This window comes from Bos indicus, chromosome 9, assembly GCF_029378745.1.
Source record: "Bos indicus isolate NIAB-ARS_2022 breed Sahiwal x Tharparkar chromosome 9, NIAB-ARS_B.indTharparkar_mat_pri_1.0, whole genome shotgun sequence".
NCBI lineage: Eukaryota > Metazoa > Chordata > Mammalia > Artiodactyla > Bovidae > Bos > Bos indicus.
The window spans coordinates 103,023,219-103,088,410 of NC_091768.1; the positions used below are offsets into that span (position 1 = coordinate 103,023,219).

Genomic DNA, 65,192 nt, shown 5'->3' on the forward strand with positions numbered 1-65,192 from the left:
ACTTTATACAATAAGAAGATGCTTCACTATAAGATGCAATCACATCCATCTCAAAGTGAAACCTGTGACTATGGAGACAGGAGGCCATGAGGTGACGGTGTGAACACAGAAGGAACCATCACAGTCCTTCAGCAAGTCTACACCAGACGAGTCATCGTTTGAGGCTGAGAGTGAACTGAAGATAATTTCAGCCAAACCAAGAGTGAGGTTGTGACCCCTCCCTGGAAAGGACTTCTGAAAGGTGTTCACTGGGATGAAGAGAGATGAAACCAGAAGGAAAGAGTGAGCACAAGAAGCAACGTTGGTCAAATATGTTGTAAATGCAGTGATTCCAGACAAGGCTGAACCACACAAGAGCAACGGCACCTTCTGACGGGGAAGACTCAAACACGGCGGAGCTGAAATGCGGCGAACCGGCGCAGTGAGGATCGGAAGAGGAGTGAGTGGGTTTAAAGCAGTCTGTGGCGCTTGTATCACGAGAGGAAAGAAATAGTTGTTAAATTTAAACTTTCTTAAACAAGAGTGTGTACCAGAATATAAACGGCAACCCACTCCAGTGCTCTTGCCTGGGTAATCCCAAGGACAGAGGCGCCTGGTGGGCTACAGCCCATGGGGTCGCCATGAGTCGGACACGGCTGAGCGACTGAGCACACATGCTCGCGTGTCAGAATGTGAACGCTAACCACTGACACAGGAGAGGTTATATTTGAAAAGCACACCTTTTCCAAGTCGTAGAATGAACAAAAGTATAATAATCAAGCCATCATAAAGCAAGAAAAAACATTTCAATTAGGAAACATAAAATAAAATATTGAAAACAAATTCAAATAAACTCAATAATCTTCAATGGACTTAATTAGCCATTAAAATATGAGGGACGGAACCCGTGTAAAACAGCATCAGAGGCCGGTTGAAAGTAAACGTATAAATAGATCTGTCAGGAAGCACAAAGCACAGAGGGCGGGGGCTGTGACAGGCGACGGGCTGAACAGATTTTCAAGAAAGAAGCCTTATCAGCGACATCAGCCTCCAGCGCAGTGATGAAAGGAGCCATTCACCAGGGAAATAGAGTGCTCCAGGGCAGAGACCTCGCAGGACAGGCTTCAGTGCGCCCAGCAGACGGGGCAGCCGCCAATCCACAGTCAGGGACTTGTCATCACACCTTCTTCAGGGACTCACTTTGAGTAGAGGCAGGTGAGCTCTGCCCCAGACACCTTCTGGAGGGTCTCCGAAAACTGGCCAAGGAGGCCACAGAGACGCCTCCACAAACAGGAACCAGAAGCAACGAAACAGGAGAGCCCTTGCAGTCAAGGCTGGTTCTCAGACCTCACAACACCTGAGGAATGAGCAACACCCAGGCAACCGGCAAGCCCACTGCTGTTTGTGAGTTTCTAAAGGCCGTCTGAGTAAATCACAGGTCAGAGAAGAAGGAATAATGGAAACTAAAAACATTTCCCACTGGCACCGGGAATGCACGGCTTCTCAGAGCTGCAGGATTTAGTGAATGCAGTGTGAGGCTGAGCCTCAGCTGAGCACAGACTCAACCCTAAGAAAAACAGAGAGGAGGGGGTGATGAAATGGGAGCAGAAGTTAACGAAACAGGACAGGAAGTGATGTCCAGAGCACCGCACACGTGAGGCGGGATCTTCGGAAACCGGGGTTCCATGGATCCACTTCTGGCAACGTCCACCAGACAAAAAAACTTTAAAAGACCAAAACAATTTCTTTTTGCTAAACTGAATAACATTGCTAGGCCTCTGGCAAGACCACACAAGGACAAAAACCAGGGAAAACAGAAATGAGCAATGATGCAAATTAAGAAGTGGAGCCATGAGTGCAGGCATCATGCTTAAATCTCAAGGGAAAATGTGAGCAAGTCTGTTGCTAAGGTTAAAAACTTGGATGAAATGGAAAATTTCCCAGTATACATTTACAAGCTGACTCGAGAGGCAATAGAAAAGGACGCGGCTGACAAGCGTAAAGAAAATGAAGAAGCTCTGAAAAGCGCCCCTCCCCACCACACGCAGGTGATTAAACACGGCGGTCCACCTGTATGATGGCGAACAAAGGGCTCCTGCTTTTCAAAGACTGCTCTCTGACAAGCAAGAGATGGAACCCTCCAGGGAGCAGCCCAGGGACTGGGAGAGCTTTGTTGTGATAATCAGACTGGCAGAGCACAGAAAGGGATTTTATAGGCCAGTCTCATTTATGAGCAGGAGATGCACAATGTTAGCAGACTGATTGCAGCAATGCACTCAAAAAGCCCATATAAGCATTTCAAGTCTTGACTTGGCAAAAATATGAGGGGTGGGAGTAAGGTGGGGTAAGATGAAAAGAGGGGCTTCCCTGGTGGCACAGATGGTAAAGAATCCTCCTGACAGTGTAGGAGACCTGGGTTCCATCCCTGGGTCAGGAGGATCCCCTGGAGCAGGAAATGGCAGCCCACTCCAGTATTTTTGCCTGGGAAATCCCATGGACAGAGGAGCCTGGCGGGCTGCAGTCCATGTGGTCACAAAAGAGCTGGATACGACCAAGTGACTAAACAACATGAAAAGACTTCTGTTGAAACCACTTGGCATTTTGAAAGTCCTGCTTTCTACTTCTGCGTATGTTTAAAACTTTCCACAACACAATGATTTACAAGTGTGAGCAAAACCTTCACAGTCAGTATTCTTCATTCCACGCACAGTTGGGTTAACGTTTCCTTAATGCAATTCATTTTACTAACAGATTAAAGGAGAAAAGAACGTGATTGTCTCAAAAATACTCAAATTTCACACTATTTTCAATATCTTTCGTGTATACAAGTCAGAAGAGAATTTTTCCTTTATCTAAAAATAATATATTTACCAAAAATCAATCAAAAATTGTGAGATATTAGAAAGGCTTACTTTACAATGAAAAAAGAATGCACACTAACTTTCATTACATGGTTAGTGAAAGCCAGGTGGGCCTGCAGACCTCCCCCGGGAGCCACGGCCTGACCTTGGCAAGACGCCCCCGACAGATGGGGTGACCCAACTACCCGCCCGTGCGCTTGCTTTAGGTCCCCCAGCTTTCCCGTGTGGTGTCAGGGTAAGAATCCACCTTGTCTGCCTCACACCTTTGTCCTGAGAGACACAGGGAGACCCTGGGGAGACAACATGTGAAAGGTGCTAAGTGAACATTAATCATTAACCGTAGGTACTTGTTAAAGATAAACAGCAAATAATACACCCCGGTCATTGCCAAGTACGCTGTGAGTCTGAGTTAATTAATACCTCTCTCAACCCAGAGAGCTGACTTCCTCTCAGCTATAGGCTTCTAATAATCCTCCGATTAACTATTTTTCCTAAATTATATGTAAAAGCACAATCTTCACCCTAAACGGGCTTCTGATATCATCCATTTCCCAGCTAATCCAGGGGCCGGTTTGGGTTTCCACAGCCTCCGTGTGAGTCATGATGGAGGTAAGCTGCACAGAGAAGTTAACTCTTTTATTTTCTGCTGTCTTTCCTGACCACCTCCGGTCTTTTTTGAGTGAACTTATAAGAGCTCCTGAGTAGCAGTTTTAAACACAATAGACTCTGTGGACCCGCCCATCTCTGCATCCTAACCACGCCACTGCTTCCAACAGTTTGACAAAATGAAAAGATATTTGATGGCAAATAAGATAAATAGAAAAACAATTTAAATGAAATTCAACTCCAGGAACTATCATTCTCCCTCCCTGATGGCATCACCAACTCGATGGATGTGAGTCTGAGTGGACTCCGGGAGTTGGTGATGGACAGGGAGGCCTGGCATGCTGCAGTCCACGGGGTCGCAAAGAGTCGGACACGCCTGGGCGACTGAACTGAAACTCACAACTTGGAGTGAGTCTCAGGATCCGTGACAGAGTCGGATGAAACAAGTGTTGGTTTAGAATCGAGCAAATCACCATGGCTGGTCCTCCCAAGCACAGGGTTTCCACGGCGCCCTTAGGGAGCTGCGTCTGGAACCCGTCAGCCCGAGGACATACACGGCAGCACAGGGGGCGTTCGCTGTCTGTGGCCTCTGAGGCCGTCCTTGTAAACGCCCCAAAGTGAGACTCTGTGTTTGACGATTTCTCAGCAGCTTGTCTGGTCATCAAACACCAACCCGTTCTGGAGGAAGCTGCCGCAGTGCTGGGCTGCTCCAAGGCTTGATCTCGGAGACCCGGGGAGACAGCCTGGAGACACGTGAAGTTTGGGAGTGTCAAGGAGGGGAAGGCGTGCTCTTCAGGACTGTTAGGACCATACAGGTGCCGAGCAAATGGCAGGGAACAAGCGCTTTCCAGCTGATGACAAGCTGCTCTCTAGATGTGGCTCAGAGAGCCACTGTCAGAAGCGCTTTGCGAGATGAACATGGCAGGAGCGCCCTGGCGTCTGTAGGTACCAGACCTACTCAAGCTGGGGCGGAGTCCTTGCTTGGCCTCTGAGCATCAGCTGAGCACTTAGTGCTAAAACAAGCCCCCTGGTGCGTCTGTTCAGTGTCCCTGGGGATTAGAAATGACTCTGTCTACGGACTTTCCTTGGTGGGGGGTGGCAGAGGAAGAGGCTTCCTCCCTGTGATGCAGCAGCCCCGCTGAGCCGGCCTCCAGGCTCCTCCTCCCTCTCCGTAGGAGGATGCAAACTGCAGTGGGGACACGCCTGCTGGCGGGCAGGCCGCAGGGAGGGCCCCGGCTGACACCACGGCTGTCCCCTCCACACCGGCCACCCAGGAGGTGATGAGTGTCACAGAGACTGATCTGAGACTCCAGGCTGTGTGCGTCATCCAGCCAGTGGTGTGGAAACTGGTCCAGTGGTGTCTGATGGGACTACGGCATGGAGATGGAGGAAGACGATTAAGGAAAATGAAGTCAGAGTGCACGGGGGTTAATGATTTGCTGCTTCGTTTGCTGGGGGCTTTATCCTTGGTTAGGAGATCATGGCTGCTGCTGCTGCTGCTAAGTCGCTTCAGTCGTGTCTGACTCTGTGCGACTCCATAGACGGCAGCCCACCAGGCTCCCCCGTCCCTGGGATTCTCCAGGCAAGAACACTGGAGTGGGCTGCTATTTCCTTCTCCAAAGTGCATGGGGGTTAATGATTCGCTGCTCTGTTTGCTGGGGGCTTTATCCTTGGTTAGGAGATCATGGCTGAGAGAAACATAAAAAGGGAAATAAAATGGAATGAACAATAAAAGAGAATGAAATAATAAAAGGGAAATAAAATGCAAACGTGGTAATAAAAATGTTGGCCAGGAGTTCTTGTTTCTGTAGGGAGGTTCTTCTTAGAGATAAGAACGTATCCTTGTTTCAGCGAGAATTCTCACTTCTTACTGGGGTAAGGGAATGACGTTAGGAAAATGCTTCAGTCTCCTTTGGACCCTGAGTCGCTTCTGCTCATGGGTGTCTTCTGCAGGGCACCGCGCCCCTAAACCACAGAAGGGCCGTGAGCTGCGTGTCTGGCCTCGAGCACACCTCTCCTCAGCATCTCCCGCCTCGACAGGGACAGACCTCCTGACACTTCTCAGACCCACCTCTGCAGAGGTGGTCACAGGCCTCTCCAGACACGAGCCTAGCAAGTTCTCCCGGTGTCTGAGAGCCTGAACACGCACAGGTCAGCGGCCAGACCTCCCGTGAGCACGGGGCTGGAGGCTCAGCCAGCGCCTACCTGCCAGGAAGACCCCGCTCCGGCTCATCTTCAGCAAACATCCCAGGAAGCAGCCCGAGGCCAGCCTGCAGGATGTCGGGTCGTCCACGACGGGGTGCCAGGCGTGGCTGTGACGGGCCGCCCCGACCCCGCAGGACTGACCTGCGGCAGATGCTGCCTACTTCCTGTCCTGCTCCCAGCTCAGGGCCAACCGGAGGACCCCGAGTGCGCCCTCCCAGGCTCATGGGACCCCCACTCCTGCTGACCCCTGCAGCGCCCCCTCTGCCTCCAGTACTCCTGCCTTCCTTCCCAGGAAGCTCCCCCACCCCTGTCTGCCCAGCCTCTGCCGGACGCTGACCCCTGGCTTCAGCAGCCCTGCGTGGACAGCCCCCACTGGGGGTGGTCTTCTCTCACTCCCACGCCTCGAGGACTCCCACGTCCAGGATGAGATCGGGACTCTCTGGGAGCACCCCGCTGGACCCACTCAGCCTCCCTCCCACCCCAGCTCCACGTGCCTGCTCGGCCGTGGCCTCCTTCCCCACTGCCCCATCTCCCCCAGCTAAACCTCTAACTGCGCTGTCTACGTGGAGTCCAAACACTGTTCCTTTGGGCCCGGGTGCCAGGCATTGACCTCTTCAGGGGCTGCTAGGTCATCCTTAAGAAGACTCTTGAGAATCCCTTGGACTGCAAGGAGATCCAACCAGTCAATCCTAAAGGAAATCAGTCCTGACTACTCATTGCAAAGACGGATGCTGAAGCTGAAGCTGAAGCTCCGATCCTTTGGCCACCTGATGCTAAGAGCTGACTCATTGGAAAAGACCCTGATGCTGGGAAAGATTGAGGGCAGGAGGAGAAGGGGACGGCAGAGGATGAGATGGATGGCATCACCGACTCGATAGACATGAGTGTGAACAAACTCTGGGAGACAGTGCGGGACAGGGAAGCTGGCGTGCTGCAGCTCATGGGGACGCAGAGTCGGACACGACTGAGCTCCGAAGAGCAGCGGCAGCAGGTCACCCTTGCTGGCTGCGTTTCCTCCAAGTGGACAAAGCTTCCCCAAAACCGGCGTCTTGGGTTTCCGTACCCAAGCCCTAGCAGCTGGTGCGGTTCCTGTGAACAGCAGGGGCTCAGTGAAGGGGCCTGAGTGCAGGCAGCGGTGAAGACAGGCTCTGGGTGGTCACCCAGCCACCCCCTGGTTGTGAGAGAAGTAGGCAGGGGGCGAGTCTGTCCTCCCTGCAGCCGTCTGTGCTCTCTTCCTCAGCTCTTCCCCCTCCCGCTCTGTGCCTGCTGACGGGCTGTGGGTGTGGAGCCACCCCCTCTTGGGGTTTAAACTACAGGGATTCTGAGATGGCAGTGCTTGTGGGCGCGGGTTTATTCTGGATCTGCAGGGGCACCGCCCGCGTGAGCTCTTCCCACGTGGGCAGTTCCCCCGGGGCCCCCACCTCAGGACTCGTCTCTTCCCCAGGACCCCCTCTAATGCCATCCCACGGGAGGTCAGGGGGTCAGCGCAGGAACCCGGGGATAAGCACATTCAGGTGGTAATAGGAGAAAAACCTGCTCCCTTAAATCAAACAAGGCTGTTTGATAAAATGGCTGAGGTATCTTCCTGATACAATTACATGTTTTTTTCTAATTTTTATGAATTAGCTATTCTTATCTGTTTAATTTCTATCTTAGTTTGACTTTGATACTTGAAGAACTAGTTTATCCTTTATATATTCTCTTTCTTGCTAGAATATTTGTATTTCAGTCATGCTGGAAATTACAAATGCTTCCTAATGATCTCAACAGTCAGAGAGTAAATCTCTTTTTTTTTTTTTTGGCTTCAGGGATGGGGAAATAGCTCACCCACCTTCTAATGCACTGGAAGGACCCCCATCGTTGAGTATTCCTCCGCCCTCCCCGTCACAGGCCACCTTCAGCCCAGAGCAGCTGCCTGCTTTGTCTTCCCTTCATCCTGAGCAGTTACGACCATATCTGTTCCGAGGAAAAACATGCTAAAAACACAAATTATTCAGGCAAATACATGGAATGTCTCAGTTAATCTCTGTTTCTGCACACTCTGCCCTCGACCTTCTGCCTTCCCTGAGCATCTTTCTTCTCTGAGTTTCTGGCACCTCTGGGCTGGGGGCGGGCTCTGTCTACTGTCGCACATGTTCTCAACTTTGATTCTGTGCCTTTAGGTATTTTCCACAGAGCCTTCCCCACAGCGCTTGCCAGCCTGCCTGTGCTGCTCCCAGGGGCCAGAGACCCTCGCCGTCTGTCTGCCTGATTCGCTGTCTGTCTGGCCCTCTATCTGCTCTTTACCTGGCCGTAGCCTCCTCTGCGACCGTGACCTCCTGGGCTGTCCAGGAGGACAGGCTGTTGGCACAGTTGATCACTGGTTGGTCGGTTGGCATGGTTACTTTGCTGGTTATTGGCACGGTTGATCGCTGGTTGGTGGGGTGGTATGGGTACTTTGCTGGGTTATTGGCACGGTTGATCACTGGCTGGTCGGTTGGCATGGTTACTTTACTGGGTTTTGGCACAGTTGATCGCTGGTTGCTCAGACAGGCCCAGCATCTTCTGGGTGGGGACGCATTCCTATCTGGCTCACTTCAGAGGCTGAATCATGAGGAAACAGCCTGGCTTCCGAGAAAGAGAAGCACTGTCAGGACACCCACTGCACCCCTTTTGCACTGACCCTGCAAGACCTTAGCCAGAGACAGAGCCCGGGGGCTCTCTATGAAGCAAGGACAGTCCCTGATGACGACAAAGGAAGTCTGCACTTTGCAAATGCGGCACTGTGGCCCCTGAACTGGGAGAAGCTCTGCCCGATGCAAGAGAGGACGTCAAACACAGCAGGACACGCACTGTGAAGGGAGCCTCACGGCCGTTTCTCCAGGGTGCTCAGTGAGGGGCGCAGGCTGTGGACACTGTGAGGACCGGGGCAGGGCTGGCCTCTCAGCCCCTGGATCCTCTCACAGGACCCCCACCTGCTCAGGGACCCCTCCCCTCTCAGGCCACATGGATGAGAATTAGACCATTAAAGAGAATGTCCTATGAGCTGTGCTGTGGTCACTCGGTCATGTCTGACCCTTTGTGACCCCCTGGACTGTAGCCTGCCAGGCTCCTCTGTCCACGGGATTCTCCAGACAAGAGTACGCTCTCCTCCAGGGGGGATGTTCCCAACCCAGGGATCGAACCCAGGTCTCCTGCGTGGCAGGCGGACTCTTTACCAGCTGAGCCACCAGGGAAGTCCATGAACACTGGAGTGGGTAGCCTGTCCCTTCTCCAGGGGACCTTCCCGATCCAGGGATCAAACCAGGGTCTCCTGCGTGGCAGGTGGACTCTTTACCAGCTGAGCCACCAGGGAAGTGCCTGTCCCATGTACAACCTTTTACCAAAAAACCCACCACTGGTAGGTTTGGCTTCTTCCTCCAAATATCAACACAGCTTTAGAAAAGCTTAGGAAGACCCTTTCAAGTGGATTCCATGAGGCCCACGCGGGAATTCTATCCAGACTCAGCGGAGGCCTGGGTATCGACGTCTGTGCCCAGCCCTTGGAAACAGCGGCATTTTAGAGGCTGTACAGAAAGCAGTCCTTCTGTTCTGCCCTCACTTCTGGAAACCACCCAGTCTGAACAGATGAACTTCTTTATTCTAAAATGTTAATCTCCAAAGAGTGCCTCTTGAGACTGTTTGTTCATGACTATCTAGTGTCTAGTATAAAATCTACTATTTCAGCTTGCTTTCTTGCTGTCTGCCTTCAAAAGTTTCTGCCAATCTGTGCATTTAGCCCAGGAGGGGCCGACGGAGCCCAGACCCCCTGAGGCTTCCCAGGGGGGACGCCCCTGCCCCCCAGGCCTTCTCTCTGCCTCCAAGCCATAGAAGCAGCCTGGAAATTTTCAGGGTAAAGTGCTCTACAAACTAAGATGCTCTCAGCAAACAGATTCCCCGAAAATCCCACCTTCTGGAAAAGCTGAGGGAAATTTCCTTTGAAAAATAACCACCACGTACAAGGGTTTCTTTTCAAAAGCACTTTTATGCTCAACACATGAGTGCTGGGGACTGCGGCGTGGACTCACACGAAGCGCGTCCTCCCCCCGGGGTGAGAGGGCGTCCTCACGGTGTGAAGGACAAGGGTTTGCTGACCACCAGCTATGTTCCTGAGGGGGGAGGCTACAGGCTCAGACTGACTTGCAAAGACAACACATTGCCGGTGTTTATTCACCTGGAGCATCTGACAAGGATGCATATTCCAGCCCCGTTTCTCGAGCACAGCGCTGCAGCCATCGGGTTCACCGCCCGCCCCCCGACGTGCACAGGACTGAGGGCACCCATCCCGGGCTCGGGGCACAGGGCCTGGGAGGCTGGATGTCAGGCCTGCAACCCTGGAGTCCTGGAGACATCCACTGGGCCCTGTGGGCGACGCACCAGAGTCACAGCCTAACCCAGGGGCAACTGCCCAGGGACACCCCGGCAGCTCCTCTGAGGGGACCCCTGTCAAGGGGCGGCTTCTGGGTGGGACCAAGCAGAGGTGTCAGACGGCAGCCTGCACACCAAACCCCGAGCGAGGCTGGGTCAGTCCTCGGCCGGAGGCCCCTCTGCCGGCGGGCCCGCCCCTCACACCATGGTCATGACCTTCAGGGCGGCCGGCTGGAACCTGCGGATCTTCCTCTTGAGGGCCTTGGAGGCCTTGACGCGGCACAGCCTGGGCACCGGGGGCAGGGCCAGCCTGGAGCTGGTGCGGGCTCGCTGGCCCAGCCGCCTGCCGCCCCCCGAGTCGCTGCCACTGGACTCGGCGTCCCCGAAGCGGCTGGTGGTGTGGTCGCTGGCCTCGTCCCCGCTGCTCTCGGCCGCGGTGGAGAGGAGCAGCGAGGCGCACTCGGCCGAGCGCTCCGAGCCGTCCGACGCGCTGCGGGCGCGGGCATCCTGCAGGGCTGGCGGGGGCCTAGGCCTGGCGCACACAGGCCGTGGGCCGCCCCCTCTCCGGGCCGCGGGCCTGTGGGGCCCCAGGCCGGGATCCGGGCGCGCCCGGGCTGAGACGTCCGCCGAGGACCGCCACCGGCGCTGCCTCTTCCGCGCCACCCCGCCGGACGCCCCAAGCGGCGCGGCTTCCCAGGGGAACAAGGCCTGAGCCGACGCCCGGTGAGCCTCCCGCCGCGCCACCAGCAGGGGCACGAAGAAGGACACAGGGTACAGGCTGGACTCGGAGCAGGACCGGCCGGGCGCCTCTGCAGCCAGCGTGGGCCTCCGGGGAGCAACCCCCGACTCTGGGGGCGGCCGGGGGATCCCGAGGGCGCCCCACTGCAGCTGCGGCCTCCCGGGCCCTGGCGTCTTGTTGCTGGGCCCCCTCCTGACCGTCACAGGCTTGGTCTTGGGGGGCCCCGGGGGGGGAGCTCCACTGGCGACCAGGGCAGGGTGGATGCAGCGTCCGTCCACGCGCCCACTTGGCCACCTGCCTCCGCCCGGCCAGCCAGCGAGCACCGATGGCTGAGCAGGGCAGCGGGGAGCGGGGGCCCGGCCACAGGCCAGCTGGGGGGCATCTGGACAGGCCTCCAAGTGCACATGGCCGTGACATGGGCCACGTGCCCCCTCGGGATGGCTGCTGGGGCGTGGGGTGCCTACAGAGGGTGTGGGTGGCGGCCGGGCGAGGCCGTCCCCGCTGGCAGCCCCGCTCACCACCGCCCTTCCGGGGGTGCAGGCCGGCTTCTCCAGTCCACCTTCACCGTCCACCTTCCGGGCCCCGAGCTGCGGCGGGGCTGGGGACGCCTCCCCTCTGGGGGGCCCCCGGGCACTCCCACAGGCCCGCAGCCGCAGCAGCCGCTCAATGTAAGCTGCGGCTGGGCCAGCCTCGAAGGCCAGCCCAGGACGCACGGAGCTGGGGCCTGCGGGGCTGGCGGGGGGCGGGTGTGGGGGCGCGTGGCCCTCGCTCTGTGGCGTCTCCCTGGCCAGAGCGAACAGTGGGCTCTGCAGGGCCACGGCGTGCAGTGGGCTGGGGTAGGGATACACCTCCCGGCCACCCCGGGACACCAGGTCACACTGGTACTTGGGGTCCACACCGTGGCAGAGGAAGGGAGCGGCCGTGGGGTGTGCCCCGGCCTTCTGCAGCCCCACATCGGCTGGCAGGATCCTTTCAAGGTCACCTGGGAAGGAGAAAAAGAGGGATGCGTTGAGGAGGGAAGACGCAGGCACTGCCCTGGGGCAGGAAGCGTCCCCCGCCCAGCTGCGGCGGGACAACCCTGGCCCCGCACACGCGGTGTCTGGACACGCGGGCAGCCTCCGCACGTCCACCACCTGGGCAGCTCCAGCCACAGCCGGCGGGGCGAGGCCGAGACCCTGACGCTCAGTTTCCGCCCTCGTGCGGCAAAGGTGCAGAGACGCAGCGAGAAGCAGGGTCGGGGACAAGGTCACAGGGCAGACCGTCCCTGAGACGTCTGCAGATGCGCCCACATCCGCCGGCTCAGGTCCAGCACCAGGAGTGAGGGGTCTCTCCTTTCGGGACCATCTGAGGGATGGGGAGTGTGGGGACCGTCTGCGGGCCGGGGTGGGGGAGCCACGGGTGAGCTGAGCTCTCTCCACATCCATGCCCAGCTCTGCTCCAGCCTGGTCCCAGGCCGGCCACGGAAGGGTGTGGATGGATGCTTGTTTTAAATAAATAAACGTGCTTTTCATCACCACAGCCCTGCTACGACGAACAGAAGCAGGCCTTTGATTCCTCTGTCCATCCAAAAGCCCACGGAAACCCTGGAGCAGCCCCTGTTGGGGTGGAAGCCCCCCACAAGCACAGGGCTCCCTGTTCTGTGCTTGGCAGGTCGGGGCCGCCCCCACCGGGATGTGAGCTCGGGGCTGCCCCCACCTCCTCAGGGGGGGCTCGAGGGCCCAGGGGGTCCCCCACCGTCTGGCTCTCCTCACCTGTGGACACCGGCCGCGGCCGGGGCTCCTCCTGGAATAGCTGGCCTGGCCCCTCCTCGCTGGCCGGGGGCCCCCACGCAGGCAGGGGGACCCCACACACGGAGGTCTCGTCAGCCGACCGGGGCCGGCAGTCCCCCGAGCCAGGCCTGGCCTTGGGGGCGGCGGGCAGCAAGGTGCCCAGGGAGCAGGACACGTGATCGCTGCACACGGATGTGCAGGAGGTGGACAGGGAGCAGGAGCCGCCGTCGCTCAGCTCGTAGAAGCCTGGTGGGGGACACAGGTGCTCAGTGTGGTCCAGGGGACCCCGTGCGAGGGGGCTGTGGGGCTCAGGGGGGTTCCCGGGGCGGGAATGCCCAGGACCCCCGCTGCCTCCTTCCCCTGCCCCGACCTGGGGGGTCAGCGGGCCCTCCAGCCTCGCCCACACCCCCGCCCACCACCTGCTCACCACCTGCTCACCCCTCTCTGGGATGACTGGCTCACTCCCCAACGTGACCACTGGCGTCTGGCCCTGGGAGTGGGACCCTCTTCTCCCCTCCCTCCTTGAGCCCCTCAAACTCCATCTGAGGCATCAACCAGAAAAGGGGTCGCGTTCAGGGAGGCCCCAGCCCGGCCCTGCTACAGGCCTGACAACCCAGCCAGCGGAAGGATCTTGCAAACAGAAAGACAGAAAGACGCGGCAGAGAGCACTGTCCTTGGGGAGACGCTGGTCTCCCGGGTTTGCTGTCTGAGCTGCTGTCTAAGCCTGGCACCTGGAGAGGAAGCCAGGTGCCCAGGACCGTGTCAGTCAGAAGGCTGCCAATCATTGCTGTGTGGCCCTGAACGAGCTCGACACAGGTCACACAGGCCGCGGTTCTGCCCTTAGGCTGCATAAACCCACGGCCTCAAAACTCGCCGTGCTACCACACAAAAGCCGCTATCTGCAGCTCCCACATCGGCTCCACCCAGACACAGCCCAGAACGTGCCTCGGCCCAGAGAGAGGAGAGTAACTCACGCAGTTTCTTCCCCGCAAAGCAGCTAAACTAAACTTCCCAACTAAACAGCGCACGCAGCACTCTCTTCTTTTCTCCTGTGAACGCTCAGGCGCGTCCGACTCTGTGCGACCCCAGGGACTGTGGCCCACCAGGCTCCTTTGTCCATGGGATTCTCCAGGCAAGAATACTGGAAGGGGTTGCCGTGCCCTCCTCCAGGGGATCTTCCCAGCCCAGGGATCGAACCCGCGTCTCTTGTGTCTCCTGCATTGGCAGGCGGGTTCTTTACCACCAGCGCCCTTTGGGAAGCCCCCTTTCTTCCCAATCGCACTTAAATACAAGCATTGAAAGCATTCGGATCCTTCCGTGATGCGCGCTGACCCCGGGGCCCGAGCAGCGGTGGGCTCGCCGGCCGGCGTACCTGAGCTGGGTCTGCTGTCGCTGTCCGCGGTCTCGCCGGGGCCCCTGCGCACGTCCAGCTGCAGCGCGCTGATCTGCCGGTCCAGCTGGTCCAGGTGCGTCTGCAGGCCGACGTCCTGGCGTCTCAAGCGGTCCTACGAAGGGACAGAGCGGGGCACGGACCCATTCTGAGTACAGACCAGGAGGCTGGGGCGCCTCATGAAGCCACCTCACATGTGGCAACCTCCCCAACCCCCCGACAAACCCCGGCCTGCAGCCCCGCTCCCCGCCCCGCACACGGCCTCCCGGCCCTCCCGCCAGCTCCTCTTCCCAGGTACAGACGCTGGAATCAGCAATAGTCACTTAGACATCTTCCTTTTTAAGGAGACAGGGTAACGCAGCTTATGAGAGAGGGACTGGGATCTAAACCAGCCCCAGGTCCCCAACTCCAGCAGGAGCCCGGAGGGTATTTTCAAGGTCTTTCCATCTCTGCAAGAGCCCGCTGCCCCGGGCTCGCGCCCCGTGGACCCTGCGTCTGGCGCCTGTGCCACCACGTCCCTTCACGGCGGTCCGTCCGTGGCACCAGGGGGCTGGGCTTTCAGCTCCTCGGGGGGGGGAACAGGAGAGTCCCCAGGAGAGAAAAAGGGCTCCACCTTCTGCAGAGCTGTAGCCTACATGGCACAGCTGTGCCCCCCTGTTGGCTCAGATGGTAAAAAGTCGCCTGCAACGCAGGAGACCTGGGTTCAATCCCTGGGTTGGGAAGATCCCCTGGAGAAGGGAATGGCAACCACTCCAGTATTCTTGCCTGGAGAATCCCATGGACAGACGAGCCTGGTGGGCAACAGTCCCTGGGGCCACAGAGAGCTGGACACGACAGCTGTGGCATCTCAAGGATCAAAGACCAGACTGAACAAGCAGGCCCTTGGAACGGAGGCAGAGAACAAACCAGACCCTCATCGTCCTTCCCTCCCCTGTGTCCTGGCCGTTAACAAACCTCAGGTCCTTCCGAGCAGCGTGACCTGTCTCCCCTCCCACCGCACAGGGAGAAGGTGCTTGCCTTCCTCTCCCGCACCCAGCGCACGACCCACGAGGCCCCATCCCGCGCCTGGCACCCTGGCATAAGACGCAAGGACCTGCTCAGGGTGGGCCCTCCCTTGAGCCGGCCTGCTGTTGTAACAGCGTCTCCCACACAATAAACCCCATTCTCCTCTCGTTCTGCTTCACGTCTGGAAATTCTTTTCCAGCCCGCGCATGGACCACGACATGAGCAACGCACACACACACGGCTCGCACAGGAGGCGCTGAGGATGGCCCTGCAGGGCTCCAGGGAGCGGGACGGGCCTGCAGGAGGGGGTGCCCGGCGCCGGGGCGGGTGCAGCCTGTGCTGCCCAGCGCCCTCTGGTCTCAGGGCCCACCTCCCAGCTCTGTCCCGCTCCAGGCTTTGGCTGCCCCGGCTGTGAGATGCGTGACTGTGAGTGCTAACTACACGCGTGTGCGTATCATGTAACACACACACGTGTATGCGGCCAATGCTTACCATACATGCCCACACGCGTGCACACACGAGTCACATGCATGTGAAACGGCACCCGTGTTTCACAAACGCTGACGCCCTTCCTTCAGTGAGAAAACTGCGCCCCGCTGTCGAGGCTCACAGCCTAAATCTCTCGTTTTGATTACCAATGAAGTTCAAGGCCAATAATTAGTGTAATTATATGGGTCTTCCTGTAAGAAGGTGGTTAATTGTATTTCTGTTTATTATATAGGAAATGAGTAATTACTTCAGCAATTTCAATAATACAAGAAGCCAGTCCCAGAGCAGGTGGCAGCAGCTGCTGATCCTCACGGGACGACGCCGTTGGCACGCTGCTCCGGGTTAGGGGCCAAGAGCCCGGCGCCCGGTGGGTGGACCCATCCTGTCCAAGTCCACTTTCCCCAGGACCCGATGCAGGGGTCTCAGAACAACCCCCACGTTTTGCAGCAAGACAGTCTCCAGCCTCGTGGAACAGTATCTGTAATCGTAACACTGTGAAAGGCAGTCCTGAGTTTATTCACGTCTTACACACTCAGAACCACCGAGACCTCCTGGCCACCTTTGTCCCTGAATGTTCTCACAGAGGGAAACCCTCCCCAGGTGGACGGCCCAACCTGAGAGCTGGGGGCAGGCTCCAGGACAGGCTCCAGCCAAGGAGAATCACTTAGATTCAAACAAAGGGAGTTTTTCCTGCAGGAGGCCCTGGGGCCGCTGGAAGCCTCAGCTGCCTGCTCAACCACACTTCAGGGTTTAAACTCAGCGACGAGACCACCTCCCTCCCCAGCCTCAAGCCCCTTCCTCCTGAAAGAGGCCCCCTCTGGCTTTTTCCTCCCTCTCCAGCCCCGTCCCCCTACCAAAACTGACCCTGGCCTGTCTGTGCTGGAATAAATGCTCTGCGATTACCGTGTGCCTGGCCTGGCTGCGGCTGGCGGTTTCTGTTTAATGTCGAAAGGCCCTGGTACCTTCCAGGGAATGACCATGTCCCCAGGACCCCGCCGCAGGGCAACAGGGCGTCTCACCCCGATGCACACCGTCCTCCATGGGGGGTTGTGTCTCTGATTCTCCGTGGGCTCTAAGGCTGTGCTAAGTCAGGGGTTCCTGCGGAACCTGCATAGAGCATGGCCCGCTGCGGAGCCGGGCACCCAGCATTCCTGCGCTCGCCTGCATTTCTGCAGAGACAGGCGTGCGGCAGAAGTGTCACCACGGAGTACACGCGATGGCCATGCCGCATGGGCTCCCTCCAGAGCAGCGAGCCTCACTGTCCCCACGCCCCTGACGCACTGCAGGCCTTCCGGCTCACTCGGGAAGCATGTCCTGAGTCCCCCAAACCTCGCGAGGGGCGAGGGTCTGCTGTGGAGGAGAGACAGCAGGGTTCCCAGGGGCGGGGAGCCCTGGGGGCCTCTGTTCAGACCCCCAAGCTCCCTGCCACACCAATTAACTGAGACTAGGACGCACCTGGGAACCTGCACTTTGACAAGCTCCCCGGGGAACAACTTTCTGTGACCATGAACGCTTGAGAACGTCTACCCAGGGAATGCCGTTACAACCAGACGTCTGGCTTAGCCCGTCTTCGAACTGCTGACTTCACAGGCTGCAGAGGTGGATTTGATTTCCTCTTGTTTGGCCCTTCCGCTCCCATTTGCAACCCAGCTTTCTGGACCTCTCAAAGCTCTGCAGCAGATTCGGAGGGCAAGAGGGGGAAACGTCCCCACATTCAGGGTACAGAGACGGGATCTAGAACACCTCCGCCCTTTCCCCGAAACCCGGGCACACGCACAGGAAGCAGCTTGGGCATCAGTCCCGTGGCACCGCGAGAGCCCCACCCGGCTGGAGGAGAGGCCCTCGGAAGGCCAGGGTCCCAGGTGAGCCTCGGGGACAACGGGCGCCCGCCCCGCACAAGGGGGCCCGGCCTGGCCTGTGGACGCCCCTGTGCCGCCCCGTGACCTCAAGCCAGTCCGTGTTCCCGAGAGGTCAGGGCGCAAGCACCAGTGGCCCAAGGACAGCACCAGACGCTGCGGCTCCAACGGCAGTCAGACCTCCAGCCCCTGCTAAAGGCCAGTGCCTACCAGGGAGGAGGAGCCTCTGCCGCTCGGGCCGGGCAGCGTGACCAGCGGGACACTCCCCACGGGGTCCCGGCAGGTGCCCAGAGCCTGCCCTCTTGTCCCCCCCGGGCCCCTCTCACGCTGGCGGCTCCTGGCGGGACGTGGAGCTTGCAGGCTCTCCGGGGTGTTCAAGGCTTCTCATCAGGGCCGCTGGGAACCTGACCCTGACAGAGACGGGAAGGGCAGCTGCGTCTCGGGGAAGGACAGCCCCGGAAGACGGAGGTGACCGCAGCGCCGGCCACAGAGGCAGGGTCGGAGGTCACGGGGCTTTCATGAGCTTGGAAGTCTAGGACGCAGAGACGGCAAACACTGAACCCTTCTTCCCCTTTGCTATCAGCAGTAACGGTAGCTCGTTTACTTATCCAACAAAGACTCACTAAGCACCTACTTCACGCTTCCTGCTGTGACTTCAGCCGCAGCAATTAACAAGGCGCAGCTCCTCAAGGTAAACGTTGGCGTGGGGACCGCTCCTAAAGGCAGCACAAATCCCCCAGGTGCTCGAGCTCATTGGCACCTGGGGCGTCTGGGACAAAGCTGCTGCGGGTCCCATAAAGGTTCTTCCTGTCTTCACACCTGATTGGCGCCCCTGCCCAGGTTAACCCAGGGCGGGCGGCAGGGGCCCCTGCCGGAGCCGTGAGTTACCCAAGTGTGAGACAGAGATGGAGACTGCACCCTGCGATTGCACCCTTCACCACAGAACTGGGATCCCTCCTAATACCTTCCCTGTAAGAAAGATGTGAGCCTGTTAATCGCTGGGCTGATGTCACACGTACTCAATTCTTCTTCCCTTCTGATCACACAGTCTGTGCCAAGAACAAAGTTTCAAGACAAAGCGTGCGTGTTCCTTCTGGTCCCCACATTAAAAAAACAACAAAAAAACCGGTTTGATCTTCTCTCCCAAAAGGCTACTTGTAATTAGAGGCTGAGAACCCACAAGTCTGATCTGTATATGACTTAAGCTCAGTTAATCATCAACTGTGCTCCAGCGCCCCCACAGAACAATGCACAGCAGCACCCGGAGCTCCTTCCCGTCACACACGTGTCAGGCACCTCGGCAGGCTTGTGTGTGCCTCCTCCAGGGAGGCTGTGTCTGGGTGCGCACGCACACACACACACACACACACACACGGAAGCTACACCTGCAGCTCTGACTGGATTAGATGGGGCGGTGAGAAGCCTATAAAGTCCCACTTGGGAACTGGCTCCTTCCCTCCATGGAGGAGCCGGGGGATCCCAGGAGGAGAGGCTGCACCATCAGGAGACAGTGTGGAGAGACAGCGGGAGTCCTGGGAAGCATCGCAAGGCACTGGGCTTCCGGATTCTCTAACCCAGAAGCAGCTCACCAATCACTGACACGACATGACTGCGCTAAGCTGACAGCAAGGTGGCAGCTTCATCCAGCCTGCTTTGTACAGACGGCAACTCTAAACAGGGCCGATTTAACTTCTCAGTCAAAAGACTTTCCACTTGGAGTAATAGAGTCCGTTCTCAAACAGGCATCTTTCTGTGGACTGTAGCCCACTCAGTCATGTCTGACTACTCCTGACCCCATGGACTGTAGCCCGCCAGGCTCCTCTGTCCATGGAATTCTCCAGGCAAGAGTACTGGAGTGGGTAGCCATTCCCTTCTCCAGGGGACCTTTCTGAACCAGGGTCGAACCCGTCTCCTGCATTGCAGGCAGATTCTTTACCGCCTCAGCCACCAGGGAAGCCTTCTAATTTTTCATTAAAAAAAGTACAGCAACCCTGCAAAAACTCTCTTCAGCTGACGCCAATATATGAAGTGAAATCACACAGCAGATCAATAACCGGGCAGTGAGCTGAGTGTCCTCAGTGGCACAAAAGGAACCCGCGTGTGGAGGAGTCCGCTGCTGGCCCAGGAGGCTTGGTCCCACCGCCTCTCCGTCCAGAGGACACACCTCTTTTCCTAGGTCAGGTTACATTTTAAAGTTGGAGAGGCCTCATCAGATCCATGCTTCCCCCAACGTCTAGTTACAAGGACACGACCCCAGAGCTCAGCCTGGGCGCAGGCCAGCTGAGGGGCGCGTGGCACTCTGTCCCCCGACCCACTCCGCAGGGAAACACTAGCTCCCGGAATAGGCATTCCAAGGAGCCCCCCGCAGGGCAAACCGATTTGATGCGTTCTTATCAGCGCAAGAGGGAAACTCCAACACACAGGAATTCATCCTCAGAGTCTGTGTGCGCCGGGCGACACGCAGAGCCGGGCGCAGCCCCAGGGTGCGGGCGGGCCGGGCAGCTCTCAGCACCCGCATCCGTGGAGCCTCCGCGTCCGTCTGCGTTGGGACCGAGCTGCGTCCTCCGAGGCCGCCGAGGGTGCCCTTCGATCGGCCGCCTCCGGCCCCGCGCGCCCCCGCTCCCCCCGCGTCTCCCCGCGCTCCTTACCAGCTGCTCCTGCAGCGCCGCCAGCGCCGCCTCCAGCCGCAGCTCCTGGGCGCGGGGGCCGCGGGGGGCGGCGGGCCCCGGCGGGGGCGGCCCGGCCAGCGCGCCCCACACGCGCGCCTGCTGCCTGGCGCGCAGCCCCCGCAGCTCGTGCAGCCCCGCGAGCGCCGCGCGCAGCCTGGCGCCCACCCGGCGGCGGTCCCAGCCCGCGGGCCCCGGCGGGCCGCCCGGCGCCCACATCCCGCGCTCGGCCCCGCGAGCCGCCCGGGCCTCGCTCCCGGCCTCCGGAGCGCCCGGCCGTGCGCGCGGCCTCCGCGCCGCCGCCGCTCCCCGCCCCCGGCCCGCGGGCCGCCGAGGCAGGCTGCGACCTATCGGTGGCCGCGGAGGCGGTGTCTGCACCCGCCCCGGGGTCACAGCGGCCGCCCCCGGGCCCGCCCCGTCGGCGGGGCCCCGCGCCCTGGGCACCCGGGCCGCGCGCTCCCAGGCGCTCCGGAGGACGCGCGGGGACCCAGGAGGGAGTCTCCGGGGGAAGAGCCGCCGCGCGGGCGGCGGGAAGGTGTGAAAATAGACCGAAGGCGGTGGGAGGTTTTGTTCAGGTTAAAAGCAAGTTTTATAAAACAAGTTGCTGCATAGTATCGCATTGTAGGATTCTTACCATTATAAATTTATTAGAACTTTGAAAAAGAACTCCCCTTTTCCTAGAAGCCTGTTTGTCCTTTTTTTTTTAAATTTTATAATGAAAGCTTTATTGAGATATAATTCCCTTTTAAAATATACAGTTCAATGGTCCCTTAGTATACTCACCAAGAACTATTACCCAGTCACCTTCGTGGGCTTTTAGCTCCCTCCCCCAAAGAAGCCCTGCCTCGCCAGCCGTCCATTCCTCCCGGGGCACCCCCAACATAAAGCTGCCTATTTGGGACATTTTATACAAATAGAATCAAACAAGAGATGGTCTTTTTGGACTGACTTCTGTTACTGATCATGCTTCAGGGTTCATCCACGTTGTAGCAAGTATTACTTCATTTCTTTTTATTGGTAAATACTGTCCCACTGTATGGCAGGACTCGCTTTTATTTATCTGTTTATTCCTTAACAGGCTGTTTTCCACTTTGCGGTAACTATTATGATTAGTGCTGCTATGGAATTCGTGTGTGTGTGTGTGTGTGTGGAGATGTTTGCATTTCTCGAGTGTTTATCTAAGAGTGGAGTTGCTGGGTCCTTGGTAATGTCTGTGTCCAGCCTTCTGAGGAACTGCCAGGCTGCTTCCCATCATTTCCCGGGCCCATCAGCGCTGTCTGAGGGGTCCAAGTGCTCCACACCCTCACCAACACTCCTCTTTTTGGTGTTGGCTGTTGTAGGATGAATGAAGTGGTCTCGCTGTGGCTTTGACTGCCCTTTTCCTCAAGGCCAGCGATGCTTGTACCGTTTCACGTGCTTACTGGCTGTCTTTAGCAAAATGTCTGTTCAGATCCTTTGCCCATTAAAAAAAAACTGGTTTGTGTTCTTTTTGGAATGTAAGTACTCTTTGTGTATTCTAGAAACACTTCCATTTCAGGTACAAGATTTGCAAGTATTTCATTCACTCTGGGGTGTCCTTTCACTTCCTTGATTAGTGTACTTTGCAGCAAAAAGTTTTAATTTTGACCAAGACCGAGTTATCTTTTTGTTGTTGCCTGCTGTTTCAACGTCATGTCTAAGAAACCACTGTTTAATCCAAGGTCAAAGGTTATATCTGTGCTTTTTTTTCCCCTAAGATTTTAAGAATAGTTTTGGTGCTCATGTTGAAGTCTTTGGTCCGGTTTTAGTTAATTTTTGTGCATGTTATGAGGTAGGGATCCAGCTTCATTTTTAAACATGTGAATATTCAGTGTTCCCAGCACCATTTGTTAGAAAGACATTTTCCCCCATTAAATTGCCCTGGGACATTTGATGAAAATCAGTTGATTCAGAAAAATCAATTCCTGGACTCTCAGTTCTGTGTCACCAGTGTGTCTGTCCATCCTTAAGCCAATTCTGCATTGTTTTGAGCATCGTAGCTTTGTAGTAAGTTTTCCAGTTAGGAAGTGTGAGTCACCCACAGCTCTCTTTCAAGACTGTTTTGGCTATTCAGGGTTCGCTGCACTTCCACCCCAGTTTTAAGCATAGCTTGTCAGTTTCTGCAAAGGAGGCAGCTGGCATCTGTCGATTGGCTGAAGAAGCATTGCTGCCTTAAGGGTGAGTCTTCTGAACCATAAATGTGGTGGTTTTTCCACCTGTTTAGGCCTTTAATGAACAGTGTTCTGTAGTTTTCAGTGTTCAAATCTTGCACTTCTTTTGTTAAGTTTATTTCTACAAATTTTATTCCTTTTCAAATTATTATAAATGGAAACGTCTTCTAATTTCATTTTCAGAATGTTCATTGCTAGTATATAGAAATAAGCAATTAATTTTTGTATACTGATCCATGCAAGCTTTCTGAATGTTTTTTGTTAGTGTAATGGATTTTTAGTGGATTCCTTTGCATTTTTAAAAATTTTCAAAATTGTGTCACCTGGACACATTTCTTGCTTTCTTAGATGGTTTTAATTTGCTTTTCTTGCCTTATCACTCTGCCTGGAGCTTCTAGCACAGGTTGGATAGAGGTGGTGAGAACAGGCGTCCTTGTCTTGTTCCTGCTCTTGGAGGGGGAGGGACGTTCAGCCTTGAACTCTTGAGTACAGTGTGAGCTCTAGGTTTTCATTAGGTGCCTGTTACCTGAGTGAAGAAATTCTCATTGACTCCTACTTTCTTGAGTGTCTGTATCATTGAGTTTTTCAGGTTATGTTTCTTTTGTTTTTTCCCTTGGTTATCTATATTTATCTTATCTAATATTGAGAGAAAACATTAGGCTGAGACTAAAGAGACCTCAATTCCAAGCTCTTTTGCCTTCAATTTTCTAAACTATAAAATGAGTCTATTAACGATTCTTAATGCTACTTTCTTTGTAACCAAAAAGCAAAAAAAAAAAAAAAAAGTATGATTCCTCTTTACATTTATCCAAAGAGAGATTTAGAGAGGAAGACTGGCCATGAGTCTTTTTTGGTCATCTGTTGTCTCCCCATCTGTGACTCACTTAATGGTGTCTTTTGAGGAACAGAAGTTCTTAATTTTTATGTAGTCTTACTTATCATTGATCCTGTTTGGGTGATTTTAAAGAAGTTTTTGCTTCAGGAAAGCCAAAAACATTATTTAAAGCTTGAAGATATTATGTGAAGCCGCTTCTAGAAATGTTATCATTTTACCTTTCTTATTTAAATTTACAATCCACCTAAAACGGCCTTTGTTTATTGTACGAGACGGGGCGCTCACAATTTACTTTTTCTCACAGGCGCGTCTCAGTGCAATACTTACTGCCCCAGACGTCTTAGTGTGTGCTTCCTGTACAAACTTGTCTTAAATAACCAAATCCAGTCCTTAAAATCAGGAAATTGTCATTGGTTCATAATCATCATCTAATTTTCAGACCCAGTGCGGGTTTTAGCCCACTTAACGTCCTTTGGCTCAGAGCAGCCCCCTCCAGAGTAATGCACTGACCTGACCTTTCTTGCTGCTGGCCTCTCGGCCTGGAGCAGGGGCCTGGTCTGTCCCTGGCCCATCACTTAGCACTTTGAAGATGCTGTACTTTCAGAACCAGTTGTTTTGAAGGCTGCTCCTTGATTTCGTCTCGCTGAGGCTCCCTCCTGGGTTGCGCTGTCTTTCTGAGTGGGAATATCAGGCTGCATGCAGTGCTCCTTGCGTCTTACCAACAGGGACGCTGCGCCCCCGCATGACCACCTCATCTGTATCAGTAGCTCTGGGTGTCATCTGTCTGTCCGTCCCTTCATCTGTCTACCATCTAGCCAGCCATCTGTTTTTGTAAAAGTTGATTTGTCCGCTTTGGGCTGTTCTGGGGCTTCGTGGCAGCTCAGGCTTTTCCCTGGTTGCGGCGAGCGGGAGCTGCTCTAGCTGTTGAGCGTGGCGGGTTTCTCACCCCAGCGGCCTGTCTGTTGGTGCGGAGTGTGGGCCCTGGGGCACACGGGCCTCAGTGATGGTGACGAGGGACTCCGTAGTGTGGCACACGGGCTTGGTTGCTTTGTGGCGTGTGGGGTCTTCCCAGATCAGGGATTGAACTTGAGCCTCCTGCATCGGCAGGTGGAGTCTCCACCACTGAGCCACCAGGGAAGCTCCTGTTAATCTGTTTACCTATCCATTGACCCATCAATCCATCTTTCTATCTGTAACCGATCAACTGTCCAGAATGGAAAAGGAGGGGAAGTAGGGGAAGAAAGAATCAAGAACCCCGAAGAGCTGCGGGTTTTGTCCTCCACGTGGGGCAGGCAGAGAAGGGCTGTGAAGTCCCAGTGCTGGCCTGGGGCTGCGGGGGTCAGAGAGGCCGGGCGGTCCTCCCTGAGCCTTGGGCCTCAGTGCTCCTCCTCTGGAGGTGGGCATGCCTCGGGGTGGCTTGAGGCAGTCCGTGTGCCCAGTTGCCCCTACACGCCAGCCTCTGCTGTTCTGGGATTTAGGGATGCGATGAGAGGACCCGAGGGCTCCTCACCCTCTGACTGTCCTGGGAGCCCTGGGGAGGCGCTCGCGTCCTTAGTGCTCTTGGGAGCATCTGCCTGGGAAGGACATGGGGCCCGAGGCTGCAGACTCTGGACTCCACCTCCTGCCCTGAGTTTCCTGGGGCTCAAGTGTCAGCTGTCACCTCCTTCCTTACCCACTGCCCTCCCTTGGGGTGGCACTGAACTCAGAGGGGGGAGCCTCTCTTTTGTGAGTATTGGAGGGTCTGCAAGTATGTGTCTTATTCAGTGATTATACATTTATGTAGCTCTTAAAGATTATCACTTAACTGTAACTAAACAGGGGTGAAGGAAATGTGTATAAGATGCCAAGGAAAAACAAACTGAATTAAAACTTGTAAGTGTTTAAAAAGTGCAGCTGCAAACCAGCAGGGTCACTGTGGAGCAGAAGAAAGTTAAGAATCCTTGGTCAGTTTGCTGTGCTTCTGAGTGGCTTTCTCCACTGGGTTAATTTGTTCTCTTGTTTGTTAATTTGTTCTCTTGTGCTGCTGCTGCTGCTGCTAAGTCGCTTCAGTTGTGTCCGACTCTGTGCAACCCTATAGATGGCAGCCCACCAGGCTCTGCCGCGCCTGGGAGTCTCCAGGCAAGAACACTGGAGTGGGTTGCCATTTCCTTCTCCAATGCAGGAAAGTGAAAAATGAAAGTGAAGTCGCTCAGTCATGTCCGACCCTTAGCGACCCCATGGACTGCAGCCCACCAGGCCCCTCCATCCATGGGCGTTTCCAGGCAAGAGTACTGGAGTGGGGTGCCATTGTCTTCTCCGTGCCATAAGCCAGTATCCACATGCACACGCACATGGCCCTACATGCTGTAAGAGACTGAAGAGAGCAGGAGGCAGTGGGAAGGCCCGCCCCCACACACCCTCCTTCTTCTGACCCCTCCTGGCCCCCGCCTTCCTCACCGACGCCCCGGCCCCTCCAGCTGGGCCTCCTGTGGCCCCTCGGTTCCCCACGGCCTTTGCACATGCCATGCCCTCCCCTGAAGTCTCGGCCTCCATGTCCGTGTAGCCTCCTCTCCCCTCCTCATGCCTTTTTCCAGGTCAGGCTCCCATCAGGCCGGCCTGGACCTGGCAGTGCCCCAGGGCTCACTGTCCGCTTTTATTTTTTGCAGCGCACTGCCCGCTCAAGTTCTTCAGAGGCTTGTCTGTTATGATCCTTCTTCCTTGTTCGCTTCCCCCACTAGACTGTGAGCTGGGTGAGAGCAGAGACCTTCATTTTTAGACTGATGTATTTTAGGTGCTAGCCTGGCTCCAAGTAGCTGCCTAGTAGCATTTGCTGAATAAACGCTTGGTACTTTGTTCATCATTGAGCTGAAAGGAAACTTCAGAACTGTATCTAGGGAATCCCTGATGGCCCAGTGATTCTGACTCTGCACTTTCACTGCCAGCACCTGGGTTTGATCCCTGGTCTGGGAACTGAGATCCCGCAAGCTGGAGTGGTTTGGCCAAAAAAAAAGAGAAAAAATTATATCATGGTTTTCTTAGATCATCCCCCACATGATACATTTTTACATGGTTGAGTTTTGTTACAAAAGTAATATGCAAGGTTCAAGAGATATGTAAAGAAAATTTAATATTTTCTAACGTCCAACTCAGTGGACATGAATTTGCGCAAACTCTGGGAGACCATGAAGGACAGGGAAGCCTGGCATGCTGCAGTCCACGGGGTCACAAAGACTCAGATATGACTGAGCGACTGAACAACAGCAACTCAATCCCCTTGGATTAAACCTTATTATGTATTCTAAGGCATGGCCGTTCACATCCTGTCATCTCTCTGTCTATCTGTGTGTCCATGCATCTATGTATGTGTGTGTCTGTCTATCCATCTATATATGTATGTACGTGTCTGTTCATCCATCCATGTTTGTATGTATATGTCTGTCTACCTGTCTTTCCATCTGTGCATGAGTCTTTCTATCCACGCATCTTCCAATGAACATTCAGGGTTGATTTCCTTTGGGACTGACTGGTTTGATCTCTTTGCAGTCCAAGGGTCTCTCAAGAGTCTTCTCCATTAATTAAATTTAAAAGTTAAAAAGGTAATGAGTCTTCTTGACCAATAAAAGAAAAGCTACCAACGTAGTTGTATCTTCAGACCTCTCTAGCTATCACCACGTTCGTACAGTAGATAGGAAAAATATTAAAAATGAAGAGAGCTATATAGGTATTTCTTATCTAGGACTTGATAAAGACTATAGTGGCTTGTTTATTCTGATTAAAGAGAATGATGCTAATAGAGTTGTAGTGAATACACACTGGCCTCTATGCATGTTAAACCAAACATATGAAATCGATAATTATATTTTTGCCAAAGGCAGTTGGGGATTAAGCAGTTAGGTTCTGCGTCAGCATGTCCGTCAGCAGATAGGTTTCCCTTTATCTATAAGATCATCTCATAAAGAAGATTGGGACCTGTGACCTCCCACCAGCAGACTGCTTGGTCAGCTCCCCCGTGTATCTGGGGCTCAGAGGGTGGAGCTTCCTCACCGGCTCCAGGTCCGTGGTGCCTGGGCTGGACCACTGCGTGCAGTTCTGCCCCGAACAGCACTGGGAGTTACCCCCTACAGGGTCAGGAGAAGACGCCAGATGTGTAAGTGATGTCTGACTGCAGCAATCCCAGCTGCCTGCTCGGAAAGGCTGACACAGTCCACCTTCAAGGCCGCAGCGGGTCATGGGGGAGACTGGTGGAACATTCGCAGTGGGGCCAGCACTCAGCCCCGGGACGAGAGGGGACTGGTGAGCTCTGCACGTCACCTGGGCTCACAGCTGGTGATGTAGCTTGTCTGAGGAGACCCGTGTCTGTCATGGTGGAGGTTTGTTACCTGATGATGTTTGTTTGGCTCTGAAAAACTAGAAGGATGGCTGACGAAGTCTGAATTCAGATTTGTGCACGTTTTCAGTTTCTCTGGGTGTTCGTGAAGGACCTTGAGCATTGTCTCTGGTTTGAGACACGTAAAATTCCACATAAATCCACGTGAAGCGTGGATTTGATTATTGAGCAGTAGTTCCTGCCGCTCCCGTGTCTGGATGGAGCAGCGAGCAGGCAGCCCGTGGCGTGAAGCTCCAGTGAGTGTCCCGAGAGAGGGCTCCCCAGGGTGTGGACGCGGAGAGGTGGCTCCGTGCCGATGTGCACGGCCTGAGAACACTTGCAATCCGCAACCAGGAGACGGCAGGGCTGAAATTCCATGTGGCTTTCGCCTGAAGCCACCATAAACCTCACAGGATGACATCACTCATCCAGACTGGGGCGTTTTGACTTGATGTGGTGTGACTTGTCTGCACAGTCTTGCTGAGTTTCTACAGTGTGGAAGTCGCATGTCAAGGAGCCAGATTATTGCACTGTGTGCTGCCATTGGGCCGACTTCTTATTTCAAAACTGAAGTCACGTCTTAATTCCTCCTTTCCCCTTTCTTTAAATTCGCAATTTAAGAGTATTAGCTCAGCAGTATTTCAGTCCTAACTCCTTCCGTGATGATCGCCTGGGTGGGTGTCTGTTTCATCAGAGCTCTGAGATGACAGATAGGCGGTGAGAAAGCCTCAGAGTGCTGTTGACAGCGTGTTGGCACATGGTGGGGGTGAGCGTTGCAAGTGGAATGTATTTGTGTGTCTCTGTGTGTGTTGTTCTGTTAAAAACACCAAAGGACACTGTGTCCCACGGTCAATTAGCAATGCAGTCACTTTTGTTCCAAGATTAAATCCGTAAATCTGTAGCCTTCTGTAAGCTGGAATTGAGTTGGAGAAGATAAAGCTGCCTTGTGACTTCAGTTTTATTGAGTTTTATTTTTCCACTGTAAAGAAAACTCTGATGTCTGCATCGTTACGTGTAAATGGTATGCCGAAGGTGACTTTCTCTTCTAGGGTCATCCATCATCTGGGTAATGGTGGTTAGTGTTACCTTTTATGTATTTCTAGTTGCTTTTTGTGCTACAGACAGATGTTGGTTGTCCAGAGTTTATTATAAAGTGTTTATGTCCGGGCCTCTGTCTCACGCGTCCTAATTCTCCTGGGGGTCCTACAAAGGGTCACTAGTGCATGCCACCACTTTCCAGACTCTGGGGTCCAGGTTATAACGTGTGTCCGTGCACCCAAGGTGGGTTTTTAGTAGGTCAACAGTATGTTAGTTACACAGTGGTCTGGGGATAATTTCATGGGGCAGCTACCATATTCTCCCTACTTTTGGGTAGCTACTATCAAAAATATTTTCTCTTCACATGTGGAAATAACTCGCTTGTTCCACTGATTATTAAAGAAATGCATGATGATGGTTAAATCATTAACAGGAGAACATTTGTCATAAATCCACCCCATCGTGCACAGCTTTGAATATATTATATCTTCCCACAGATTTCTGTGTAAATATAATTTTAATGCAAATCTAATCTTTCTTTAGTTCAGTTCAGTTCAGTTCAGTCGCTCAGTCGTGTCTGACTCTTTGAGACCCCATGAATCGCACCACGCCAGGCCTCCCTGTCCATCACCAACTCCCGGAGTTCACTCAAACTCATGTCCATCGAGTCAGTGATGCCATCCAGCCATCTCATCCTCTGTCATCCCCTTCTCCTCCTGCCTCTAATCCTTCCCAGCATCAGAGTCTTTTCCAATGAATCAACTCTTCGCATGAGGTGGCCAAAGTACTGGAGTTTCAGCTTTAGCATCATTCCTTCCAAAGAACACCCAGGACTGATCTCCTTTAGGATGGACTGGTTGGATCTCCTTGCAGTCCAAGGGACTCTCAAGAGTCTTCTCCAACACCACAGTTCAAAAGCATCAATTCTCTGGTGCTCAGCCTTCTTCACAGTCCAACTCTCACATCCATACATGACCACTGGAAAAACCATAGCCTTGACTAGTCGGACCTTTGCTGGCAAAGTAATGTCTCTGCTTTTGAATATGCTATCTAGGTTACACTTTTTTCTCCTTTTTCTATGTTCATGCCTAATATCTAATTTTGTGACAATATAATAATGTATTTTACAACCCCTCTGTTCATGGACATTATATAATCAATTATTTTTCTCTAGTCTAAGTCATCCTGAAGTAAAGTGCTTACTTCCTCCGCACCCTCTGAAAAGTCTCGCCAATATAAGGTGTCATTGAAACTTTCCCCTAATTTTATATGATTCTTAGGTTAACATTGAGATTGAACATTTTTTTATTTTTTTTATATATCTGTAGATCTTCTTTGGTATTTTCCTGTTCAAATATTTTGTCAAAACTTTAATTGGGATATTTATCATGGGTGTGTAAGGACCCTATAGTAAAGATATGGGCAGAAAAGTGAACACATAAAGTAAAGCAAATTGGGGAGCCCTCAATGTGAGGATCAGAGTGCGGTAACATTTGGGGTTGTCGGCAAAAGAAGATTGTTCAGAGTGGAAACCCTAAGTGAATGAGGCGATCCGTTACAGGTGTATCTGCTTTGAATGCGGATTTCCGCGTGTGGGAAGAGCCCACTGAGATTCACGAAGGTGACGTTGTGTGTAGGCTGAGGCTGGTCCACGGCGTCCACGGATCGTCCACTCTCGAGCACGAGTCAAACACTCCCCCCACTGACTCCCACAGCCCGCAGAGTCTGGAGAGTACCACACACGTGCTCCTGTGCCTTTTATTTGAGAGAAACCACAGCATCACTCACAACCAGGCTCTCCGTTGTGACTGGAAAGTGAGGGAGCACTTTAATCTTCGAGACACAGCAAACCTGGGGGCAAGTTTATGTGATTGCCCACGTCTAGTTGTTAAGCAGTTTTGTGTGGGGTTAAATGAAACGATGTTTAATTGTTGGATAGACACACTTCGCTGGTTATCCTCATGTGCTTTCAGCTCATGTAATTACAGGAAGCAGGGACAACCCTCTAACTAGGAGCAAAGAGAGTGAGAGGTGGCTCTGGTTTACAGTCACCTGAGTCTGAATTCTCACCATCACCACCTCCAGGCTTGACAGTCACCACCTGAGGTTCCCGCTGGGACGGAGGAGCTGCCCAGGCCTTCTGTGCCTGCACCAGGCCGCTCACCTTCTGTGCCTGCCCACTCACCCTCTGTCCCTGCCCTCTCACCTTCTGTCCCTGCACCAAGCGCTCACCCTCTGTACCTGCCTGGGATGGGGTATGGCTCCAGGTAACCCTGCTGATTGAGGAATTCAGACCGTGAGGGTTAAGAGACCTGTCTGCGTTTACACAAGGAAATTAACGATATCTGCTACGGAACCATTCAGACAGCGCTTGTCTCTCAGGTCAAGGCTGCACCTTCTGGGACGGAGAACCGAGTGCGTCCCCGCCTGTGTGTGGGCTCCCCAGAGCCAGCCTTGGTATCAGAAAGCATCCAGCTTTGAAAGGTGAGAGTGCGGTGCATTTACCTGGGAGGAAAATTGGAAAAGGACGAAAAGGGAGACGTTGGGGGACACTTGTGGATCTTCTTTTGAGAAATGCAGATTTTTTTTTTCAAAAATGAAGTTTTATTGGAAATCTTAGTTATTGTTGGAGAAAAATGAATCTTTTCTTTCCTTATTGTATACATGTAACATTTTTATAATAAATGTTTACATATTTTAAAGTTTTGATGTGTTTTGTAATAACTCCATGATAGTTTCAGAGTATAAATAGAGTAGAACTAAATAGGCAGGTATAAAATGCTTTCAGATGAGAAGAAAGTGTGTCAGAATCCCGCACAGCGGCTGTAGGGGGTAGGGAGGAAGAAAAACAACCATTGAGAAGAAAGGCGTAACTTTTTCAGGCAGCCATGACCTAAACGCTTTCCATGTAAAACATTAATCAGGCCCAGTGTTAGATTAGATCAGAATCTACCCCATACACAATAGAATTCCACCCCGCAAGAAGCCGGATGGGAGTAAAATCAAACAGATTCCGAGACCCTCTTACAATATCACACAAGACTCCTCTGCTGGGTTGAACCACGGGAAGTTGTTGAGTTTTTCATCTTAAAAAGATTGAACACTGACTGTATCATGTAACTTGATCACACACTGATGTACACAGTGAGTTTTAAATAGGCAGAAGACTGCTTATATCGTACGTAGGAAAAAAAATTGCAGACTTTTTAAAAAAGGAAATGAAGGGAAGGGGGGAATTCAAACAAATTCAGTAAGATGACAAAGAATTGTTAAGAAAAGAGAGACAGAAACCATAGCTGATCAGGAGATTTAAAACAATCTCCAGGGTGAGAAACCTCGTGTGCACTGATGTCACCGCTGCCAGAAAGTCCTGTGTCCACAAGCCCCGAGGTTGGGCAGGGTTTGCTGAGACGCACGGGCCTGGAATTAAATAAACCAACGGCTGGTTACGCTCCTGAGACGTGAAGAGACAGGGCTCCCGGGGTGACGCCGAACAAGAGCCAGACCTGCTTGTTTTCCGCACATTCCTAATTTAGCTTATCTGGGGAATAAAACCTCTTCTGTTGCCTTGCTGGTACAAAACTAATACATGCTTATTCTAGACTGTTTGGAAAATACTGATGAGCAAAAGAAAGAGAAAGAAGTCCAAACCCTCAACTCCCAGAGCTCAATGCAGCTACCTTTTTTTTTTGTCTGATTGGTATGCTCTTTTCCACGGGTGATACTCTGTGTTAAAGAGGAGGGCACACCGTGCTGCTGGCAGCCTGGCCCTTGCCCAGGACTCCGTGCCCCCCTCCCGTCTCTCACCACCAGTGCGGTGTCGGCTGCATGCGTGTGCGCTCAGTCACTGCCGTCGTGTCCGTGTCTCTCACCACCAGTGCGGGTGTCGGCTGCTCAGTCACTGCAGTCCGACTCTGTGTGACCCTGTGGACTGCAGCCCGCCAGGCTCCTCTGTCCATGGGACTCTCCAGGAAGGAACACTGGAGCGGGTTGTCATTTCCCCCTCCGGGAGATCTTCCCGACCCGTGGATCCAAGCCATGTCTCTCATCTGTCCTGCGTTGGCAGGTGGATTCTTTACCACTGAGCCAGTACGTGCGTCTTTTTTTGTGTGTAGACAAAGGGATCTGTTTATGAACCCCCTCCTGGCTTGTGTGACCTCCCAGAACCTGCTGGGCTGCCCCCCGGCCTTGTCCGCCCTGGGCCTGTCTGCTGGGGGAGGCCTGGCCCCGATGATCCCTTGCCAGGAGAGAAGGCGTGCTCGTCTTCCTGGGGGGCTCGCACTGCCCCAGACTCCCTCCCCCCGACACTGGACCCCCCGCCTGACTGCCCCTCCCAGCAGGCTGGACCTCCCCTCTCCCGGGCCTGCCCTGTCCGCTGCCTCGGGGTCTGTGTCTCAAGGTGACTCTCCCCCGCTGGCAGAGGTTTATGGGTGCTGTCTGTTCGATCAGGGCCTGAATCCCGTCACGCGCTTGCTGTGACCCGGCCCACGGCAGACGCACCTTTGTTCAGCTCCGTCTGTGTGTCTTTAGGTCAGAGACAGGAAAGGTGAGTGAAAGCGTTGCCCCTCAGAAAGTCTGTGCTGTGTGGAGACATGGCCTCGACCACCCCATCTGGCTAAACCAAGTGTTATTACTTTAAAAAATGTCATTATTTTAAAAAATCATAACGTTATGAAGTCAGCTACATATAAATATTAAAGAATTAATTAGATAATCCGGAATAGCAAGGAACTAAAGGAAACTAAATTCTGTGCACAGTTTCCTAACTTTTAGACTGTATTTTTCTCTTAATTTATTATACATTTACTAAGTACTTGGTGGGCTACAGTCCATGGGGTCGAAAAAGAGTCGGACATGACTTAGCAGCCGAACAACAGCTATGTACCAAGCACTGTGCTTTGTGAACCTCAGTCTGCTTGTTGCTACAAGTCACCCGGGAGTGTCCACTGGCCCTCCCTGGACACCCTGAAGACACTGACTTTCAGTGACTGACTCCAGGCCTGTGTCAGCCCTGACGCATCGCCACGTGTGTCTGACCCCAGTCAGTGTGGGGGCAGGACAGGGTCACCGCGCAGCGTGAACTACGGGCTTGGGAGTCAGACCTCCAGGTCGGAACTGCTGGACCGAACCCAGGACTTCCACCTTCTCAAGAAACAGGTGGCTGAGAATTGCGGGGACCACACCGGCTGGGACCCCAGGACTCTCTGTGGGGAAACCCTGGGTGCTCTGCTTGCTACCCCAATGAGACAGGGCGTCTCTCAGGCCAGGCCCAGCCGAGCCTCACAGCTCCTTCCGCTTCTCCGGGAGAAGAGCTCCTCACAGCTCCCACCGCTTCTGTGGGAGAAGAGCTCCTCACAGCTCCCACCGCTTCTGTGGGAGAAGAGCTCCTCACAGCTCACTCCGCTTCTCCGCGGCTTGTCCTCCTGACTGGTGTGGAATTTCCCGGGACACTTCCAGAAACCGCTGATGCGGGCCACCCTCTTCCTCAGCCAGCTTCCTCAGGCTGCTGAGCCAGGCAGAGCCTGTGAACCGGCCTCGTTTGGGGTCCTTCAGGTGATGCTGCAGGGGTGTGGGGGTGGGTGAGCCCCTGTTAGGGTTTCTGCCCCGGGGTTAGAAGCAGGCTCACGAGTCCCATCCCTGCCCCTCAGCTCCAAGCCGCAAGGTGACCCCCACAGGCCTTGTGCGGGGAGGGACCCGTGTTTACCCAGGGAGGTGCTCACGTGACCACTCCATGCGCGTGGTGACCCTGGCCGTCTCCGACCGGATGCCCAGAGCGCCGTGCTGGGAGACGAGATTCAGCTCCTAGGCTGGCGGACTTATTGGGCAGTCCAATGCCAATAGATTTATCAGTTTCGGTATTAAAATGTTGTGTAAGCACCCAGAGGCTTTCTAGCAAAGGGTGTGTGATTTTATTCATCAAATAAAATATGAAACTCTGGGCAGGTCCTCCTCAGAGGGTGTTTCCATTGTCATGGCTCATGGCTCTGTTTCAGGATGAAGCTGTTGTTCGTCGATCTGAGGACAGGCCAGAGCAGAGCCCGTGTGCCTGATTTACGACAGCTCTGCGCCCCATCACCTCAGCACCACGCCTGCCAGCGATGGCAACATTCGAGCCCCAGGCAACTACAGAAAACTGCGTGGACGACGGGTGGTCCTTGATGACGGTGGTCTGCTTGCTTTCTCCCTCACCAAGAATATGCAGAAACTGAAGGAGTTCAGCCAGCAGTATCGTCATGAACCAGCCAGAGGCACTAAATGGGTTAAGCCACATTCACTGGTGCTAATCTAAGTTCTCTGCTGGTGGGATGCTGGGTCCTCGATGCCTTTTGGAGCGGCTGCACATGACTTAATAGACAGGGGCCCTTCCACTTTGCAACCACTCAGTAACTGTTAGAGTAGGGTTAACAACAGAGGGTGGTTTTACTGTCCTTGAGAGGATGAAAAGTCTAGATGGTAAGAGAAATGACACCAACTGTCATTGGAGCGTTTCCTCTTTGCCAGTCACCAGACCGGCACTTTTAACAAGTTATCTCACAAATACAGGTCAAAACACACAGGAAAACATAACAGGAGCTGTGTAGCCAGCGGGGGCCACAGGACCCACACGTTCAGAACACAGGCTATGGGGTTTGCAGAAGCCAGGCAGGATTTATCGGGAGTTGATTTGAGCAGAAGGACCTTACAGAGGAGGCTCTGGGTGACTCCGGGAGCGGCTCCACGAGCCCACCCTGGGAGACGTGGGGTGAGGAAGGGCCGCCGGGCCGAGCCCGAGGGCGCGGCGCGGAAGGCGCTCTGCACAGCCTCCGTGGCGCCCGCGGCCCTGCCTGCGGGTCGGACAGACTGGATCCTCCTTCCCCGGGAAGACGTGGGCGTGAGCGCCGAGCCTGCGGGGAAGACGGGGACTGAGCAAAGGGTTTAGAAGAACTCCTTATCTGGGTTAATTCTGAAAACAGGGGTCACGACGGGCCACTGGCGCAGCGACCGCAGGCAGATCTCCGATGCTGAGGCCAGAAGCCCGAGGAGGAGCGGCCGGGCCCGCCTCTGCGGCGCCCCCTCCAGGCCGGGTGGGGCCTGGACACCCTCGAGGGCGCCTTCAAGGGCGGAGGAAGCCTCGGCGCGGAAGCGCAGGGCCTGCAGAAGGGCTCTGCGCGCGGCCGGGGCTGCAGGGAGGAGGAAGGGTCCGGACACCTCAGTCTGGAAGCGTGAAGAAGGGTGGCCTTCCGGGCAGGGCGGGCCTGTGATGACAGCGGGTGTGCAGCTGGAGACGCGGAGGAGGGACGGGTGTGGCTGACGTCTGTCTCTGTGAGGGTCGGGGGGAAGGTGTGGCTGGGGATGGAGGTGGTGAGCAACCTGACCCCTCCTGTGGAGACGCTGACCAGCGGTCCTGTCACCCAGGAGGCTTCGTTGGGGGAGGGGGGTGGCGCCCACCAAGCAGAGGACGGCCCCCTGGGGGTCCAGGCAGCCCAGCGGCCCCTCCAGCCACCAGAGGATCATGCAGGTCAGACCCACCCGGGCTCAGGGACCTGAGAACCCGGACCCGTGTCCTTTTGAGCAGACAGAAGACCTCTCCCTGGGAGCGTGCACAGACAGGGACCCCTCCCCGGGGGTGTGAGCAGACGGGGGACCCCTCCCCCGGGGGTGTGAACAGATGGGGGACCCCTACCCGGGGGCGTGAACAGGAGGGGGACCTCTCCCCGGGGGCGTGAACAGATGGGGGACCCTTCCCCGGGGCGTGAACAGATGGGGGACCCTTCCCCGGGGCGTGAACAGGAGGGGGACCCCTCCTCGGGGGCGTGAACAGGCGGGGGACCCCTCCCCGGGGGCGTGAACAGACAGGGACCCCTCCCTGGGGCGTGTTCACGCCCACTGGTGACTGCGGAGCCCATCCCGGGAGGGGCCCTGGAGAGGGTGCGGCCGTGCGCTGCCTGCACCCTGGCGTTCCCAGTGTTGGGGGGCTGTTCTGGGGCCTCGTCTGCTCTGCCTCTGCACCAGGCCTCAGGTTCTCCCAGGTTAGGGCTCTGCTTCCCTGGTGGCTCAGGTGGTAAAGAATCTGCCAGCAAATCAGGAGGCGCAGGTTGGATATGCGGGTTGGGAATCTCCCCTGGAGAAAGGAATGGCGACCCGCTCCAGTATCCTTGCCTGGGAAATCCCATGGGCAGAGGAGACTGGAGGATTACAGTCCATGAGTCGGACACGACTGAGTGACTAGCACTCAACACCTCGGGGTCAGAGTGATTTCCTGGGTGCTCGGCTCTCCTGCCTGTGGCAGGTAGTCAGGAAAGAAAGAAAGTGAAGTCGCTCAGTCGTGTCCGACTGTTTGCGACCCCATGGACTGTAGCCTCTGAGGCTCCTCTGTCCATGGGATTTTCCAGGCAAGCGTACTGGAGTGGGTTGCCATTTCCTTCTCCAGGGGATCTTCCCAACCCAGGGATCAAACCCAGGTCTCCCGCATTGCAGGCAGACGCTTTATCGTCTGAACTACCAAGGAAGCAGATCATCAGGAATGGTGTTCAATTCCCAAAGGAAAGGGGGCAGACGAACACTTCGAGGCTGGGAAGGAAAGCCCTTCACCTCCAGCCACTGTTTCTGGGTCAGTGGTTCTGAGTTCTGGAGCCCTCCGAGTGGCTGCAGGGGAGCAAGCCAGATGTGTTCAAAATGCGATTTCTGGGCCGCAGCCCGATCCCCATGACTGAGACACCCCAGGAGGGGCGGTTTAAGCCACGTCCTGGGCTGTCCCCTGGGTCGGCTTCACCTTTGTAACGTCTGCTTCCCCATCACCCAGGCCTGTCCTGGCCGCAGACGGAAGGCCACTAGCCCACCTGTGGGTTGGACGTGAAGGGAGGGGAGTGGGGTGGTGGGGGCAGGGCTGGCTCCTGGGGGAGGAGACACGGGGGTGTGAGCACATGTCTGGAGCCAGGTAACAAACACACCATCTGTGCCTCTCAGAGAAGTGCTGAGCAGGGGGCTAACACAGGCGATGCCCTCGGAGCACCCGTAAAGGCCACGATGGGGCTCAGGGGGTGGGGCACCCGTAAAGGCCACGACTGTGGCTCAGGGGGTGGGGCACCGGTAAAGGCCACGATGGGGCTCAGGGGGTGGGGCAGCCGTAAAGGCCACGATGGGGCTCAGGGGGTGGGGCAGCCGTAAAGGCCACGATGGGGCTCAGGGGGTGGGGCACCCGTAAAGGCCACGATGGGGCTCAGGGGGTGGGGCACCCGTAAAGGCCACGACTGTGGCTCAGGGGGTGGGGCACCCGTAAAGGCCACGATGGGGCTCAGGGGGTGGGGCACCCGTAAAGGCCACGACTGTGGCCCAGGGGGTGGGGCACCCGTAAAGGCCACGACTGTGGCCCAGGGGGTGGGGCACCCGTAAAGGCCACGACTGTGGCCCAGGGGGCTTCCCTGCTGGCTCAGATGGGAGAGTGTCTGCCTGCAATGTGGGAGACCTGGGTTCAATCCCTGGGCCAGGAAGATCCCCTGGAGGAGGAAATGGCAACCCACTCCAGTATTCTTGCCTGGAGAGTCCCATGGACGGAGGAGCCTGGTGGGCTACAGTCCACGGGGCTGCAAAGGGTCAGATGAGACTGAGCGACTGCACTTTCGCTCTCATGGCTCTGCGACGGCAGGTTTCCGCCCGCATCCTGTTGGGGCCCCCTGTGCCACTCCACGCAGCTGCGGTTCATTCTATGATGAACCACAGTTTATTTCTCCATTCCACGCACATCCCCCGCACGACAATGTTGCTTTGAAACGTCTCACGTCTGCCTTCCGGGTGTGTCTGCAAGAGCTTTGCTCAGATGCAAGGTTGGCAGTGGGCATCCAGTGCCCACGACCCATGTGGCAGGTTATTCCTACGCGTGGGACCCCCTCCTACCTCACCTGCAGGCGGGGAGGGTTCTGTGGTCAGTGGTCATCCCCAGCACAGTCACTTTTTGCCATTTTGCTGAGTGTGGTATTTTGTTTTATTGTGGTTTGAACTGTGTCTCCCTGGTTACTAATGGGTGAAGTTTCTCTTCAGTAACACTGGATCTTCATGCTCCATCTGCAACATGCCTCCTGTCTTTCGCCTGTGTCTCTGAGGGTTGCTCGTCTTTGTCTATTTGATGTCCCAGGTCTTTCTCTGTCCTGGTGGCCAACCCTGAGTTGTATGTGGGTTGCAAAGAACCTCAGGCTTGTAGCTGGTTTTCCCGTCTCTTCACACTGTAGTTTGAGAAGCAGAAGCGCCTTGTTTGACGTAGCCCAGTGTGTTTGTCTTTTCGTGACTTGAGACCTCACCTGAAGTGGTGCCCGGTACACCTGTGAAGGTGGTTCTGAGCTCATCGAGTCGTTCTCCACGTACCTGACATGCTGCTCAAACTGTGCCTTCAATCGCTAATTTCACGCACGTATTACATTTTGGATGTTTTCTTTGGTTCTTGTGAAAATCCAACCTGTCAGTTCTGACAGTTGTATTTTCTTTCCTCACGTTCTCCATCTTTCATTTCTTAAAACAAAAAACACCTCCTAAAATCGCATCCTCCTTAAACTTGGCACCTGTCTCTTTGTGGTGTGACTCTGTCCTCGGACGGCACCAGGTGAGCTGCTGGCCCATGTGCTCAGTGACTATTGACCATGAACTTCCGTCTCTTTGATCTTTGAGGAAAGGGCTGAGATGGGAACCTGTCCTTCCAGGGGAGGCTTCTGTCTGCTCCTGTTGGCTCCCAGGACCTTCAGGGACACTGTAGCCCGAGTTCCAGCCTCTTGGCTGGAGTTCTGGCACAAAAGCTGGCTTAGCAGGCTAGAGGGTCACATCCCGGGGTCTCCTGGGATGGAGGGGGCTACCTGTCCTCCACTGCAGGGACCCCACTTTGGGGGGAGGCTCCGGGGGCAGGTCCCTTGAGAGTCCCTTGGACTGAAAGGAGGTCAAACCAGTCCATCCTAAGTGAAGTCAACCTTGAATATTCATTGGAGGGACTGATGCTAAAGCTGAAGCTCCAATACTTTGGCCACCTGATGAGAGGAGCCAACTCATTGGAAAAGACCCTGATGTTGGGAAGGATTGAAGGCAGGAGGAGAAGGACACGACAGAGGATGAGATGGTTGGATGGCATCACCGACTCAATGGACATGAGTTTGGGTAAACTCTGGAAATTGGTGATGGACAGGGAGGCCTGGTGTGCTGCAGTCCATGGGGTCTCAAAGAGTCGGACACAACTGAGCGACTGAACAACAGCAACCAGTGTCAGATGATTGCATGTGCCAAGAATTTATGGGAAAAGTTATGGGAGAAGAATTCAATTTGAGACAATTTTTTTTTCCTGACAACTGGGAAAAGAAGACAAAACAAAACATCATCAGGGCTAGATTCTATCACAGACGTCATTCCAGGGAAACAGCGCGGGCCAGGGCGGTGCTCAGTCCTCTCCTGCTTCTGTCCCGAGCTGGGGACAGCAGGGACTCGCCCAGGGGAAGAGACAGCAGCCCTGCGCTCACCCATTTGGCTTGTTTCCTGGAGTTCCTTCCCGGGCCTGGCCAGCCCACTCCTCATGAGCTGCCCCGAGCAGCTCCCTTAGGTAGCCGGTGGAACCAGAACTATCTCATCCCTCTCTTAGGATAACGGGTGGAACCAGAGCTATCTCATCCCTCCCTTAGGATAACGGGTGGAACCAGAGCTATCTCATCCCTGCCTTAGAATAACGGGCGGAACCAGAGCTATCTCATCCCTCCCTTAGGTAATGGGCGGAACCAGAACTGGCCCAGTAGGAAGGATGGGTGTGTGGAGTCCTGGGCCCCATTGGCCAAGCGCCCAACAGCAAAGCCCACGTGTCTCCACAGTGATGCACCCCCCCCCCCCCGGGTCAGGGGCCCATCCCAGGGGGAGGGCGGCAGGCAAGCTCACCTCCTAGAACAGGACTGGGTTCACAGTCCACCAGGGTCAGAGACGGTGTCCTGGACTTTGTGGACAAAACCCAAACCACGCATCTCCTGTCGGTGCTCGAGTGACTGGAGAGAAAGCAGATTTCCACGAGTTTTTACTGATGAAACTAAAAACTTGATTTATACACTCAGTTTGAATTTCATCTGCTTTTCACATGTCATAAAATGTTCTCTTTTGATAGTTTTCGGCCCCTTTAAGACGTACAAACCACTCTGGGGCTCAGAGGCTGAACAGACACAGGTGTGGGCCGGCTGCTGACCCTGGGGTGGGGAGCTGAGGTCAGGGAGGGGCATGGCCCCCAGCGCTCAGCTCCTGGGGCTCTGGAGGGCCACAGATAATCCACCCACAGGAATTCTTGCTCATAAGTAACTCTAGTCAGTGACACATTGCTCTAAAAACTCACTGTGTTTGGTTGCAAAGTGACAGTGTTAGTTGCCCAGATGGGTCTGACTTTTTGTGACATCATAGACTGTAGACCATCAGGCTCCTCTGTCCATGGGACTTCCCAGGAAACAATACTGGAGCGGGTTGCTATTTCCTTCTCTAGGGGATCTTCCTGACCCAGGGATCGAACCTGGGTCTTTTGCATTGTAGGCAGATTCTTTACTGTCTGCGCAAACCCTAGTGAAATGCCGTAACAGGGCTCAGCACTGCAGCCCCCTGGCCGTCACAGAGCAGATGCCGGAGCTCCTTGCTCTGATGGGCTTGGTCTCTCCTGGCCATGCGGCATCGAGGGAAGGTCCCGTGCCCCCCACCCCCACAGCACACCAGGGTGGAGAACAGCTCCTCTGGTTTCGGTCCTGCACCGCTTGCCGGGGGAGAAACTTCACTGCGTTCAGGTGGTGGGTGGATGATCCTGTAAAACTGTTTCTCAGGGTGAAGCTGGGCTGGGCTCCCATCTGACTGGGCCACTCGGGTCAGCAGCATCAATTCTTTCCTTGGGGACGCGGGTGGCAAGTTAGAAGGTGTCCAGGGCCCACTAAGCCCCTTCCCCGTGCTGAGGACCAGCTGCTTTTCTTACACTGAAGACGCGCAGAAATGCTGGAACCTCTTTCCTTCACCTGGATGTAGGCGCCTGCATTTTCTCACTGATCGAACTGACGTGACTCGTCTGTGACAAAGGACGGGTAAGATGCGACTCTGTGTTTACTATTATGCTTTTTAAGAAGTGGCTGAAAGTGAAAGTATTGCTCAGTCATGTCCAACTCTTTGCAACCCTGTGGACTGCAGCCCACCAGGTGCTTCCGTCCATGGGCTTCTCCAGGCAAGAATACTGGGGTGGGCTGCCATGCTCTCCTCCAGGGGATCTTCCAGACCCAGGGGTCAAACCCCCGTCTCTTGCATTGCAGGCAGATTCTTGACCGTCTGATCCACCAGGGAAGCCCCTGGGGGTTAATGCACTTTCAGATGGAGCAGCGCAGCCCTAGGAATGGATGGGAAGGCGTTCTCCAGGGATTTTCCCAGCCAATCAGGAAGCTCCTGGTGCCACCAGACAGGTCACGCACGTGTCCTCAGTGTGGCGATAAACCTTGATGCCTCTGGTTCAAAAGGCCTTGCGAGCCTGGCTCCCTTTCTGCTGCCTGGAAGGCGTCTGAGCTGAACATCTAATGTCCAGATAGAGCACCAAGCGCAGTTTCTCAATATGTTTGAGATGAACAAAGAGTGGGGGGCAAGAAGGGACCCCCGGGCGTCTGGGAGCCCATCAGCCAATTATGGACCGAGGGCAGAGAAGGCGACTGATGGGGACTGAGAGCTCACAGAGCGACGCCTCCTGTGTTCACCTGCACGTGAGGATTTTTTTGTGTTTCCTGTTTACCACTCAGAGCGTGTAAACAAATAAAGCAGAATTTCAGAGGTTTTCTTTTTCTTCAAGATGGAATGTGTTTCCTTTTCTAATTGAACAATGATGGCTACCGAAAAATCCAGGAATTAGTTTTAAAAATCCCACGTTTAAAAATAAAGAAACGACCCGAGAAGAGCGATGATATGACATCAGCGCCTCTAAAGTTGGTGCTGATAATCCGACCGTCTGGATCCACGTGTCTTCCAGGCGAAAAGCACCTGGATTGAACGGAGTTGCCGGTTCTGCGTGGCGTTCCCAGTGGTAAAGTTCTTAGGAAGGATGACGCACCGTCACACCTTAAGTGCCCAGCACGCGAGCTGATGTTCCGAGTATTTGGTGAGACAGGCGCCTGGTGACAAAGGAGAGCGGAGACCACACTCACATCACTGCTGTGACGCCCCTTAGCTGTAATTACACTTTATAACACCAGTGGTTTCACTTGAATTCTGACAAAAGCCCTGCAAGTCCTGGGGTGTTTTCACCCTCATTTGACAGATGGAGAAATCAATGCAGAGAAGGGTCAGATGATTTCCCCAAGATGCCTCTGCTGACAGGCGATGGGCCCACGCTCACGCCGGGACTGAGGGTTGGGACCCCCACCCTGTCACTAGCCGCGGCTGTCAGGCTGCGCGTTGCCACCTCTTGTAAAGACTTTTTCTCAAGCCAAATTGGAGGTGCAAAAGTGGTCTTGGTAGATTTTGGCTTTCTGTTTCATCATTCTCATAATAATATAATCTAAAATGCATTGAACTTTTTAAAAAGTGAATTCTATAAATTTTTTATCATGAAATAAAATCACGTGTCAAATTTAGGAAGCTCAGAAGAGAAAACTTAGACTTTCATTATTGGAACAACCGCACTAGTGTCTTAGCTTAATTTCTTTAATCCTTGATCTTCTACACCTGTATTTTTGACATAACTGCACATACAACTGGAAACATTCTGAAAGTGAGAGTCACTCAGTTGTGTCCAACTCTTTGTGAGCCCACGGACTATAGAGTCCATGGAATTCTACAGGCCAGAATACTGGAGTGGGTAGCTGTTCCCTTCTCCACGGGATCTTCCCAACCCAGGAATGGAACTGGGGTCTCCTGCGTTGGAGGTGGATTCCTTACCAGCTGAGCCACAAGGGCAGCCCAAGAATACTGGAGTGAGTAGCCTATCCCTTCTTCAGGGGATCTTCGGGACCCAGGAATGGAACTGGGGTCTCCTGCGTTGCAGGCACATTCTTTACCCACTGAGCCACCAGGGAAGTTCCGTGTACCGTGGAACCACACCTTTGCGTCTGCACATTACTCCATTGTGTAGTGGTGAGAGGTTTCTCCTTTTTAAGGCTCCTAAAGGGTTACTCTGGGCTTCCCAGGCGGTGCGAGTGGTAAGGGACCCCCTGCTCATGCAGGAAACGTAAGAGATGTGGGTTCAGTCCCTGGATTGGGAAGATGCCCTGGAGGAGGGCATGACAACCCCCTCCAGTATTCCTGCCTGGAGAGTCCCATGGGCAGAGGAGCCTGACGGGCTATGGTCCAAGGGTCGTAGAGCTGGACACGACTGAAGCAACTTAGTGCGTATGCAAGGGATTATTTTAACTACGTCTGTTGAAAATGTCACTTTGATGAACATTATGTGTAATTTTCCACATTTGGGGCTTTTTTCTTGGGCTAGATTCTTCAAAGTGGATCTAATAGGTAAAAGGACATAAAATTTCTCAGGCCACCTCCCAAGGCAGGTTGTTGAAGCTCGTCAATAGGGCCAGCAGGGACAGAATGAAGGTGGGTGATCTCCAGCTCAGGGGGCGTCCTGGGAGTTTTCAATGTCTCCCTTCCCTGGAGGCCGACAGCCAAGGTCCTGGGCTCAGACTGTGTGCTGATGGTCTGCCTGGAACACTCGGCTTCAGTGAGGGTCTGGAGCTGGCACGGAGACAGCCCAGGACTCTCACCCTGGGTCCCCCAGCATCAGGAGCAGGCGCCCAGGACTCATCCTCCCCTCTGCAAGGATGCTCTTGCTGCCTTCTGATGCAGGGGGACGGGAAGATCCTAGACTTAGGGACAGGCCACCCACGTCGCCTCCCCGACAGGCAAGAAACTGCAAGCGCCTGGAGGTGGGTCCGAGACGCGAGGCTGAGTCTTGATTTCCGGGAGCACTTCTGGGGACGAGCCTCGCCCGGCCAGGCGGGCTCCCCTCCGTGTGGACAGGGCGCCCCCTGGTGGGCGTGTGGGAGGCTGCCGGACTCCATGGAAGAGACCCCACTTCCTTCTGCAAACCCGGCTCCAAACCGGGGCTCCCAGCAAACTCCAAACTCAAGCTGCACACTCACAGCGGAAGGCAGTCGGCGCGTCCTCCGGGTGGTGAGTGCGGGGCTGCCGCCTGCCGCCCGCACCTGCCGGAGTCCTGCCTTCCCGTCCTGGCTGCCCGGTGTCTCCCCGGGACACCCGGAGCTCCATCCTTCCTTCTTGCAGGTGGAGGCTCGGGCTGGGCTCCAGAGGCAGGCTTTGATAGCAGCCCCGCCCCAACCCCGGACAGCGCAGCGGAGCTCTGAGTGCAGAGGTCACGGGTGTCTGCTCCCGAGAGGCGCTCTGAGCAGTGACCGTGTTAGCACACGCCTGGGGTCGGCACCCCGCACAGGCCGCCACGGTCTCCTCCCTGTCTGATCCGCCCTTCAGCTTTAGAGGGGCGCCTTCCCTGGAGAGCGAGGTCCAGGAGGAGGGACGGTGGCTCAGCTGGTTCCGGTGCCTCGTCCTGGGTTTTCAGTAAGCAGAGAGTGTCTTGAAGCTGCCGGGGTCTTGTCCCTTCCAGGGGACACAGAGGGTAGGTCAGGGCCACTCTTCACTGCCCTCGGGCAGTCACTCAGAGCACCATGCTCTGGAAGCTTCTGTGGGGCCATCCTCTGCCGCTCCTGCCCCTCCTCCTCGACAATCCCCCAGCCCTGCTCCTCCCACCCCCGGCGCTGGTGCCCCGCTGCCGCGCCCCCTCCAACCTCAGCACGGCCGCCTCCTTCGCTCCGGTCAGGTGCCCGCAGATCAGGCGGCGCTCTGAGTCTGGGTGCGTGCCCGGCCCTGGGGTCCTCCCTGGCGCTTTCTGGACCTTCTCTGAAACTGCTGCGGGAGAGACGTTTGAGGGCGCGTGGTCGGCATCTTAACTGTAATGATGGCTTCATGGGCGGGTCCACACGTCAACATTAATCCAGTTGTGTGAGTGCAGCTTAATGTATATCAATTACATGTCAATACACTTGTTAAACAACTAACGTTACCAAAAGGAGTTTTCCCATATTTATGACACCAGTTGGCTGTATAATGAGTTTCACTTGTTTTTAATTTTGGGGTCTGCTGATTTGCTTTTGATTTGATTTTATATGCGAAAGTTTATCTACTTCCCACCGTAAGCTACAGGACAGGGGACATCCACAGAGACCTCACTTATATCCCGCTACATAAAAATAACTCTCTTTCCCTTAAAGTTTTGGTTAATTTTTCCATTAATTTCTTTTGAAAATATCGTGGAATGTGTGTGTGGGGGAGAATGTATGTAGACACACACACTTGCAGACCCACAACACTCACATGGACGCGCACTCACATGGACACACACTCACATAGACACACACTCACATAGATGCACACTCGCAGACAAGCACACTTACCTAGACACACACTCACATGGACACACACTGACAATCACACTCACAGACAAGCACACTCACACCCCCTCCGCCTTCTCCAGCCAGCCAGTGGCCCTCCAGGGCTATCTTCCTCCGGCCCGGACATCTGGTGCTGGCGCTTCATCAAGGTCCTGGGGAGAGGAGTCGGCGGGTGATTTATAAGGTGCTGTTAAGCCGGGGCTTCCCCCGGGGCCCCAGGCCCGGCTGTCACATGTTTTACCAACAGGAGATTGATGCTCTGCACCTGGAGATGCTGCTCACGCAGCCAGGCGTGGCCTCAGACCCAGGGCGCGTGAAGACCCCCTGGGAACCGGCTTTGGGCTCCACCGAGTCCAGCATCCCTGCACTCATGAACGTCTCAGTGACTCCTGAGCAGAGGTGCCGTGTGTCCTGCGAGCGAGGCCGCTCGATCCCTGATGACTGATCCTGCAGCGCAGTCTCCTTCTCCTGGATCCAGCCAGACCTGTGTGCACCCCAAGGCTCGTATCTAACACAGGCTGTAGCTCCTGGTCCAGGGCTTGGCTCCCGAGACCTGGCCTGGGGGCCTCATTTCTACTCGTGGTGCCTGGGAGGATGAGAAGGGTCAGGAGCCATTGGTTCTCTTTTCTATTAACAAAGGGAAACCTCTGTCTCTGCCTTTCTGGGGGGTTGCTGACACCGGCACACTCCCATCCGCGAGCTCGGAGAGCACTGTGTCCACGTCACAGCTGCCCCTGCGTCTCCAGGGTCATTTAAGAAAATTGCAGACATTGCCGATCAGAAAGCCGAGGCTACCCGTTCACATCCCCCACGTGAAAACCATGGGGTCAGTATGCTCACATGTGCACATTTTGTATATAAAACGCATGCAAGTCACCGTGTGTGTTCAGTTGCTCAGCCACTCCCGACTCTGCGACCCCACAGGCTGTATGTTGCCCACCAGGGTCCTCTGTCCCTCGGATTCTCCAGCAAGAATACCGGAGTGGGCTGCCATGCCCTCCTCCAGGGGATTTTCCCGATCCAGGGACTGAACCTGGGTCTCTTGTGTCTCCCACATTGGCAGGCAGATTCTTTCCCACTGAGCCACCTGGGAATCATGCATATATCAAGACCATATTTTAATAGTAAATTATATATATATATATATATATACACACTCACATATACATGTGGAGAGTGGGGCGGGTGGAGAGAGAGGTCCTTGGGTCCTCATATACTTTCAAAAAGCACTTTATTGTTCAAGATCCAGGATTTAGAAGCATGTTTCTAAATGTGCATAGTGTTAAAAGACATTCTTTGAGGACGATCAAGAACCACCCCCCCCTCTCCAGGGTAAAACAAAAAATAAAGCTTTTTTTCATTCTCAAAGTTGATGGTTCAAATTTTAGCCGATATTGGAAATGGGATCCAGGTGTTGGTGATGACAAGCCTGACACTTTCTGGAACACGGTCTCTATTTATGTAATAAAAATATGTTTTGTTTGTTGAACATAATTCTGGCATGTGAAATCGGGCTTTGTCTAAGGTACTTGGTGGTGTTGAAAACAGTCTGGCTTCCACGAAAGCTGTCTGGTGGTGGGCGGACAGCCCCACGCTGGACTCGGACCAGCGGGGGGTCGGGGGTCGGGGCGGACAGCCCCCGGCCCCCCAGGTGCGAGTCTGCACGGCTCACATGGCTGAGAGCCCAGAGCTGGGCACTCAGGCCGGCGTCCAGGGCACAGGGGGCCAGGGAGAGGGTCTCTCCAGACCCCCCAGTGCCCTGTCATCTTCACAAGGCAACCGGTGAGTCAGAGGGACACAGAAGAGACGCTCAAGGCCATCACCAGGGAGCAGCAGGGCGGCCCTGTCGCTGCGGGAAGGAGGGTGTCCGCCGCGCTGTGGGTTATGCTCACAATTAGAAACGGCACAGGGAGTCGACTGGGCACTTCCCTGGAAACAACTGAGCTAAAAACACGGCAAAACAGTGGACCCCTTGAAATACAGCCGCATCTGGGGAGCGACTTCCAGAGGCGGTCCTCGGAGCGGTCCTGGGCCCTGGGATCCCAGGTCTTGGGAGCTGAGCCCTGAACAAGGAGCTACAGCCCGTGTTAGATACGAGCCTCGGGGTGCATGCAGGTCTGGCTGGATCCAGGAGAAGGGGACTGTGCCGCAGGACCAGCAGGACCTGCCGCATCCTGGGAGGGGCCTCAGCACGGACCCTGGGGCTGGTCCCTGGAGGGGGCCTCAGCACGGACCCAGGGGCTGGTCCTGGGAGGGGCCTCGGCACGGACCCAGGGGCTGGTCCCGGGAGGGGGCCCTGGCGTCTTCCCTCCAGAGCCTCCAGGGCAGAAGGAGGAGGTGCTCCGGAGCCTGGGAAGGGAAGTCAGGTGAGTGAGGAGTAGGCCTATCAACAGAGAAGAATCTGCCCCGGGAGGAGCTTGCACGCTCAGCGGGGCAGAGCCTCTGAGGTCACATCATCACCCTTCTGGGCAGCTCACTGGCCGCCATGGAGCTTGGCCTGGACTCTTCCGTGCCCAGGAGATCAAAGCAGGAACCGCGTGAATCTGTTCCCACGTGCGGGGCTCCCCGCAGGAGGTCTCCCCAGGCCTTTGGAAGCGGGTGTCTCCCTGCCCACAGCTTGGGCCTTGGATTCAGATAGGCCCACTTGGAGTGTGTGAGGTGAACCCAGGGATGAGGGGGACCCCTGCAGGTGGGCATGTGGGCAGAAAAGGGCAGGGAGGAGGCGCCGTCACAGGCGCCACCTGGGCTGTGTGGCAAGGAGGCGTCCGTGGCTGGGTCCCTGCTCCCTGTGGGCAGGTCCTCCCTAAATCTCTGTGCTGAGATGCTCCTGGGTGTGGATGCTGCCAGCGAGGACCACGGGCAGGGGCGGGAGGGTGCAGTCAGTCCTAGCCAAGCCAGAGCCTGCCCCGTGGAAGACGCTCGTCTCTCCTGAAGGGCCTTTCTGGTGGGGGGCTTTAATCCCCTCCGTAAGCAAGCACCCACTTCTTCCTCTGGTAGCTCAGGGCCTTGAAACGTTCCCGAAACTAGGGCCTCGGCCTGAGTCAGTGACCCTGTGTCAGATGACAGCAAAGACTGGCTCTGTCCTGGGAGAGGGCTTATCAGGGACCTTTGTTCCCTCTGCTTTGGGCCAGAGACAAGAAGACAGCGTAGGACTCAGGAGGGAGAACAGAGAAGATCACGTTTTTTTCTGGGGGTGCCGGGGCTCAAGGCCTGGACAGCAGGGCCGGAGTGGGATGATCGCAGTCAGTGGGTGGCCCCCATGGGCCCGGGGTGGAGCAGCGGATGGTCAGACATCAGGGTCTCCTTGTGACTGCGTTCCTTTTGGCCTCGAGGCTTCATGGCCCGTGTCCACCTCTGTAACTGGGCTTGGCTGTGCCACGAGGCACAAAGAAGAACCCCAGAACCCCAGTCTTGCATCTGGCAAAGGACCTCCCGGCCCCCCAGTGTGATGGTCCCAGGACGGAGCATGACCACGGCCCCCACAGTGTGATGGTCCCAGGACGGAGCATGACCACGAGGCAGCCACAGGACAGGGGAGAAGCAGGGCAGAGTCTGGAATGAGAACTGACGTGTCATGACACCCCAGGGCCCTCAGATGCGGGGCGTGTGGAGAGGACACTGCGGCGAGGAGAGGGTGGACACTGACGGGCCGCAGGCAGGCTGGGGTGCAGGCTTAGGGACCCCGGCAGCTTCCAGGCTGCAGAAGCAGCCGCGGGGCTGATACTCTCATGCCGCAGAGAAAAGCAGGTCTGGGAAGCCCCCAGACCCTGACCGCTGGAGGAACCAGTCTCTGCGAGGTCGCCGAGCTGTTCTCAGCCCCGGCTGTCCCCAGGGGACTTCACAAATGCTGGTGCGGGACCCCAGCCGAGGTGCTGGTCTGTTTGGTCTGGCGAGTGGCTTGGTCATCAAGAGCCCACGAAACTCCCCAGACTGTTACAAATGTGACACCAAGGTCGGGACCACTGTTCTCCACGGCCCCCTCTACCCCGGCTTCTCGTGTGTGGCCGGGTCCCGGCGCCGCCCTGGGGAGCACAGGGGCTGGGGGAGACGAGGGTCCCGACTCGGGCTTCCTCTGCCCTTTCTTTCCCCACGGTCTCCAGTTCAGCCTCCTCTGTGACGGCTTTCGACGCCCTTTCCCCTGTGTCTTCCCTCCGGGGCTGGGAGCCACCGGGGAGGCGCATGCCCACACGCCCCGGGGAAACTGAGCTGCCCTTTGCCGTCACTAACGCCTTCACCAAGTTTATGCTGCGGGGATTCCAGATTAACCCCACCGGGCACATTACAACTCGGCTCTTAGTTGGAGCCTCTAGGTGAACCCCTGGTCTCACAAGAATCGTACTTACGTCAAATCGCACCCTTACTCAAAGAAGTATTACCATTTTCACTGTTCATCTTGAAAATTGTTTGCAGACTTGCTGGCTCACGGTGAGTCTCCAAGTATTTTGCAATTCCTCTTCACATACTTCTGCAAGGTTCTGGCAAGTGCCACGCAAAATGAGCTGGAGTCACAAATGTTTTGCAAGAGACGGCTCTGAGACCCGGAAACAGGGTGCAATGATCTGCTGGCGGCTGTGACCGACCCTGCTCCCACGCTTCCCGGGGCAGACAGGGTGCCATCCTGCATCCCTTCTGTCTCCCCTTTGAGTGTATAGAGCTGGAAGAACAGGAGTCGCTCACAGGCTTTCATCCTCAGCGCACAGAGCAGCATCTCCTCCTAGCAGGGGTGGTGGTGATGGGGGTGGCGAGCTGTCCTGGAGGCAGGCACAAGTGGGCCCTCGGAGGGCTGCCTGAACACAGTGGCTCCCAAACCTGCCTCTCATGGAGGTCAGAGGGTCCCTTCAGACGATCTGTGCGCCTGGCCTGGCAGCACAGAAGGCCCTTCCCAGGTGTTTGCTGGAGTCAGCAGATGGGCTCCCAGGGCACCCACAGAGACACGGTCTCACTGTGTCTTTGCTGGGGGTGTGGGTCCCCTCTGGTCCCCTGTCCCCTTCAACGAGCGCCCTGGGCCAAGGAGACAGCAGCAGTGGGAAGCAGGAATGGGGCCACCAAGCGACCCCCTGCCGGCTGCATGGGGGCCGCGTCAGGCAGCTCTGGAGTGTCCACAGAGAGGGACGCTGAGAGCCAACACAGGCCCTGTGGCCTGCCTGCCGCACCCTTCCCATCAGCACCCCTGCCCCGCTCTTCCTGAGACCCCAGCCCACCACCGTCACCTCCCGCTGCCCGCTTTTCACCCTCCGTGGCTGAAGGTCCTCCCGGGCAGCCAGAGCGCCTCCCGGCTGTGCGAGGAAGCCCGTGTCGGACTCTGCCCTGCGTCTCCCTTGCCCCGGGCTCGGCGCGACCGCCCCGCCTGGACATGCACCCGGTCTTCCCCGGCTGAGTCCTCCCGGCCTGCAGGCCTCTCCCCGGCGTGGACGTGTCTCCACCTGCCGTCCCCGCAGTTACCGTTTCTGCGTCCGTGTGCCGTCCATCCACGGCCCGCCTGGGCCCCACACTGTGCGAGAGGAGAGACCGCTCTGCCTGTTCCTGGGCTCCAGGCTGCCCTCCCTGGCCCAGGCCGGCCTGTGAGGGGCCCCTGGGGTCCTCCCTGAGCGAACGAGCGTGCCCAAGTCTTCCTCAGGTGTGTCAATGCATAGACATGTTTAGAGCGGCTTCTTGCTGCGTTTGCAAAGCCCAGGAGGGCTCCTTCCTCTCCCTGCAGCTCTCTGCTCCCCCAGCGCCCCCACCACAGCGGGAAGGGGCCTGCAGGTGCAGAAGCCCCTCGCCCCACCAGAGCCGGAAGCTGGGGCAGCAGCTCTCCATCCTGGAGGGAAGCCCCACCTCCTGACCCTCCTGAAGGGGTGCGCTCCAAACAGAAGACCACCTGGCACGTGAGCGCCTCTTGTCCGTCGGCCCTTGAACAGAGACACGCTCATGTTCACCTGTGCTGTGGCAGTTTTGCTTTCCTACAATTTAAAATTATATCAGCATTTGCTTTAGAGGGCTTCCCTGGTGGCTCAGATGGTAACGAACCTGCCTGCAATGCAGGAGACCTGGGTTTGATCCCTGGGTGGGAAAGAGTCGCTGGAGAAAGGGAAAGGCTCTCTTTCCTCTCCACTTTCCACTCCAGTATTCTCGCCTGGAAAATCCCACGGACAGAGGAGGCTGGCGGGATACAGTCCATGGGGTCACAAAGGGTCGTGTCCATGACTGAGTGACTAACACTTTCACTTCTCTGCTTTATATAGTGTGTGTAACTGAACCATTCATTTCATGACTGTGCAATTTGCGTATTAACACGGCACACCTATTCTCAGTGCAATGAGAAGATGAACATAAGTGTAAGCTGCATCTTTAAAAGAATATCTTCATTTATTTATCTACGTGGCTGCACCAGGATCTTGGTTGCAGCGTGTGAGATCTAGTCCCCTGACCAGGGATGGAGCCCAGGCCCCTGCATTGGGAGCCCGGAGTCTTACCCACTGGACCACCAGGAAGGCCCATAAGCTGTATCTTCCCAGTAACCGTCTGTTCAATTGTTGTTGCTCAGTCGCTCAGTCGTGTCTGACTCTTTGTGACCCCATGGACTGCAGCACGCCAGGCCTCCCTGTCCATCACCAACTCCTGGAGTTCACTCAAACTCATGTCCATTGAGTCGGTGATGCCATCCACCCATCTCATCCTCTGTCGTCCCCTTCTCCTCCTGCCCTCAATCTTTCCCAGCATCAGGGTCTTTTCCAATGAGGCAGCTCTTCACATCAGGTGGCCAAAGTATTGGAGTTTTGGCTTCAGCATCAGTCCTTCCAATGAACACCCAGGACTGATCTCCTTTAGGATGGACTGGTTGGATCTCCTTACAGTCCAAGGGACTCCCAAGAGTCTTCTCCAACACCACAGTTCAAAAGCATCAATTCTTCGACGCTCAGCTTTCTTTATAGTCCAACTCTCACATCCATACATGACCACAGGAAAAACCATAGCCTTGACTAGACGGACCTTTGTTGGCAAAGTGATGTTTCTGCTTTTTAGATACACCATCTAGGTTGGTCATAGCTTTTCTTCCAAGGAGCAAATGTCTTTCAATTTCATGGCTGCAGTCACCATCTACAGTGATTCTGGAGCCCAAGAAAATAGCCTCTCACTGTTTCCATTGTTTCCCCATCTATTTGCCATGAAGTGATGGGACCGGATGCCATAATCTTAGTTTTTTGAAGGTTGAGTTTTAAGCCAGCTACTTGGCATTAAGTTGATAATATGGAAAACGGTTTCGTTTTTTTCAGTTAAGCAGACCCAGAGGTTCTGTGCTGCCCTGCTCTGAGCTGGTGTAAGAGGCGCTGCGGTCACCTTCCTGGGAATCGTCACAAGGTGCCCTGGGGGAGGCGGGATCTGGAAACCTCCGGGGCTGAGGGTGGAGGGAGGACCTTGGTGCAGTGCCACCGGCCACCACCAGGGGGCAGACGCAGCCCGCACTGGCCGTGGTTCTGGACACAGAGGACAGGCCCCGGCCCTGGCCTGGTCAGCAGGGTCTGGGGTGCAGAAGGGATGTTATGCGGCTGTCTGGAGCCTGCCCTGCTGACCCGCTTCCACCACCCCAGCTAAGGCCAGGACTCCTCAGGAGCAGGACCCCGAGATATGGATGAGAAGCCCACATGTGCAGGGGCCCAAGGAGCGTGGGGCGCCTGGCCAGCAGTGGGAGCGGGTTGGGGTATTCTCAGCCCTTGGGGTTCACAGGCTGTGGCTCCTGGGATGCGAGGACTCTGTGATTTGGGGAAACACCTGGCTTGCGAGCTATTATTTTGCAAAGCTGGCTTGGAATAGCGACTCTGGTAGAAAGCACAGGCTGCCTGAGCCCTGGGTCTGGGGCCAAGAGACAGGGCAGGAGTGGTGCTGGGACCTCGTGGTGCCCGTCGCCAGAGTCGGAGGGAAGGGACCCGGAGCTCAGCGCACCCAGGCGAGTGGACCGGCCGCGTCCCAGCGTCCCCTCTCCCTTGGTCGGCCCCCTGTATCGCTGTGCTGTCTTCCAAAGCTAACAGATGAGGCAGCGGATATTTGAAAGATGCCCACTGCACAGTCCTGATAACTGAAGGCCGGGCCTGCGGTCTGCGCGGGACCCGCTCCAGTTGGGCCAGCCCAAGTCCCCAGGAAGCATCACTTGGCCAGTCTGAGGCTGACCTCCAGCAGCGGTCCTGCTTCAGGAAAAGCCTGATTGCCAAGACGATGGGGTGTGTTCCGTGTCGATGGCGCTTGACAGGAAAATCACCTACCTCCCTTACAATGAACATAAATGTTCCGTGTTCAGTCCCCCCTTCCGTCTTGTCCCCACAGTTCTCTGTGATTCGCCTCAAGGGTTCCAAGGGGCCACAGCAGAAGGGGTTCTCCAACACCCGGGGCGCTTCAGCCTCCCCTGGGAGGAGCCAGAGAATGGGCACCTGGGCGCAGGGACCGTCACAGGAGTCCTGAGACAGGCACAAGGTCAGGGTTTTCTCACTTCAGCCCTCCCCTTGGCTCAGCTTTGGCCGAGAGCGTCATGGCAGCCCACCAAGGAGTCCAGGACAGACCTTCCTGTGTCCTCTGTACGGAAGTGCTGGAGCCTCAGCTAAATGGCCCCCCCGCGAGCCCGCAGTGGCCAGGGGCAGGTGGACATGACCCAGCTCCTAGGTTGTGGGTGACACTTGCAAGCCTCGGCTGGAACTGGGTGGCAGCCGGGATATCACTGACTCACAGGGGCCAAGAAGCCAGACTTCCAGGTCTGCTTAGGCTGTCATTTCTTATTGCCAGCGAAAAGTGTCATACCTGTGTCTACACCCACAGGCCTGGTGCCGGGCAGGGTTCGCTGGCTGGAGATGAAGAGAAAAACCAGCAATCCTGATCGTGTCTTTACTTAAACCTTCGCGATCATGCACACCACATAATTTGCATTTGTTCAATTGTTTAAATGCGGTGTTAGGTGTCATTAATCTTGAAGATTGATTTCTCGTTGCCCCACTGTCCTCCCAGCCCAAGATGGAGGGCTGGTTTGGCTCAAAAACATTCCTTCTCCAAAAGGACGACCTGTCCTCTACGTCCAGCATCCACCCTTTAAGACGCTGAAACCCACAAAAGTTAGAAAACCAGACATTTCGGCTTTTCTGTGAAGGGTGGGCCTGTGCCCGCCGGCAGAGGGGCCCAGTGCCTCCCCTCTTCCTGCTCCTTGGGGGAGGGGTCCTTGGGGGGCTCCTTGGGAAGGGGGGTCCTTGGGAAGGGGGGCCCTTGAGAAGGGGGGTCCTTGAGGAGGGGCGTCCTTGGGGAGTCCTTGGGAAGTGGGGTCCTTGAGAAGGGGAGTCCTTGGGGAGTCCTTGGGAAGGGGGGTCCTTGGGGAGTCCTTGGGAAAGGGGGTCCTTGGGAAGGGGGGCCCTTGAGAAGGGGAGTCCTTGGGGAGTCCTTGGGGGGATCCTTGGGAAGGGGGTCCTTGGGAAGGGGGTCCTTGGGAATGGGGGTCCTTGGGGAGTCCTTGGGGGGATCCTTGGGAAGGGGGTCCTTGGGAAGGGGGGTCCTTGAGGAGGGGGGTCCTTGGGGAGTCCTTGGGAAGTGGAGTCCTTGAGAAGGGGAGTCCTTGGGGAGTCCTTGGGAAGGGGGGGTCCTTGGGGAGTCCTTGGGGGGGTCCTTGGGAAGGGGGTTCCTTGGGGAGTCCTTGAGGAGGGGGGTCCTTGGGGAGTCCTTGGGAAGTGGGGTCCTTGAGAAGGGGAGTCCTTGGGGAGTCCTTGGGAAGGGGGGTCCTTGGGGAGTCCTTGGGAAAGGGGGTCCTTGGGAAGGGGGGCCCTTGAGAAGGGGAGTCCTTGGGGAGTCCTTGGGGGGATCCTTGGGAAGGGGGTCCTTGGGAAGGGGGGCCCTTGAGAAGGGGAGTCCTTGGGGAGTCCTTGGGGGGATCCTTGGGAAGGGGATCCTTGGGAAGGGGGTCCTTGGGAAGGGGGGTCCTTGAGGAGGAGGGTCCTTGGGGAGTCCTTGGGAAGTGGGGTCCTTGAGAAGGGGAGTCCTTGGGGAGTCCTTGGGAAGGGGGGTCCTTGGGGAGTCCTTGGGGGGGTCCTTGGGAAGGGGGTTCCTTGGGGAGTCCTTGGGAAGGGGAGTCCTTGGGAAGTGGGGTCCTTGGGGAGTCCTTGGGGGGGTCCTTGGGAAGGGGGCCCTTGGAACCTCCGCAGCTTTGCTGCTGGCCTGAGCTGTGCCTGCCACTGGAGGCCACCCCTGAGCCTCGCATGGTCACTGGGCCGCCCTGTCCCCTTCTGCACCTGGAGACCCCTGTCGTTCCCCCGACCCCCTCCCCGCCAAGGAGCTCCTGCCTCCCTCCCTCCCTCCCTCCTGCGCCTTCTCAGTCGTGGATTCACACACTTTCACCCAAAGCCAACTTCAAACTTCCTGACTCTGGTAGGGAACCCCCAACAGAGGGGGTTGGGTTTCCTGAGGCCCGATTTCCAAGTAAGGTCCCACTCACAGTCACGGGGTCAGGCTGGGACGCAGCTTTCTGGGCTCACAGCTCACCCCATCCCGAGGGCAGGCTGTGTGTCCTTCCCCCGGGGCTGCGCTCTGCTCAGACTCGGTTTGGGGCCCCGAGTCTGCGGGGCAGAGGAGGGGGGGCGGGCATCCAGGAGGAGCGGCCACCAGAGGGCGCTGCTGCCCAGGGCTCTCCTGCCCGCGTCCACCCGGCGAGGACCCCAGGGAGCCGACTGTCTGCGGGGCTGTGGGGGATCCTTCTTCCTCTGTCCTCCGAGGGGGGTCCGCCTTCCTCCGCCCTCCGAAGGTGGAAGTCCGCCTTCCTCCGCCCTCCGAGGAGTGCAGCCTGGTGGGGCCACCCGGCCACAGCGCTGGTCTCCACGTCCAGGCTCTGTCTGTTTGGAGGTGCTGGGAGGAATGGCTGGGGTCACTGCAAGTGGGCATGCAGAGGTCACGGGGGGCCTGGGGCAGAGCTGAGGGAGGGAGGGGGTGGAGACCACGGGGCCAAGGGGGCAGCCGTGTGCGGTGCCCTGAGGGCTAGTACGTGACCCGCGGACACCCACGCACACACGCACTATGCACGCGTCAGAGGAGGCTTCAGGCTGGGGCCCTCTGCAGGGTGGACACTCTGCAGGGTGGACCGTGCCAGGCTTTGGCGGGGTACAGTGTGGACTGGACCCCACGGGGAAGGAGCCAGGTGACAGTCTGAGCCCGGGCCTGCCCCGTGGGCTGGAGGCTGGGCCACAGGGTGGTTTCGAGAGTCCCCCTCCCACCAGACCGCCGGCGGGCTCACGTCTGATTCTCAGGGCTGACACGTGCATCCCAGCAGGTAACAAAGCCCTATTCACCCCCCTCACTTTTATGACCACTCTGTGGGTTCCTTGAGGATCCAGCCACTTTGATGTGGGTGTTTGCTCCTACGGACCGACACTGTTGATCTGAGCAACAGTCCATCCCCGACGGCCGAGCTCCTGGGAGCCCTGTCCTGGCAGCGATTACAACCGCCTTTTATTGCTCCACAGGTGTCTGCAGCCAGACAAACGGGGCACAGAGGCCGTTATTGATAAGGAAATGTGATACTTGAGGAGCCCCGGGAGCTTCCGCAGGGGCTCGGCTTGGCTGGACGGACCCCAGGAGCATGAAAAGGGCGATTGTGAAGGGCAGGAAACAGGCTCACCTGCTCCTCAATTCGAGGCACCTGTGTTGACTCGTCCCGTGAGGGGAGCTCATTTTTCAACCAGTGAGACGCGTGTTTACCTGGAAAGCCCAGCGTCCCACTTGCTCCTTTCATCAGGAAGCAAGAGATGGCTTTTGTCCCTTATGATCTGAGCATGTGGATGGATGAAGCAGCCTTCGCTGTCATTCAGCTCGGATGGTGGTGTTGAGGCTGAGCTGGGACCGGGCCCGCGGGTTGGTTGGGACCGAGTCCTGGCGGGCAGGTCGCTGGCGGGGAGCACCGTCCAGGTCCCCTTGTGCGGGGGTCACCGGGCCAAAGCGGCCACTCGGGACACCTTCCCTGCCGCTGTCTCTTTACTTTGTGGCTCGGGTCTGCGGGGTCCGCCTCACATGCCCCTGAGGTTCACCTGCCTGAGGGTGCAGAACAGGCCGGCAGATAAGCCTCCCGCCTTGTTTTATCACATATTCTCCAAGAAGGGGCCCAGTGCCCGTGAGGCCCTCCCAGCCCGTCTCTGACCGTCGGCGCACAGAACGGGTTTCGGTAGAGACGGCTCACGCCCAGAGCCTTAGGTGTCCTCAACAGCCCTGGGGGGCACCAGCCGTGGGATGGATGGCAGGGGACCCCAGGCCACGCTGAGGACTCACTGCCCCCTGCTCCCCAGAAGCTGCTGGCCGGAGCCGATGGAGAGAGGGCCCCAAAGGGTGAGATCGGTGTTCGAACTCTCGCCTGAAGCAGAAACTGAACCGGGCTGGAGGCTGGAGGACCCGGGGGCGGTTGGGGAGCATGTGGACTCTGGCCACCGCTGTCCACTCCCCCCCAGCCTGCTTCGCAGGTGACAGTGGCCAGGGTGGGTCTGCGTGGAGCCCGAGGAGGGAGCCTCTGGGGGTCCAGCCCCGACTCTCCCACCCCTGGGGGGCTTCCCCCTCTTCTTCTATCCAGAGGTGACAGCCTGGGGGGACACTGACGAGACAGCCTGTGAGGCAGGCTGCTGTGGCGGCTGGAGGGCCCCTGTCCATCACCGCTGTCCCACTCTCTGGCTCAGGGCACTAGGGCTCGTCCCTCCTCGGCTGGGCATGAAGACCGAAACCCAGCAGTCCTCCTAGGCCCCTCTGCCAGGGGCCGACACGCCATGGTGCTGCTGCGTGGAGCGGGGTGGGGGGCTCCATGGTACTGCTGTGTGGGGGTTGGGGCGCAGGGGTCTCAGGCTCTTCTCCCTGAACCATTGTGGTTCTCAGGGCCTTGGGGTTGGGTCCCTGGGAGAAGGCCCCCCTCCAGCCTCCCTCCAGCCAGATTGCCACCAACTGAGGGGAAAGCCTCAGTGACTCGGCACAGTGACCTTCACAGGGTGAGGGAAGCTGCATGCTGAGCTGAGGCCACCAAGTAGATCCCTTGCAGCTCCCTGGGGGGGACAGGGCGTGGACCACCTGCAGCTCCCTGGGGGAGGGGCCGGGGCGTGGACCACCTGCAGCCCAGGTGCTCGGGCGCAGCCGGTCCCTGTGTGGGCTGTGGGCGCCGGACGCAGGTCCGTCAGGGCGGACATGTACCTCGGGGCTGTGGCGTGTGTGCCGTGGGAACAGGGACGCCCGTCTGACCTCTGAAGGGTTTGGTTTCTTATCTGCTAAGTGAACACAATTGTACACACTTTCCAGGATGGTTCCAACTAAGACAGTGAATGTGTCTGAACACCTTGCAGGGCCCGAGGACCTGAGGGCTTGCACCTGGAGCTGTGGTCGCCCGAGCTCCCCACTCCCCGGGAAGACCAGAGCCAGCCTCCTTTCTCTGTCTCCTGGAGCAGGCGCCCCTGGAAGGGGCCTCCGCTGGGCGCCCCCAGGCTCACCTGCCTCCCCTTCACAGGGACACAAGTGATTTCTCCCCAGTCAGGTGCAAACGGGTCACGAAATCCACAGCCTCCCTCTTCCTGTCCTAGCACGGTCAACAGTCAATGTCGGAGGAAAATTTGAGGCAGAAGGTGTTAGAAGCCTGTTCTGGAAGGGTGGCCTCGGGCTTCAGTTCCCATCCAGGTGAGACGGCACCTGGGAGGGGCCTCCAGGTCACAGGTGCGGGTCTTGACGAGGGTGACCTGTGGGCACTGCTGCCTTTTGGTCTCCAAGTCGTGTCCAACTCCTGTGACCCCGTGGACTGCAGCCCACCAGGCTCCTCTGTCCATGGGATCCCCAGGCAAGGACACTGGAGTGCGCTGCCAGTTCCTCCTCCAGGGGATCTTCCTGACCCGGGGATTGAACCCGGATCTCTGCATTGGCAGGTTCTTTACCACTGAGCCACCTGGGAAACCCCACCTACAGACACTCAGTAATATGATGCAGCTCAATCTGGTTTTGGGTCTTAAAAGCCAGGCTAACCACCTTTAATTCCTTTTAAAGTTGCAAACGAGGAGTTGTCTTGGGGTGACGTGACACCGACCAGACCCAGGGGTGGTCACCTCCCCACCTGGCCTCTCCTTAGCCTCGACGAGGACCGAGTCCCTCACCCTGTGGCACTGCCCCTCACAGAGTGACGCAGGAAGAATGCACGTCGCCTGTGTTTAAGAGCTGTGGGCCATGAAAGGTCCGGTGCTGACCCCAGACTCTTTGCCTCTGTTTCTAGATGTGGGTCGACGGACAGAACAATTAAAAAGAGCAGTTTTCCCTTCTTTTAAAATCTTCCTCTCCACGTGTCTGTTTGTAAACATCCTATCAAGGTAATGGTGTCCGTGCACTGACAACTTAGGATATCTAAGCCAGTGTATCTTTTTTTCCAGGGCCTCATAAAGTCTGACATTTATAATCTCCCCGTCGCTACAGTTTAAAATGAAAGGCAGCCCCGCTGAGTGGCCCGCACACGTGCAGATGGTTAAATGCGTTTTTTAAATGAAGGCATCTCTCAGGGGTTTTGTTGTTGTTTTTTTGGTTTTGTGTTTTCATACCACAAGATGCTAAGTAATCTGTTGATTTAGTAAAGTATGTATTTAATCCCCAAAGAAAACTCTAAAAGGGTTGACATAAAACACAGCGGGGGCACGGGCCTCGGCTCAGAACCAGGCTCGGGGCCCCCGTCCCTTTAGAGAGGGCCGCCGCTCCGCCCCGACGCAGGTGGCCTTCCCCTGCAGGCGCCCGTGAGTGTGCGGGCGGGAAGCCCACGTCCCAGGAGGGGCAGAGGCGGACGAATCCAGGTCGCTCTGACCACCTGCCGCACGTGGTGAGCCTTCTGATCTTCGCGCCAACCTTCAGCCGCAAGTGTGAGGGAGGAGTCAGCGAGTCCTCGAGCGCAGGTTTGTGTCCCCTCCTGACGATGCCTTTCCGTGCTCCGGATGCTGTGGGTGGCGTGGTCCTCTGATCCCTCTGATGTCCAGGTCTCCTCGACCAGCGCCCACTGCCACCTCTTGAACCTCACTGTCCCCAGGCGTGCAGAGACAAAGCGTGACCTGGGGAGAAGGGTCCCTCTAGCCCACCCGGCCTCTCGACAGGCAGGCCCTGGACTCGCTCGTGGATGGAGCTGGGTGAGGACTCTCTTGCTGGCTGTCCACTGTGACCAGCGTTGTTCAGTCACCGAATCCTGTCTGATTCTCTGCAACCCTGTGGACTGCAGCACGTCCCTGTCCTTCACCATCTCCCAGAGCTTACTCAGACTCATGTCCATTGGGTCAAGTGACGTCATCCAACCATCTCATCCTCTGTTGCCCCCTTTTCCTCCTGCCCTCAATCTTTCCCAGCAGCCAATGAGTCAGCTCTTTGCATCAGCTGCCAAAAGTATTGGAGCTTCAGCTTCAGCATCGGTCTTTCCAATTAAGATTTTTCTCTTGTCCTCAAATTAAGCATGTAAGCATGTTTCATGCAGCAGCTTTGCCAAATCCTGTCAGGACTCCGTGGGCTGAGCCTTTCCTGCAAGTCACCCTGCCCTGTCTTTGAGCCCAGCTGATGCTCTGTCTGGGGGCTGTCAGTGGGCCCAGGCTCCCGTATTTTCTCCTGGCCTCTCGCAGACCCAAGGACTGTTATGTGCAGGCTGCTTCAGCCAAGTCTGCTTCCAGATGCCTTCCTTGGCCCCTGGACGCATCAGCATCAGAACCAGAACTGCCCCGAGATGAAGGGCTCAGTTCGGCGGCCGATGCTGTCATCTCCTCTGCGCTGGTCCCCTACCTGGACCCCGTCTCCTTCCCAACAGAGACGGGGATTTGCCCAGAAACAGCCCCACCCCAGTGAACCAGTGAGTCTCGAGGGGGCTGGTCCCTCCTCAGCTTTTGGGGTCTGCCTGACCGGCCTTGGGTGGGGCTCTTCACCCTCAGGATTCTGGACTTGTGGGCCAGGTGGCCCCCATTTGGGGATGTCCTGTGGTCTTTACGCGTTCTATGCTCTGGACTCTGGGGGCACAGTCTCCAGAGACATGGCCAGTGTCCTCAGGGAACAGAAGTGACCCCCACAGAAAGTTCTGGTCCAAGCCAATGATGGCAGTCTCCAGAGGGTGAGCGCCCCTCCCCAGACCACCTCTGAAGGTGCCCCTGACCTGGAGATGGACTAGGATTGTCCTGGACTCACTCTGGACAGTGAGGTGTGAGGAGTTTGCCGGTGACTTCCCGGGAAAGGTTTCTTGCTCTTTAACAAGGCACATGAAGAAATGTGCCCTCTGTGCACTGAATCTTGTCTGATAGAGACTGCGGCCATGTCCCACGGGGACCGTCTGTGGCTTTCCCGCCCGACAAGACCTGTGTGAACAGGGCAAAGCCAGGCACACTGAGGGGAGCAGGGCCCGGCTTGCCTGGCCCCAAACCTGGACGTCTTATGATGTGGGTGCATCTACAGCTGCTGCCGGGACAAACCAGCACCAACGCAGGGGCTTAAAACCGTAGGCATCTGTTCTCCTGCGGGTCGGGAGGCGGCACGCCCAGGGCCTGTCTTACGGCTGGAGTGGGGGGTAGGGACGGCCCCTCAGGAAGCCCAGGGGCGCCTCTGCCTTTCCTGCTGCAGTGCTTGTCTTGTGGCGCCTCCTCTGTCTGCCAAGAGCATCGCCTGGCCTCTGCCCCGTCCCTCTCATCACATCGCCTCCCCTTCTGTGGTCGCATCTCCCTCTGCCGTGCTCTTACAACGACCCTTGGGATGGATGCTCGAGGGCCATCTCCCCATCTCGGCATCCTAGACGCCAGCACACCTCCAGAAGACCCCTTTGCCATCTCGGGTGACACTTGAAGCTTCCAGGGAGGAAGGCGTGGACATCTTTGGGAGTTGCTGTCCTGCCCGCGGCCCAGGGCACACCGCCTCTAGGGTCTAAGCTGGAGGGGTGCGTGCCCGTGGCCCAGGGCACACTGCCTCTAGGGTCTAAGCTGGAGTGGGCGCGTGCTGCATGTCCAGCTGAGCACGCCCCGCTGTACACCTTCCCCTGGATCCCCTCTTGGCATGAAAACCCCAGGGTGCCTCGCCCACAGCTGTGCTGGGTCCTGGCCTTGCTGCCTGGAGTCGAGCTTGAGGATCCCCGTTTAGAAGGTCACATGCTTCCCGGGTGAAACCGTGGGCGCGTGCACGACACTGAGCCACATTCACTCCGGGGAAGCTTGGGTCTGTAAAGAAGCCGTGAGTCACTTGCTGGGGTCCCGTCGGCACCAGACACCCCCCCTTCTGTAAACAGCAGGCCCGACGTGAGGTCACCAACAGCCACACCAGCCAGGGCCTCGCTGTTTGCTCTGGCACCTTACCGGGCGTGCTGACCACGGGCAGCGGTCACTGCACCGGCCGGGCTGTGACCGGATCGCTCCTGCACAGATGGGTGGCTCTGCTGGTTTCCTTCTTGGTCTCAGGGTGGAGCCGGACCAGAGCTGATGTCGGATGGGGGGCTGGGTTGAGGTCCCCTGAGAAGGAGAGAAGCCCGATCTGTCCGTCGCTCTGGATCTGAACCCCTGGCTGCACGTGCTTCTCTGCGAAGCTGCCAAGTCCCAGCACCACGTCCGAGGATGTCTCCAGGTTCTGCCCTTGGAGGCTGGCGGGGCTCTCACCCCACAGTGCAGACCCTGCTTCAGAGGCTTCGGTTTCCTCTGGGAACCCCTACAGCTCAGGGTCAGATACGAGGAGCTCTGCCCATATGAGTATTTTTAATACAAGTGCGTCTCTCCTTCTTCATCAGCAGACCTCACTGGAGAGCTCGGAACTCGGAACCTGGAAGAGGTGGTGTGTCGGTGGGCGTCGGGACGCAGGCCTCCTTGTACGGGATTACTGCCCGTCATAGACTGAGGAGACCCGCTCTTGCGATCCTGACACCACCAGCAAATCCTGGGCTCCGAGTTACAACAGCAACCGAGCCTCAGCCCCGCGTTCCCTGTGCGCACGCCGTGGACGGTCCCGTGTGGTCACTGCAGACCCGGGTCACTGGCACAAGGGCTCCAGGCGTGGAGACAGCCTCTGTGTTGGTTTGAGGGGCAAGGGGAACCCAGGGACTTGCAGAGACCTCCCACCCCCAGCCAGCACCAGCCGGCGTGGACGAGCAGTGAGTGAGTCAGGGGTGCGTGGCCTCTATTTCCCTTTAAATAAATATATGCTAAAAAGTGAGAGGGAATATGGTTGGACAAATATATTTGGGGTTTTAATCAAGCCGGAGTTACACGAAAACCAGCTCGGAACACTCAGGTGGCAGAGGCACAGGGGCCCCGGACGGTCTGCTTCGGCACAGATGCCTGAGGTGAGCAGGGGTCGGGGCTCACGTCGGTGGTCCCCACACCGGGGGGGCCTCTCCCCGACCCCACAGCTGGCTGTTCGTGGCAAGGCATGTCTGTGAGTGATGAGGCCAGGGCCTAGCTGAAGCAACCGGGACGTCTGTAAGTCTAAATCTGAAATAGCCATGATGAAAGCGGTGGTTTTCTCCCTACGTTCCTTGCTCGGGGAGGCTGAGAGGAACCCTTCTGTGCCATGAGGGTGGTCACAGGTGCCCCCGGGGGCGCTGAGGAGGGGACAAAGCCCAGTGGGTGACAGAGGCTCCTCTCAAAGGGCCAGTCCAGCACCCCGAGTCCAGGCACAGTCGCGGGTCTGATGAATGTAGGTGGAGTCACTGTAGAATGGCCTCTGGAGGGCGGCCCGCTGTGGGCGCCCCTCAGGGAACGTCGGGGGATGCAGCAAAGTCGTTTGTGGCTGTGACAGCTCCCCTGCGTGAACTCTCAGCGGAGAAAAACTGGGGGTGCTCCTGCCCTGAGCCCTCCTGCCGGGGCTGGGGAAGGGAGGCTCCATGGGGTGGGGGGCATCTGGGGCCCCGACACAGCTCGCAGGGAAATGGGTGCGTGTCCTGATCCGTGCTTGGGGCAATAGGCACCCCCGAGGAGGGACAGTCATCTACCCCCGTCCCCAGTCAGCAGGAAACGGCTCAGCCAGTTCAGAGTCAGACCCGAGACACAGCGGGGCCGAGAGCAGGCTGCCAACCCGCTCACACGGAGAGGCCTTTGGCCGAGGCGGGGAGGAGGGCGTGCCCAGCCAGGTGTGCCGGCCAGGTGTGAGGCCAGGTGTGCGGCCCGTCTGCCACACAGTTCCAGGGCCGGTCTTCCGGCCTGGCTGGGAACCGGCCAGGACACACAGCTCCAGGCCCTGAGTCTGGGAGCTGTCGCCCCGTCACGCTCAGGAGCTGAAATCCTCGCAGGCAACTGCCGGAGAGCCGTGTGTGTGCACGTGTGTGTGAGTGTGCAGGCCAGGGCACACGTGTCCCTGGAGGTGGTCTGGCCACCCGCAACAGCCTTCTCAGACACCAGCACGATTCCTGGCTTCAGCTTATGAAAGACCCCAGGCTTGGCTGGAGCCCACGAGCTTCTCTGCCAACACTTGGTCGGGTGGCAGGCAGATTCCTAACCTCGATCAGACA

At 56.4% G+C, this 65,192-nt stretch overlaps 1 protein-coding gene and 1 long non-coding RNA gene across 4 annotated transcripts; both read right to left on the bottom strand.

The window, feature by feature from the left end:
- Positions 1-9,634: 9,634 nt before the first annotated feature.
- DACT2 (dishevelled binding antagonist of beta catenin 2) lies at positions 9,635-20,185 on the bottom strand. Its single transcript, XM_070796549.1, has 4 exons — positions 19,934-20,185; positions 13,918-14,050; positions 12,528-12,791; positions 9,635-11,758 (listed from the first exon to the last, which is right to left on the bottom strand). The coding sequence occupies exons 1-4, from the start codon at positions 20,168-20,170 to the stop codon at positions 10,236-10,238; spliced, it is 2,157 nt and encodes a 718-aa protein (XP_070652650.1). The 5' UTR covers positions 20,171-20,185; the 3' UTR covers positions 9,635-10,235.
- On the bottom strand, positions 15,817-19,910 carry LOC139184996 (uncharacterized). Of its 3 annotated transcripts, none has more exons than XR_011568588.1 (3): positions 17,920-19,910; positions 17,612-17,817; positions 15,817-17,100 (listed from the first exon to the last, which is right to left on the bottom strand). It is a non-coding gene; the product is annotated as an uncharacterized lncRNA (long non-coding RNA). The 3 variants fall into 3 exon arrangements; XR_011568589.1 differs by having other exon boundaries at positions 15,817-16,776; positions 16,885-17,817; positions 17,920-19,908; XR_011568587.1 differs by having other exon boundaries at positions 15,817-16,779; positions 16,885-17,817; positions 17,920-19,908.
- Positions 20,186-65,192: the final 45,007 nt, after the last annotated feature.

Coding starts and splice junctions, on each gene's coding strand:
- DACT2 (XM_070796549.1), bottom strand. CDS start 20,170: ATGTGGGCGCCGGGCGGCCCGCCGGGGCCCGCGGGCTGGGACCGCCGC. Junction 14,051..19,933: donor CGGCGCTGCAGGAGCAGCTG/GTAAGGAGCGCG, acceptor GTCCCTTCGTAG/GACCGCTTGAGACGCCAGGA. Junction 11,759..12,527: donor GCCGCGGCCGGTGTCCACAG/GTGAGGAGAGCC, acceptor TCTCCTTCCCAG/GTGACCTTGAAAGGATCCTG.